The sequence below is a fragment of the Lontra canadensis genome, unplaced genomic scaffold, assembly GCF_010015895.1.
Source record: "Lontra canadensis isolate GAN:19392208 unplaced genomic scaffold, GSC_riverotter_1.0 scaffold8, whole genome shotgun sequence".
NCBI lineage: Eukaryota > Metazoa > Chordata > Mammalia > Carnivora > Mustelidae > Lontra > Lontra canadensis.
In genome coordinates, this window is record NW_022631002.1 from 18,872,911 (window position 1) to 18,943,091 (window position 70,181).

Here is a 70,181-nt window from a genome sequence, read left to right on the forward strand (position 1 = left end):
TTCTCCAGGACAAAACATACATTAAGACATAAAACAAGTCTGAAATAAGTTTATAAGGCTTGATATCATAAAAATTATGTTCTCTCACCGTAAGGGAATGAAAGTAGAAATCAGTAACAGCAGGGAATTTGAAAAATTCACAAATATGTGAAAATTAAATAATGCGTTCTAAATCACCAGTGGATAAAAAAGGAAATCACAAAGGAAGCTAGAACAAAATTGGAATTAAGACAAATTGACCCCTGAGAGCTTTACAGACACCACCCTTGGAGGCCGTAGTCCCCAGGAAACCCTGCTGGTAGGGTCAAAAAGCAGGAGCCTTGTTGACGTGAACAGCACTTACCTCTTCAACTCCAGACCTGAGTCTGACAAGGAGGTTTCCTCTTCTCATTTTGATCATGAGGTTTTCTAGGCAGGACTCCAGTGTTGGGGCCACACACCCCAGTTCGTGCCAGCTGCTCACCCCTGTCAACCTGCTAAGTAGAGGTTGATTTCCTCCTTCGCTGCTCCTGAATCTCACCCGCCCTGGCTCATTTGCCAAATGCAAATGGTGTGTCGACTCCATCTTCCAGAGGCCCTGCCTGTTGTGCAGGGTGGAAATGGGACTGGGAAGCACACTCAGCAGTCACCGAGCTCTGGGAAGAAAGGGGGCAGGACTAGGTGTCCAGTGTTTTTCTCAGCTGCAGTGCAGACTGTCTCTGAAATCCTAACTGCAAATATCTCCCCATGTCCAGGGTTCCTTTGATGATGATGATGGTGGTGGTGGTGGTTTGTATGTGTTTCACATGAGCTTTCTCAGCTCTAGAAATGAAAGAATTTCAAGATTTTTCTTTATTTAGGTATTAAAAAAATACAGTACATCCCATGCACCAGTGTGGCCTACATATAATCATTATTACTACAGTAAGTACTACAATAAGAAAAAGAAGGTTACAGGAATTTGTTCATCCAACTAAAAAACCTGAATTAAAGTTGTTAACCTACATAGCAACCCGCTTATTATGCAAAAACCCTTATTCTATATGTTTGTGAGAGCTAGAAATGTGTAAGTATTATTAGTAAACAAAAAAGTACAAAAGCTAGATATTGGTTTAAAAAAAAAAAAAAAGTCAGTGTTATCTCTAATCTCCTGAATCGTGAGGGCCCTTGTCCAGAGGGGAACCTCAGTTCATGACCAAGGGTGAGCTGGAATTTCCCTCCTGCCCTGCCCCCTCCCGTTGAGTGATGCCATTTCCCCAGGACATGTTTGCAATCAAATGGTCCATATTTGGCTGAAAGTGGGAGATGCACAGATGACCACAGGATGTGGCAGGGCAGGGTGCCTTCTGCAGGGTGTGCCTGAGGGATGGGACCATGCAGGGGTTTCCTGAGATGTGACAACAATGAGGTGTGTAAAATCAAATGGCACAGTTTTGTAGTGCAGTCATGTTTGGGTTTGGACTTCAGCCAGAACTGCTGAGGGTCAGGTCTTGAGGGCCTTCAAGTCAAGAGATAAGAAGTAGATGGAAAAAGAGAAAGAGCATGAATGAGTGACTAGGCAAGGCATATACAGGGAGAGGTCTTCTGTTCTGGGAACGTCTGCTCCACTTCCCAGGAAAAACTGGAGGGGTTGTCGATGAGTCTCAAAATGGGGTCACAGCTATTCCAGGCTCTTTTTAAAGGGTGTGGGTGTGGAGGTGTCCCTCACCATATGATCTGTCACACTTGGTCTTCACTGTCCCTCCAGGATGGATTCACAGTTGCTTCAGAATTCAACAAGCCATTTTCCTGACCTTGGTTGAATTTTCAGTGCTTAGTACAGCAGTTAGGGACGTGGCAGGCCAGTGAGGTCCCTTTAGGGACCCACCTTCCATAGCTGTCAAGGGGCCCTCTCCTCCTTCTTGACAGACCTGGGAAGAGGCTGGGAGTGGAGGGGAACTTGGGAGAGTGGAGGAAGTTGAAGCAGCGTAGGCTGATGGATGGTTTGTCTCCCATAGGACTGGGCTGCAGAGAGTTTTGCCCCACAGGCCATGCTGTGCAGCCCTTTGCGTCCAGGCAGAGAGGCACCAGGACCTCCCCGACCTCACCACCCTCACCAGGGGTTTCAGGATTTCAAGGAAAGATCTCCCCCTGGCAGCTGAACATAAGCTGCTTTGAGGAGCCACAGAAAGGCTTTGAGTTGGACCCGTGGTTCCAGGCAACAGGGTTATGGGTGTCCGAGTCCAGACAGAACCCCAGCCTGGATCTTCCAGCATTTAGGGCATAGCTGTCCCTGAAATATGTTCCTGGACCTTTCAGGGACCTGGAGTTTGCTACCCAAGGTGGTGAAGTCTCTGGGACCCACGAGGAAGGGCTGCTGGACTGGGGTGTCAGTGCTACAATTTGCGGGCTCAGTGGCTGGTGTCCGGCTGGCCCGAACTGCAGTGGATTGTGTCCCCAGACCTAGAGGCCCATGGCCCCCTTAGTACATCAGCTCCTCCTGGGGGTCTGAGCGGTACAGCTCGGCCAGCATCTTGAACCTGGGCCCCCAGTCGTTGAGGAAGTCATAATCGATGTCCGAGTCGGATGAATCGGTGCCCAGGGAGCTGAGGGACTCGGCGATGGACTCGGAGCCCTCGTAGCCGTAGATGTGCAGCGTGTCGTAGGGCGGGCCGCCGCCGTCATGGTCCGCCTCGTCCTTCTTGACCTCGATCATGGCGGCCATCTCCCCGGGCCCGCCGTGCACCCCGGGCGCGTGGCGCGGCGGCTTCTGCACCTGCACGTACACGGACGGCCGCGCGTCCAGCGCGGGGCGCGGGGGCTTGGCGCCGCCGTGCCGCACGGAGTTGAGCACCGACACGTCGTAGCTGGTGGTGTCCATCTCGCCGCCGCCCTCCTCGTCGTAGGTGACCAGCTGCTCGTGGATCTCGGGCACGCTCTTGCCGTGTGCGCGGGCCTGCTTCCGGAGCCGCCGCCGCAGGAAGATGAGGAGGGTGATCACTGCAGCCAGTCAGAGCCAGTCAGACCCGGGCCTGGCCAGGTGCGCCCCGGCTCTGCGGCTCCCCGGCGCCCTCCCCTCCCCTCCTCCCAGGAGATTGCCGAGCGCCCCAGCCTAGCAGCTGCACCCGGGCCAACGCAGAGGCTGGTTCAGTCCAGACACCTAGTGGGTACGCGCGTGCCCCCTCCTCCACCCTCCGTGGGTCAAGGCCAGCCGCCCTCCCCCCACCTCCGTGGGACAGACCCAGGATGACTTCCGTGCTTCGTTTACATTTGGTAAGGTAGTTGAGAGGTTACGTGTAATAGTGGTGGTGAGGTCATTGTCATTATTATCACTAATTATTATTAAAAAGGGGGTCTGAGTCTGGACTCTCCACCAGGGAAACGCCAGGATGGTGGCACACCCAGGGGGTCTCTAAGGGGGGAGACACTGGCAGGAAAAAGCTTGGAGCAGATAATGCAGGTGCCCCCATAGTATCCCTCAGGACCGGTCATTTCCGTCCCCAGGGCGATCTTTAACCTTCCTTTAAGGGCAGGTCCCTGCTCCATTTCAGGGCTGGTGAAGTGCAGGAGAATTTATTGCCCTGGGAGAAGCCCCCAAACTTCAGCTGAGGGGAGCTCATGTTTGGATAAACATCTGCTGTGAGTGCCCCACTGCTTCCCTGTCCCAGGTGGCAGAAGGCTCCCCTGGCCCACATTGACAACTTTGACACCTGTCCCTTCATCAGCTGCTTCCCTTCCCTGTTTCACTCCCCACTCTTCCTTCTAGAACTTCCTGGGAGCACTTCTAACATAAATCGCTGGTACCCCAATCCTTGTCCCAGGGTCTGCTCCCTGGGTAACTCAAAACAAGGCAAGGACTAAAATGCTCCTAAAATTTTTGAGGCCCAAACAAACAAACAAACAAAAAAGAAATCAAGGCTGTAGGGATTCGGAAAAGGAAAGCAAGCCACTGGAGGTGAGCTAAGCTAGAATTTTTAAAACTTTCCTTTTTCTTGTTCCCCCAAAAGATATATATATACCTATTTTTTTTCAGAATGGGGTTCATGTCAATAAATGCCTAGAATGGTGTCTGGAATGTAGTTAAGTGCTCAAAATCTATAAATTGAATGAAGGAATGTCATACATGTGAAGTATTTTAAAGTGGGGGAAGGGCCTTGAACTCTCCCTTGCCCCACATCTACCCCCACCCTTAGGCATCCCAGGCGGGGAGAGCTTCTATCCCTGTGTTCTACTATGGAACCCTGAGACCCAGGGTGGGATATGGGCTGGAGGCAGTGTTGCCTCTTGGATCCCTGGTCTCTTCCTCCTCCTGTGAACCCCAACTCCCCTTCCCCCCACTGTGTCCCTTCCCCATCCTCTTGGGCACTGACCTGTGATGGTGAGGATGCAGAGGAAGATGGCTACCAGCGCCTGGATGCTGACGCCTGCCTGGCCTGCCATCTCCTCACAGTAGGTGAACTCGCCATGCTCATTGCACTTGCAAATGGTCACGACCAGCGTGTTGGTGCCTGTAAGGCTTGGCCTCCCGTTGTCTGAGATGAGCACAGGCAGGTGGTGGACCTTGGCACGCTCCCGGTCAAACTGTCCATACTTGACTGTGATGTTGGCCGTGTTATCTGGAAACACCAGGGCTGCAGAGTCAGGCTCAACTCTCCAGAGTGTCTGTTTGCTCATTCACACTCACGTGTGGCCTGCCTCCTCCAGGGAGGCCTCCATGACCATACCAGTCCGGATGCAGTCTGGGGGGCTTCTCTGCTCTTTGCATCCCCTGCCTCATGTTTCAACCATTTGAGTGTGGGTCTATTTCTCCAGAGAGGGGACATTTGGGGCAGCTGTTTCGACCTAGTCCCTAAGAATGATTTGGCCAAAACGTAAAATCCTCACTTTCTGTTTCTGTGAGCAACCCATACGTCTGGCTCCCACCTCCTCTTCCTTAACCCCATTGTAATAACAGGTGGTTGTCTTTTGGCTCAATTAATGAATTCTTTCAAGCTTTGATGGTGGGGGAAAAGAAAGTGTTTAAATGTTTTTTTAGCACTGGGCTAACTTCGATGACAGTTTCTGCTATTCCTAAAAGTCCACCAGAAAGTGAAAACAAAGCACATGTTCCCTGAGGCGTCGAGGGAGTGAGGAAATGTGTAACTGAGGATTTCCTGGGCAGGTTGGAACTGGGAATGTGCTTTGGCCCAAATTTTGGCTCTCTCTCCCAGCTTCAATGAGTGGTTCCACATACAGAAGAATCCCCTGTAGAACTATTTAAACGTGTTGATTTTTGGAACCCTACTCCCCCTTCCCCTCCAGATCCCTTTCCTCTCCTCACCCGCCCCACCCCCATTTCAGATTCACTGGCTCTGGGCAGAGGCCAGATAGTGTCTGCGTTTGCAGGCTCCTGGGGAGTTACAGTGCCTGTGGTCAGAGGGTTGAGGGATCCCTGCTCTAGGATTCTTCTAGCCCTGCAGGATCAGCTCATTCAGGAAGCTGGCCAAAAGCACAGGAGACCATCATTTACATTTCAAATGAAAGCTAATTACATTTTGTTATTAAGCAACCATGTCTGTTATAATAAACAATAATAGCTACATGGCCATTGATATTTTATGAGAGAAATGAGAGTTTTCTCACTATACTCATTTACTTTCTTAATAGAACATTCAGGTTGTAAGTGAATGTGGCACCCACAGGCTTGCCTCCTGGTTGTACAAGGGGTGCCTCTGAGGGGGCTTGTAAGCATTCTATCCCAGTGCAGACCCCCTCTGAGGTGGGATTGAGGTGAACATGGGGCATGGGGTGACGGGTATTTTGCCACATAGTTTACTGCTAAAGACAGCTGAGCATTTGAATGGTCTGTCATTGACTGCCGGCACATCATGGCCACCTTTCCAGTTCCACAGAAGGCTCCTTAAGGATGGGTCTGTGGCTGACCCCCTTGGTCCGCCTCACACTCTCAGGGCCCTTCCTCACAGGTGACAATGGCTTTTCAACACCGGGATCCTCATCCACCACGGTTTGGCCCATCAGAGATAGGCAGCTAACTCTACCTCGTGCTGGGGGGAAGGATGGCTCTTTTGAGACCCAGGAGGGATTTTTCTCTGTTTTTCTCAGGAAGCAGCTGAAGCCATGGTAGCCTGTCTGCTTTTGGGAGCTCGGCCACCTCGGCATCATCGCTCTTGTAAGCACATCCTCGTCAGAAGCTCTCATCAGCCACTACTGACATCACCGACGCTGGGCTTCGAGGAGTGGACGCCTCAGGGAACATATGCTGTCCTGGGGCCACCTGGTGGTAAGTAGTCATTGTGGCTGAATCAAGACAAAGCTCACTGTATTCTTGGCATTTGGGATTTCACATTTCCAATTTAGACTCTTTGGTAGTGACCTCAGAGCTCATAGAAGAATTTGCAGTTGCGCTGAGCATAGAGATCCAGTGAGGGAAGGAATCTATTGTGTCGTTAGTGAATCGAGCAAGTGTCTGCACTCTGTATCTGTTCTATGTTCCTTGCTGACCTGAAGGTCTTCTGGGGAGTTTGGACTTGGCAATTTGGCCTGGGTAGCTCTGACTGTAGCACAGACCAGTAAGGAGTTGTGCAAAATATCCCGTAACTGCCCCCTCCCCACTGCCGATTTTTGGCTTGGTCTTTGGCACTGGTGCTTCCAGACCCGAATCACCCCGCCTCTGCCCCAGCCAGTAGCCGGGCTGACTACCTTGATGCATACCGTGATTATCTGTGAGGGTGAAGTTGCTGTCCTCGGTGCTCAGGGAGAATTTGAACTTCACGTCTCGTGGTGTAATGTCCTTATCTATTGCCGAGATTTGCACGACCAGCTGGAGTATGGAAAATGGGGGTTAGTCAGTGGTGGTGTTAGGGTGGCCAGGAGTTTAGTGGTGGTGACTGTGGGTTTAGACATGATCATGGCTGCATCTCACCTGTAACATTAACCTAAATGGTCTCCACAAAGCCACTCTTTGGACCACCCTCCTCTTCAGTCTATTTTCCACACATCCCCTGTGAGCCTCAGTTTCTCTGTCTGTAAAGTGGGGATGTGGGGATAACGACACCTTTCCTCAAGGCTGTTGTGTCTTTTACATTAATGCCGGCTGGCTGTGGGTGGAAGAAGGTGCTGCCCCCAGCCTGTCCTCATGGGGTATGCCTGCCCTCCCACCTGAGCCAGACTCACCTTGCCTTGGGGAGCATTCTCACACACTCTGGGCTCATAGGGCTGGGCGAACTCTGGAGGGTTGTCGTTCTCATCCAAAATCTCAACGTGGACTTGCACAATGGATTCTTTGCCTGTGGCGTACCCTACAGGGAGGAAAGAGCTCATGAAGCCAACTGCAAAGACAGAAGGTATGTGGATGGGGAATCCTGGAGGGGTGCCCTTTTTGCACGAAGAGGGGCCTCTGGAAGAGAGTCTGGGGAATGACATTCTGGGTGAAAAGGGTGAAAGAGGAAGGGGGTGGACATCAAGATTCATGCAGACGGATGTTTACTAAACAGTTACTTGTAAGAATCAAAAAGGTAAACAATGCAAGCCAATTAAAGGAGGTTTTAATTAATTTGACAAATTATCAAATTGATCCAATAGTTTAAGTAATGATCAATAAAATTCATTAATCACAAAATAATTAAAAGGTAAACAACCTAAGTGAGATGGGGTTAACAAATTAAACCACTTTAAAAGAATGGAATGTGTGGCCATTTACAATGCCAGTGGAAATCACATTTTAAAAATGTAATAAAGAAAAGATATTTTAGCACCATGAGAAAATGGTTCTGGAATAGGGTTAAGTAAAAATGCAGGGTATGATTTTTATATAAATATTATGATCTCAGTTATATAAAAATATGTATAGGAAAAAAGACCAGAAATAGTACACTATTGTTAACAGTAATTATCTGTGGTGGTGGGATTATGAGGGGATGATTTTCTTCTCTTTTTCCATATTTTCTCTTATATTTTAAAATGAACAACAAACTATTACTTTTAAAGTTTAAAAATTGTGTGAATGAGATTAGATGAGCAAGAAAGGGGCAAAGACTGATTTGGAAACCACAAGGGAGTGCATCGCCGTCAGGGCTTGGCTGCCATGCGAGGGGGTTGATAAGTCTCAGAGACGCAGCAGGAGGCAGGGCCCCTCTAGGGGAGCACCAGTAGGGCCTTGGTCAAGTCATCCACCCCCCCCTGGGCCCTAGTGGCCTCCTGGGTAAGGCAGGAATATTGATCCGTCTCCTGGATGGCAGCTGCGATTTTTCTCATGTCAAGTTTTGTAAGGATGCAAAAGCCCAATACTTGCCTTTCCCTCTGGCAAAAGTTATACTAAGCTGGAGAACCTAATGATCTCGAAGCTGGAAGCTGCTTCAGATTTTGAATTCAACCCACTGACCGGCATATAAATCATCACCTCCCCTCCCAGCAAATAGTCTTTTCCAAACATCCATGATAATAAGAACCACGTAGTACTTGAGTGATGCACACTCCTTGTCCCCATTTCTGGAACACTGGGCCAGAACCTCCAGGGAAGGCTCTATGTTTAAAAGGTGCCTTACGGGATTCTTATCACAGAAATGTCTAGCAGGCTGTTTTATGATGGTGCTTCTTAAACTGGAATGTGCATGAGATTCCGATTCGGTCTGGGAGTGGCCCAAGATTCTACCCTCCCCACAAAGTCTCAGGTGATGTGAATGCTGCTGGCCCATGCCCAGCGTGGGGATGGAGGCTCTATATTATTGCAGCCAAGTGGGGCTTCAGCAGGTGCTTATAATACCTCTAGAGATTGAGATTGACACATTGTGCCTATTTTGAAGGAATGAGGAAAAGTGAGAAGAATGAGAAGAAGAAAAGCCCAGGTCTCTTGGCATATGGGGCCACTCACCACTAGAATCCAGTTCCTTGGCCTCCACTGTCAGGTTATACCAGGAGTAGATTTCTCTGTCCAGTTCTTTCTCATTGTAAATGTTCCCTTGCTTGGTTATTCGGAAGAACTGGCCCTTGTCACTGGTCTTGCGGATGGAATATCTGCCAGGGGAGAGAAATTCATGGTTTTCCATTATTCTTTGCTGAGTGCAAACTTCTCAGCGTGACTGATGAGGCCCTTCTGCATCTATCCTTTGCAGCCCCTCCATCCTCCTCTCACCACTCATTGTGTTCTGCCTCCCAGAGGGATTCAGAGTGGGGGATAATCCCTTCAATTTTAGCAGGGCTACCCTGGCTGAACTGAAGGTGGGGCCTTGAGACTCTGCCAGAGTACTTTGAAAGCTGAGGCAGGAGGCTCTGTAATCCAGTGCGCCAGATCTGGGGTTGTTTTTCGTGATTGATGAAAAATAGCAGTAGGCAATATATGCAACTAATGAATCATTGAACACTATATCAAAAACTAATAATGTATTATATGTTGGCTAATTGAACATAGTAAAAAAGAAAGAAAGAAAGAAAGAAAGAAAGAAAGAAAGAAAGAAAGAAAAGATAGCTGGAAGAAATAAAAAAGGAGCTGGAAGAGATAGGAAATAATAGAAAATAAATTTATGAAGTAAAAATTTGAAAAGTTCTTCCAAAACTCAAGAAAAAGGTGTAAAGAAATGAGACATGAATATGTAAGAGATATAGAATATGTAATAAATATCATACATATTTGCTGCTAATGAGGAAAATTCCAGAACCAATAGAACAGAAGAAATAACAAAAGATACACTAAAAGAAAACTTTCCTGATCTTAAGAAAGGCTCAACTGTACAGATTAAGAGAGATCATTAATATCAGGCGTAATTTTCAAGAGAGATCAACGTTTACATATATCCTGATGACACTTTTGAATTTCAAGGCTGTGTGAGGGAACGAACAGAGTCCAGACAGAAAAATATGTTATTGTGAAGAAAATTAGATTCACCCCAGATGTCCCCACAAAATTAAATGTTAGAAACATTGATAGTATTTTTGAAGTGAAGTGCCTCTGCTCTGAGGGTTATAGGAGCACATGTGGTGTTATGAACATAAGAAGGCAAAGGAACTAAGGTATTTGTAAACATACCAGAACTCAGGAAGTATGTCACCGATAGAGATGGGTCCTGATAGTTTTTTATGAAAACTTAACTTCATCCAACTAAGAAATGTAAAGAGATATAAAGAAAAAGCCTTCTTTGGGAGGCATGAAAGTGAAATGAGTTATTTCCTTATCATACATAGGAAAGCAATTGTGTGTGTGTGTGTGTGTTATTTTAAAGTAGAAAATGTCCAAGAAAACATTTTTAATTTTACAGGTAGAAGTAAGTCTCATTGGTAGAAGTAAAAATCAATGTATTCCATTCAAACTTCCAGGAGAAAAAAAAAATGGAAAAAAAAATAGACTCTATGGCAAATATGGGGGAAAAGAAAAAAACCCATTAAGTTTGAGAAATGAGAAATGTATAACAAGATAAAAAAAAGCAAGATCAAATGTATCATTTATGATGATAAATGTGAATAGGTTAAACCCAAAGCATCTCAGTTTAGATTAAAAAGCAAAACCGACTGCCTTCTATTTTTGAGAGAGAACTTAATGCCAGGTGAAAAGCAGAAGTTAAGAAAGTTGAAAGTAAAGATTGGAAAACTTCTTTTTTAATTTTTTTAAAGATTTATTTATTTATTTATTTGACAGACAGAGATCACAAGTAGGCAGAGAGGCAGGCAGAGAGAGAGGAGGAAGCAGGCTCCCCGCTGAGCAGAGAGCCAGACGAGGGGCTTGATCCCAGGACCCTGGAATCATGACCTGAGCTGAAGGCAGAGGCTTCAACCCACTGAACCACCCAGGCACCCCAAGATTGGAAAACTTCTATCATGCAAAGACAAATAATATGAAAACAGGACCGGCAAACTTAACATCAGGCAGTATTGAGCTGAAGGCAAAATGTTTAGCAGAACAAATATAATAATTTCATAGGGATAAAAGTTACAAGTCATAATGAAGGTAAAATAGTTGTCAACCCTTGTGAATAGAAAAATTAAAATATATAATGCAAAATCTTAGGGATTCTAGAAAAAATGAATGCAAACACAGTTGTATTATATCCCAGCACAGGTTAAAGCAAAAACAAAAAATACCCTACCACTGATAAAGGAAAATAAAAACATCAGTTTCTTAAATAAATCCTTGGATCAGTAAAGAAATAAAAATTATTGTTACAATCTATTTACAATAGAATGGCCATGAGAACTGTAATAGTCCCAGAGCTCCTGTGATGTGGCCCAACTCTCCATTTTTGGGGACATGTTTTTTGACTTTAATAAGAAAACCTGATACTGTAGAAATATCAGTTCTCCCTGAACTGGTATAACATAATTCTCATTAGAATTCTAATGTTAAAAAAAGAAAACAGAAGAATTTTATAGTTCGTACGAAAGGGTGAATGTTTGAGAATGCGTAAAAGCTATAGAAAGTAAAAAAACAGCGGGGGAGGGACTTGGCTTGTACCTACGAAGTTCTAGTATAAAGCCCCTGCGATGAAACAGAATGGCTTTGCCACACAACAGTGGACAGAACAGAGGATTCAGAAATAGATTCAGTATAGTATGTAACAAAGGTGGGAAAAGGAGGACTTATTTAATAAATGGTGCTAGCACAATTCCTCTGCAATAAAATGAGATTGGGTTAAAATCAACCGTTAGATGGCTCTAATGTACGAGGTAGACCTATAGTTTGCGTCCCAGAGGGCAGAGGCAAAGAGTCTACTGGAGATAGAACAGGTGGTGATGAAATGGGCATGGTGTGATCCAAAAAACTGTGAAAGCATTTAAACCCCCCAAACAGACAGACGGACAGACATCAAATCCACCATAAATGTACATCCGTGTTTGTGTGGTCATGAAGAAAAGGTAGGACAGGACCGCCTCAAATTGTGAACGTGAGTTGCCTGGGAGTGGGGGTTACTGATGTTTTCTTTGTAATTCTTTGTGTTGTTTCACTGTAAATGAAGACCTTTTTCTTTTCCAGTTTTGGGAAGGCCAACTTAGTAAAACATGCTTAGTGAAGGGCTTTCTCGTGTGTCCTCAGTTGCTTTCCCTCTTGGCCATCAGCTCTCCCTAGATGGACCCGTGGGAGCCATTGCCGGTGGAGCAGCCATGGGGAGCTCTCATGGCCAGGGCCACGCGGGCTGGGGTTGCCGGGGCAGTACAGGATCCCACCCGACCTCTAGTCCTGCCTCTGCCACGTCCCATGTATGTGCCAGGAGAAGCCCTTTGCCGCATTTGGGTCATGGTGTCAGTGCAGCCGGTGTGGAGGACCTCACGCAGGGGTTGTCATGGTCATCGTTACCCTTACGCCCTCTATGCCCTTACCCAATGCTCCGCCGAGCTGCGTCAGGGTCTGTGGCCAGCACGGAGCCGATCAGAGGTTTCTTCTGGTTCTCCCGCAGCTGGAAGTGGTAGAAGGGCTGCTTGAAGGTGGGGGGCTCATCCACATCTGTGACATTGATGATGACGCGGGCGGTTTTTCGGATGGAGATGCTGCTCAGGTAGTGGAGGTTGATGGTGGGGTCTGTCGCCTCGATGGTGAAGACGTACTGCTGAATGTCCTCATAGTTCAGGGTCTACAGAAGGGATAAATATGGTGAGTACCTGCTCTGAGCCATGCCCGTGAGATGTGGTTATCACAGCAACCCTGCACGTTTGCCCTAGGATGACACCCATTTTACAGATGGGGGCTTGTGGCCTGGACAAGAGTTATTTCTAGGGTCATCAAGAGAAAGGGGCTGGCTGACTGTCTTCGGCCGCCCCCCAACCTAACTCTGTGACTGGCCCTGTTCTGAGTATTGAGGACACAGAGTGGGTGAGCCACAGTCCTCTCTAGAGATCACAGCTGGTAGTTCAGTCCACAGCTTCTTAAGCATGGGCCTTTTCCTTATGTCTTTGCTCAAGATGCTTCTCCTGCCTTTGCCCGCTTAGCACACTCCTACTCACCTCCCAAGAAGCCAGATCTGAAGGTAATCACATCTTCTCAGATCCCATCCTGCCCCCCGACACAGGCAGCTGCTCCCTGCTTGGGTAGCTGGAGCACTTATTCATGGCTGCCCTGTTTGTCTTTGTGCGTCTCCCCACTTGCTGCGAGCTTCGGTGATGGGGAGGCTGTGTGACTCCCCTGGGGGCCTCCAGTTCCCAGTGCAGGGCTGGACCAGGGACAGCCTCAGGAGAGTGCTGCTGGGGGAATGGCCTTGCTCAGGCTCTCAGGGGTTCTGGAATGTCCCATTTGAGTTGGGTTGTCCCTGGCCCAGGTAGCCCAGTACTCGGCATGGTTATTCTAGAGGCATTTTGTGTCCCTTGCCTCCTGTTCCAGATTCAGTTGCTCTGACTGCTCTGTCTGTCCACAGTAGCCACTGCCAGTGACCACCCACATCCCCCTGCACTCTCTGCTGCAAGTGACTGTAACACTACTAGGGCTGGGCGGGAGTTGGGGCAGGCCAGAAAGTACAAGAGTGGACACGCCCTGGAGCCCTCAGCTCACCCTGCAGCTCCCCCCGCCCCCAGCTCCTGCAGCTCTGAGGCTTCTTCCACACTGTTCCGCAGATGTCCCCGGTGGGACTGTGTCCCCCTTGCCCGCAGTGACAACCTGATGGTTAAGGAGCCTTTGTTCTTCCTTTTATGTGGCACTGCCCCTGGGCCTTCCTGGCATCACTTCTCAAGTAAATTATTTACATCCCAAATCCTTGCCTTAAGGTCTGCTTCCGCGTAACCCGGCCTAAGGGCTTCTGTCTTGGCTCCCCTTTCCCAGCTCTAGGGTCATGAGCTCTAAGAGCACATGGCCAGTTCTGAGCTGACCCAGAATGTACATCTTTGATGGCCTCCGACCTTGGAGCAGCCCCTGGGTGAGTCCTGGGAATGCAGGGAACCCCAAACCCCACATCTGATGTCACAGCTGCATGCCCACAAACCTTCATGGGTTTGATGATGCCCTCGTTGTGGTTGGGGTCCGTCTCAATGGTGAAGGTGTCCCTGTATTCACCCTGTACGATGCTGTACTTGGTCATCCGGTTCTGGGGCTCGTCTGGGTCCTCAACGAACAGAGAGCCCAAGGAGCTGCCTACGCGGATGTCTTCAGGCACGGCAAATGTGTACTTGGCTGATGCGAATAGGGCGCCCCCAAGGGCATTGAGTTAATGAGATAGACAAGGTAAATGTCCCTTATACTATCCTAATACATTTTATACAGGAATTGTACGCAATAAAATAATAACAATAGTAATAGCACCTTTGGAATTTGGGGTCCCAGGGCAAAGAGGTTCTGTTCTATCTGTCCATTGATTTAATGAATAGTAATTGAGCACCTCCTGTATGCTAGGTACTCTACTAGGGGCATGTCATTTTTTTTTTAATTTTTAAAAAAGATTTTATTTATTTATTTGACAGAGATCACAAGTAGGCAGAGAGGCAGGCAGAGAGAGAGTGGGAAACAGGCTCCCTGCTGAGCGGAGAGCCGGACGCAGGGCTGGATCCCAGGACCTGGAGATCATGACCTGAGCCAAAGGCAGAGGCTCTAACCCACTGAGCCACCCAGGTGCCCTGGGGCCTGTCATTTGACAAGAGACAAGTCATACTGTTGGCAAGCGCCTCTCGTGTCCATTGAGGCCACTTCAGGCTATCCTTGGGATGGCTAAGCCTCTGAATTACACCTCAGCATGGGAGGGTACAAGTGATGAACCGTCTGACTTTCCTCCCCAGCCCTAACCAGGGCGTTGGAAAAGCTCTGGTCAGCACTTTTTTCGGGGGAGAGAATCAGTCTGTGGGTGGGCTCAGGGCCCAGCCTCAGCTCTGGATATGGAACGTTGCCGTACCCCTGTTCACCAGCTCCCAGGGATTCTCTAGCTAGGGCCTGGACTTTTCCAAGCCCATAGAAACTGGGTGAAACAGTTTCACTCTCATAGCGGGGTTCAGGGCACGGTGGGGTGGGGCACAGCAGGGAGCGTGATTTCCCTGTGGCCTGTGAGGGCACTGTGGCAGATGGCATTTGGATAGCCTTGGCAATGTGCACAGGGCTACAGAGCAGAGCCTCTCCCAGCACCAAAGTGACTTTACTGGGCTTGAGCACCCCCTGGGGTCAAGGGAGAGGTAGCTGGACTCTGGGCTTCTCCACAAGACACCGTGGTCACTGAGTCTGGATTCTCCCAGCCCTCATCCTCCCGAGGGCCCTGGGGGAAGAGCTCACCCTGGGTGAAGATGGGGAAATTGTCATTGATGTCCTGCAGAGTGACCAGTACCGTAGCTGTGCCTGACTCCCCACGGAGGCCCTGGGCGTCTCGCGCTTCAACCACGATCTCATACTTGGCCTGCATCTCTCGGTCCAGGGTTTTGGTTGTCGTGAAAATGAGTCCTGCAAAAAGTGTCCCAGCAGGAGCCATGTTACTTGGAAGGTTTTTAGAAAATACTGGTGCGTGGGCCCTCTCCGGAGAGCACCCCTGACTTAAAATCTCCCAGGTGATTCCACGGTGCAGCCAGGGCTGCGAACCACTGGCTGACCCCCCACCCAAACCCTTCACACCCGGCACTGCTGGACCAAAGCTGCCCAAGGAGTCTGAGCTGTGTGGAGCATGGTGTTGAGAAAGTGTGAGCGCACGGCTAGGCTTCGAGGGCGAGGAGTGCTGTGATGGATTAGTGGGGCCTGCCGTGATCATCGGTTGTGGCGGTCTCTGTGCTGCGTTGTACTTGCCGTCCTTCCGAAAGATAGTGTGCCCCGGCCTGACCACCTGGACTTCTGTCTTGCCCCCTAAACTCGGTCCTCATGGTTTTTAAAGTTACCACGAGTGGATACTTACTATGGGCCTCGTGTTCTCTATACTTTATTTCATTCAAACTTCACAGCTGCCATGCAAAATGGATATACATTTTCCCGTCTTCAGGATGAGGGAACTAAGGCTTGCGGAGGTTAGTTGACTTTCCTGAGGTTTCCTTAGAGGGTGTGAGCAGCAGTAGCAGGACTGGGTTGGGAAACTGGATTGGTCCTTCCCTACACACAGAGCTGCTAACCAGCACTCTCTCTGCTGCTCGTGTCACAGCTTGGGTCCTGGGTTTGTTTCCTGGACTGGAGTCCGTGTTTGGGCAGCGGTCTGCTTCCTTCTGCCCTCACCAGCCACCTTGTCTAAACAGGTATAAGCAACTGTTTCTGTAGGATAGTGTGCTTGGGCGGTAGGTGACACTTCTGTGACTAGATCCCTCAGCGGCTGCACCCGGAGTATCCACCCCTACCCCGCCCCAAGCCAGTGCCCACCCCGGAGGGTTAGTAACACAGACCAGAACCATCGATAGCAAAATGTTCTTCTCCCTTCAGGATTTGGTACATGACAGAGGCATGGTCTGCCACAGTGGGGTCATCTGCATCAACGGCTGTCACACGGATGACAGAGGTCCCTGAGGAAAGAGCATCCAGGGGTTATTGCCTTGGGACTGATAGCCCTGTTCCCAGATGAGGACAGTTAGGGGGCTTAGGCTGTTCCCTGAACCCACCTCCCCCAGAGTCCTGGCTGGGAGAAAAGGCTGCTTTGTGTTCTTAGGAGCCTGCGTGGGCGCTGAGTGCTGATAGTGCTGGAGGTCCAGCCTTGCCGTCTTCGAAGGAGGCAGAGAGCAGGTGGTTTTTAGTCGTGGGAGAAATGAGGGAGGGGACGGACAGGTGGGTTCATGGGGAGAAGTAGAGGAGAGTGGCGGTGGAGAACAAAGGGTTGGGAGGGTGTCCCTCAGGGGTGAGTGCCATATCTCTGTTTCTCTTGAACTCCAAGATCCCCATACTTTAAAAGAAGATCTGTTAAGATCTCCCAGGTTCTTGGCTGGGAACCTTGGACCAAGCAGTGGGGAAGGGAGCCCTTTTCTGGTACCTACTAGAGGCTGAGGATGGAATTGAGGAAGTAGTTACTTGGAGAGGCCTGGGGTACAGGCTGGTGCTGCACTTGGGGGTGAGGGCTGCAGTCCTCTCCCCTCCACTCCTGCGTGGCTCCTAGAGATGACTTCTCACTGTGGTGGCCAAGTTGGTATTCTTCTTGGGTGAAGGCTATGCTTTCAGAGTGCCAGTCCTGAGCCAGAGCAGTGGGTGGGCTTTGCTCCAAAGAGTAGTGAAACGTGTGTCTCTGATGGTCAAGGCTCAGTCATGATCAGGGTCAGGACTCAGTCCATGACTAGGGGCCAGGCCAGTGTTTCTTTCAAGCCACATAAAATAGCAGCTTCACTGAACTCACTAAATCCTGACCCCAGGCAGTGAAGTTGCGGATGGGAGAAGTGCCTTTAGGACGTGGATGAGTGGGAAAGGAGGGGACGGTACAAACAGGGCACATACCCACAGCTGACATCTCCGGCACAGACGCGTTGAACAGCCGGTGCGTGAATACAGGCCAGTTGTCATTCACGTCGTGAACTTTGATGGTGAAGCTGGAAGGAGACTCGAGGTTCTTGTTGGTATTCTTGTCTACCACCAGGGCAGTAAGGTGGTACTCAGGGATCTTCTCCCTGTCCAGCCTCTCGAAGGCATACACATCCCCTGTGTCCTCCCTGACGCGGAAGACCTTGCCCACAGACTCTCCTTTGAGCACATACTTGGCGTTCTTGCGGTTCACACTCGATTTGATCTAGGAAAAAAGAGGTGCCATGAGCGGAGGATGGGCGGGGTGGCTACGTGCATGAGTCGATGCACGTAGGTATGTCGGTGTTTACATGCACACCTGCATGGTTGTTCCTGTGTGTGTACACGTGTGTGGTGCTGGCCAGGGAGCCTAAGTGTGGCACTTGCAGCTTTCACAAGTGTCTCCAACTGGTCTTTAGTGCGTGTTCTCAGCCAGGTCCCTGCGAACACTACACCCGCGGGGCTTGCCCAGCCTGCTGCCCTCGTATGCCCAGAATAGCACTTGGAATGTCGTAGGTGCTTACAAAAAGATTTTTGAGGGAAAGAGTGTACTTTCTGCCAATGGAAGGCAAGGGATATGCTGCCCCTTACTAGTCACTTAAGCTTTCTGAGTTGTGGTAACCTCATTGTAAAGTGGAGATAATATTGCTTCTATATGTTGAGCTCCTCTATTGAGCAGAATGGTGCTTTCAAAAGTGAATTCCAGGAAACACTGATGTCTTTTGCTGTTCCACACGAAAATTCCATTCCAGTGAGCTGGGAGATGGCTGGCACCGACTAGCCAACTTACATCTTTAGGAAGGTTTGTGAGCTGGTGTTAAACACAGCCGTTCTTAAAAGTTCAGTTATATAAACTTATCAATTAAATGAATCCTATTAAAAGCAAAGATAGCCTACTCAAAATTCATTGCTTTCTCATGATTGTACTACATTTTACTATGGTCTTGAGGTTATGTCTGTGTTGAATGATGGAAATACCACACGGTGCGGTGTTAATACGTATCTTTTCACAACTCTGTCTTTGGTGCCATTAAGTTAGGACCTTGAAACAGACATAGTGAAAGTATTTACACATGGAAATGAGCAAATGCTGTGAATCAGGACTTTTTCTCCTGGAGAACCAGTTGTCAGACATTTATCAGCAAACTACCGATTCCAGTCAATTTAGTTTTGGAATGGTACATAAAGTGTTTTCTTCTTGGAGATTTACAATGCATAGCCCTATAGAAGAAAACTAATGAGCTTTAACTCAGGATTTCCCATTGTAATAAGAATATTTTTCCTTTGTAACACATAGTATTAGTGCCCTAGGGACTAAAATTTATTTTTTCAAATAATTTTTTAAAGATTTTATTTGTTTATTTGAGAGTGAGAGAGAGAGAGAGAGCACAAGATAGGGGAGGGTCAGAGGGGGAAGCAGACTTCCCACTGAACATGGAGCCCAGCATAGGGTTTGATTTCAGGACCCTGAGAGCATGACCTGAGCTAAAGGCAGATGCTTAACTGACTGGAGCCCCCCAGACGCCCCAAGAACAAGATTTAGAAAAAGATTTGGAAGCTAATGTACGTAAAGCCATTTGCACAGGCTCTCAATAAATACATGTTATTATTTATGGTATATCCATATGTTAAAAGATATTAGGATAGAAGTGCTAAATATTTCATTTATAGAATCTTAGAAACAGAGACTTTAAGGAACATAAGAGTATCATATTTCATGCATGTAAAGTGGTACTCTCATAGATGGTTAGAATATTTAAGAAAATGCAGTTCAATTCAATTAAAAATGTATAAATCAGTTGCCTAAAAGTTGCTAGGCAGGATGCTGGAAGCACAGGGGTAATCCAGACCCCGTTCCCGCTCCCAGGGCTGAGACTCCAAGACAGGGCCATATGGGTCCAGGGAGCAAGAGCCTTGAGTAAAGGTGTCTGATGAGGAGAACCAAGAAAGAGTGGGTGTCAAGACAGAAGAGGGAGTGTCAAGAAAGGTGTGGTCAAATCCTGTGAGGCTAGAAGGCATCCCTAGGCTTGAGCAGCAATGCAACCCCGGAGCCCTGGTTGAGAGCAGCATCGGGGCAGGGGGTGGGGTGGAAAGCCAGAGGACAGCTTGGAGAAGAGTCTGCAATGTGAGGAAGTGGAGACAGGGCATGAGGGCCTCCGCCTTGGGTGGAGAAGGGCCGGGAGGGCCTTGGTGTACTGGGGCCCGGCAGGTTCATAAGGGGGTCCCAAGACCCAGGGGCCAGGATGTATGTTGAACAGTGGGTCAGGAGACAAGAAGCAAACGCCCCAGCTCTGCAGCCTGTGGCTCGGGGGAACAGCGGGGATTCAAGGAGAAGGGACAGTCTGGGACTCTGTGCGAGTTGCTTAGGGTTAGTTGGTAGTTCCAGACTTGGTTCTGGGCGGGGGTTGGTGCATTAGGACCCACATGGGCAGGGGTAGTGATGGGGAGTGACTGAGCTTTGACCTATTTTATTGGAATTCTGCATAAGATGCCATTGGAGTATAAGCTCCTTCCCTCCAACACTTTATTTTTTAGAACAGTTTTAGATTTATAAGAAAATTGAGAAGATAAGACAGAGAGTTCTCATGCATCCTGCTCCCAGTTTCCACGATTATCAACGTTTAATGTTGATGTTATGTTAGTATGGTGCCTTTGTTCTCATTAGTGGGCCAGTCCCGATACATTTGTAGTGACTGGGGTCTATCATTCATACGGATGCCCTCAGTTTTTGCTTCATGTCCTTTCTCTGCTCTAGGAACCTATCCAGGATACCCCATTACATCTAGTCATCATGTTTCTTTGGGTTCTTTTTGGCTATGACAGTTTCTCAGACTTTCAGTGTTTTTGATGACCTTGACAGTTTTGACGTGTACTGGTCAGGTATTTTGTAGGATGCTTCTCTACTGGAATTTATCTGATATTTTCCTCATAGTCTGAGAGTATGGGTTTCTGGGAGCGTGCGCGCTCTCTCTCTCTTTTTTAATTATCAGTATATTTGGATATAACGTCTTAATGCTGAAAGCCATGCTGACCCATATTTATGGATTCAGAAAGCTGCTCAGGGCTCACTCCCATTGTCCAACCAGTCTGTAAACAAAGGCTCCGGATTGTGGCCTTGATAAACAGGGATTTCCTTCCCTCAGATTACGTCTTTGGGAGCCAGGAGGCGATCCTTGGAAACTTGTCCTTGCCTCTCTCAGGCACCCTGTTCCAGGGTGGGGACTGCTTGTGGCTTCTCTGTCCCCTGGCCCCATGCCAAGTGCCAAGTGAACGCTCTTGGCGGATGATGGCAGGCCTGACGCTCTTCCTGCTGCTCAAAGACCCTTGGGAGAGGAGAGCCCTCTGAAGGTTTCCATGTCAGGGCTATGCATGAGCCAGGTGGCTTCCGCTTTCTGCGGGCTCTCCCTTCCTCGCCCCGCAGATTTTCCTCGGGGCTGGCCGTCCTCATCAGTGGCTGATTCATGGCACAGTTATCCCATTGGGAAAGATGTAGGTGGGTTGATGACATTTTCCTCTGTGACACAGAGTTCACGTTTGTGTTGGAAGTCAGGAACCCTGCGCTTTCCTGGGGTTGGTTCTTCTCGGGCTCTGTCCGAGTCTTATCATGTGACCCTGGTCAAGCATCTTTCTCTCTGAGAGGCCATCCCGAGGCATTGACATTTCCCAGCCATTCTAGGAAGCCCAAGGAGCCTGTGGGCACAGTCAGCTGGCTGGTCTGGGCAGGCTGTGCGTGGAGCTTCCCTGGCCGGCCCCACCCCCAGCTGCTGGGGCACCACCTTCCCTTCCCTGTCACCACCACCATCTTTCCCTTCAGTGTCGTGACCCCTTCCACCAGCTCTGTCTGCTCTACCACCATTACCTTCACAGCCACCGGCTGCACCCTGCCAGCCAGGACAGTGTGTCACCAGCTGTCCCGCTGCCACCATCATTGCGGGCCACCTGCTCCTGATGCCGCACCTGCTCTGGGGCCTGAGCCTTACCTTGCCCACATAATGGGGCAGTGAGGTGTTTTTCTCTTCATCTATGTGCATCTGGTTCCAAATCCAGTCTCTCTTCTGGCGCTGGTGGGTACGCAGCACGCGCGGGGGGTCCGGTCGGACAGGGCTGGGGTCTGTTGCCGCCACCACCAGTGGGTCCAGGCAGGTGCCCACCGAGGCGAGCAGCAGCACGAGCACCTGCATCTTCTGAGAGGCGCCGATCTGGGGAAAGAGGGGGGACACCGCCAAGGCGTGGCGGTCATACTCCGGCATGTGAGCAGCTGCCTGTTGCTGAGGGAACTTCCTTTATGTTCACTCTGCTGTCCTTTCCTCTCTGCTCATACCGGCACAACCAGACGCTGTTCCTGCCCCGCCCCCACTTGCTCCCGGTCTGGGGGAGGGAGACAGACGCAGAAACCCCTTCTCCTGAAGTTCACGTGTGCTGGTCTGGAGGCGAGTACAGGTGACCGAGGGACCCCCTGAAGGGCTGGACGGAAGGTTTTTCTGGAGGAGAGGGTGATGTGGTTGCTGATGGGAGCTCCCAAAGCCCTGTGCTGTGACACCCCATAACCCTCCTTTTACACACAAGATGTTAAGTTCCCACCGGAGCGAGTGGTGGGGCTGGGGATGGAGCCTTGGTGTCTGACCTCAACAGCTATCACTTATCAAGTACTTATTACAAGCCTGACACTGTGCAGCAGTGCTTTACGTGTGTCATCTCATTTAATTTTCCTGGTTACTCTCGAAGTGGATTAATTATAACCCTCACATGACCAACAAGCCGAGGAGCAGAGGGTTTTACTTAACATTCCTGAGATCCCAGACTGTGAGCAGCAGAGCGAGACTTGAACTAAGTCTGCCTGGCCCCAAAGGTTGTGTTTTCTCCCACTGCCCTCTCTTGTCCTCACAGCTGCTGTGGGGTGGGACTTCAAGATGCCTCTGTGCAAACATGCCCTCCCACCCCTGCCAGCAGGAGAGCCCCTGTGGCACTTTTGCTTTGATGCTGTATTCAGAAAGTCCTTAGGAAACCCCAGTGTCTTAACCTGGAGGGTCAGGCCCTCACCAGGCCCAGAGCTCACAGTTGGTGATCAGTTTAGTAACTATTACAAGAACAGGAGTGGGGGAGGGTGGGGGATTGAGAGGCTTGGCTCACAGGACTGGCTTCATAGTTTGTGCGGCCCAGTGTAAAATGGAAGTGTGGGGCCCTTTGTTCAAAAAGTATTAAGAATTTCAAGATAGATACAGAAGAACATGAAAACAGGCCTTGAGCACAGGGCCCAGTGTGCTTGCAGACCCTAAATGGCAGCTCTGGGGGCAGGAAATCAGCCTGGACCAGAATCTTGGGTCACCCAGAAATCACAGCCTGGTTTCATCCTGAATTCCAGGAAGGGAGGTTTCTCCCCACTCCCCTGTGGTAGGTGAAGGCTGTGACTCTGGTTATCATTATGCTCTCTCAACCCTGACCCCATTAGTCTTATGCTGGGTCCCCACGTCACTCATCTGTGGCTCCTGGGTAAGTTCAGGGTCAGAGGACATATGGGTGGGAGTGGGAACCAGGGTTCCTGCTTGGAGAGAGACAAGGACCACAGGATCCTGGATAGGGGGCTGCCACCTGGGTTGTCCCCCATCTTGGCCTGAGGGAGAGCCTGGATTTTGCACATTGCAGGAGTTCTGTAAACTCTAGTAACATTTCCTCTAAGACGCTGGCGCCAGGCTGTCCTCAGTGAGAGCCCAGGATGTCTGTGCTGGGCTAGCCTGGCCTCTGGGTCTGCTGATCTAAGCATCTGAGGCCCCCACCCTGTGGTCCCTGCTGCTGGCCCAGGAGGAAGCGGGCTCCCAGTCTTGGGTGGGACAGAACACTGGAGCTTGTCAGTGAATGCACGTGCCATGTGCCTGGGGAGAGGTTCTGGGTCTCAGTTTCCTCAGTTATGAGGTGGTGGAACTGAAGGAGGCTTGGTGTCTTTTGAGGGTAGGACATGGAGAGGGTAGCCCCTCTAGGTGGGAGGAAGGCAGTGATTAAAGATTTGGGGATGTTGGGAGTGCTGGCCAGGAAGCTGGTCCTGACTCAGGGGACGTGGCTGGCATGCCTCTGCCCCAACATTGCCAGACTCAGGCCTGGCGGGTCATTTCCTTTTCTGCCTACAAAGGAACTTCAAGTCTTGGTTCTTTCTTCCTCCCAAGTGATAAGTGACTCAAATATGAAAAAGTAAAACAAACAGAAGTGAAACTGAGAAACGGAGAGAGAATCCTCAGGCCTTTAGACAAGGTGGAGTGTGAACCCATGCACTGAGCCAAATGGGTACTGAGTACCTACTATACGTGGGTTCCAAAATGGGCACTGGGGTACAGCAGTAAGCAAGGCACATGGGATTGACTTCAGGGAGTGCACGCTGTAGTGGGAACACCAGGAAAATAAGCAAGTTAAGAAAATGCCAGCTACTGTTACACTGGGGGGTGCAACTCAGAAAGAGGGTGGCTGGCTGAGGTCAGGGGAGGCCTTTCAGAGAGATGACACTTAAACCAGCACCTTGGTGTTAGTCTCAGGAGTACCAGAGGAAAGAAAGTCTTTCTAAGCAGATGGACCAACATGTGCAAAGGCCCTGAGGTAGAAAAATGGGTGGGGTGCTTAAAGAACCAAAAGAAGCCCTGGGTCAGATAGAAATGAGCAACAAGGGGTGAGACATAGGAAGAGGTGATGAGGTCAGTGTGGTAGGCTGAGGGAAAGCCCCCCAAAGATGTCCATGTCTGAATTCCTTGGAATCTGTGAATATGTTACTTTCTATGGCAAAAGGACTTTGAGCAGATATGATGAAGTGAAGGATCTTGAGAGAGGATGGATTATGTGCACCATGTTATGCATAATATAATTCCAGTGTCCTTAAAAGATGAAGGCAAGAAGGTCAGAACCAGGTAAAAGGAGATGTGACAGTGGAGACAGAAATTGGCGTGATATGTGGCCACTGGCCAAGGAATGTGAGCGGCCTCTTGAAGCCAGAAAAGGCTAGGAAACAGATTCTCCCCTAGATCTCCAGAGGAACGCAGCCCCGATTTTTAGCCCACTGAAACCCGTGTCAGACCTGGCCCCTCCAGAACTGTAAGAGGAAAAGGAAATAAATTGTGTTGTTTTAAGTCACCATGTTTGGGGTAGTTTGTTGGCTCAGCCATTGGAAATGGGTACCATCAGTTTGCGTGGGGGCAGCCTGGGGAGAGAGCTCTTCCTTAAGAGGGTGGGAGAGTGACGTGGTATGATTTGCAGAGGTCGTAGCTGTGGTGAGGAGACAGGCTGGGAGAGGGGAGACCCAGAGGTGGCAGTCACTGTCACCCAGATTGGGGTTAGGAGGGGAGGGCCCTGGAGTATGCTTCTGAGGTGGAGTGACTGGGACCTGCTGGAGCACGGGATAGAGTGGGGAGAGATGAAAAGGGTCCCTGGGCTGGTCCCCCATCCTGGCCTCTCCCAGCGCACCCCCATTGCAGCACAAGCTTGGGCCTGGTCCCAGTGTTGACTGGTCCTGCTGCAGTCTCAAATCACAGCTCCCTCTCCTTCCTGGAGAACATTGAGCCCTATCTGTGTCTTCCCTCCTCCCCAAGACCGGCCACAAGTCAGTCACACATGGATCTTTCCTCTTCAGGCTCAGGCGGCGCAGGGTGGTGGTCACGGGCTCAGTGTGCTTCCTGTACCTCAGCCACACTGCCTTGTCACTGCATGACTGTGCACAAGACACTCTACCGCCCAGAGCCTTGCTTTCACCATCTGTACAATGGGATCACTAGCATCTACCTGTCAGGGTGGTTTTCAGGCCTGAATTCCGAAGTAGATGCAAAAAACACTAGCTAACAACCCAAACGAGGACGAATGCTCTGTGACGCGGGTCTGCTTCACCGAGTTGTCGAGTTACCATTTTTATTCCTTAACACCCAGTCATCCCAGCTCATAGGGCGGTGAGAGATGGAGCCAGGATGTGAATGGAGGCTGCCTTTCATCCCAAATACTGCTCTCTGCACCGCGCCGCCTCCCCCTCTCTGGGGACACTCACGTGTAATGATGATAAACAGCTGTCCATGCTCAGCTTTCGGAGACGCTGTCTCATTTGGTTTTCATATTATTCCCAGGACGTAGGAATTACTGCCCCCATTTCCCAGAGGGAGAAACTGAGGCACAGAGACAAACAACTCAGAAGTGGTAGGTCTAGAACCCTTACCCAGCTCTTTTTCTGAATCCTGGGCTCCTTCCTCACCCAAACTCAGAGGGGCCTGAGGGATTTTTCTATCTGAAAAGCCACATTTATTTGGGTCTTTCACCTTTTGTGTTAGAAATTTGGCCTCCAAGATGCGGGCCAAGAGGCAGGGTTTTGTTGAGGATTGTTTCTCCCCCTACTGCTTTTGGAGAGGAAGTCAGCCGTGCCCACAGCTGGAAGCAGAACTGCCCTTGGCTGCACCTCTGGAGGTGTGGCCGGAGCTGCAGCCGGGGTCAGGCTTCCTTTGGCTCTTCACTTTGCTATAAGCTGTTTATCTTCACCAAGTTTTCGGAGCGATCAGAATGCTGCCAGGTGGATTTGGGGTACGACTGATGAGCACAGGGTCTGAGGAGTTTGGAATTGAATTCTCTGCTCAGAAAGTCCCAGCTGAGGAGCCCCGGGAACTTGCCTGACAACAGCCTTCAGGGGCAAGGGGACCTGCTTGGCAGCTCCACGCAGAGGCCAGATGCCTGGCCTGGTCCCTGTCATGCAGGATTTGTGATGGGGCCCCACCCCTGGAGCCCTGCTGGAGGCTTTTGGGGGCAGCTCCAAATGCATTCCTGGAGGAGGGTGGGCCCTCTGTGCCCTCGGTCAATCTGGGAAGGTCTGGGGGGCCCAGAATGAGAAGACAGGGTGTGTGGTCCAGAGTGAGCGGTCATGGAACCCAGGAGAAGGGGCCAAGGAGCCTCAGAGAATCTGGGGGACAGCAGGGCTCACCTATGCCCAGATGGGAGGTTGGGGCCGTGGAAAGCTCCGGGCTCCATGTTTTTGTCCACAGCGGGTGGGGCCCTTGATCCAGAGGCCTGGGCTGAACCTGAGGACTGAGGGGTGCTCCGAAGGTCGAGCCAAGTGTGGGGACCCGTGCCTCATCTGCTCCTCTCACTTGTCTCCTGTGTGGGTCTGGGGGTGCTTGGTGGGCTTCTGGCAGCAGTCCAGCCTGCAGGACGTTAACACCCCAGGCTTGGTCACTGACTCCCGGCCTCTGCACTTGGCGTTCTCTCTCTTCTGCATGGATTTTAGTCACATGTTCCCACTTGTTGGAAGCCTTCTCTGGAGCTCTGGGCTTACATAGGCACTCAACAAACATTTATTGAGCACCTGCTGTGGGCCCCGCACCAAACTACATGTGGGGAGCCAACGCAGTCTGTACCCCCTGGGGAGGGATACTAACCGTTTGATAAAAAATACCCAGTTTTAAACTGTGTGGTGTGCTGATGGAGGAGAGTAAGAAGCTGGAGGTGGGGGCCAGCAGGCCCTAGATTGTTCCTAGGGTCTCAGTCCAGGTGGGAGTCTTACTTTTCTCTGATCTACTGTGGGACATCAGGCAAACATCCCTTTGGTCCCTTCCTATTTGTGGCCTCCATCTGTCACCGAGTTTTGGTCTTGAAGGCTCTGTGAAGTCTACTCAGCTCTGTGAGTTTAAAAAAGACTTGGGGGACACAGAGGGAGACAAAGGGAGGGGAAAGGAAGAGCTGGAGCTGCTCCTTTTGTAGCTACATAGACCCTAGGAAGCCTGGACCCCGCTGGGAGCCTGGCAGGTGATTCTGGGCTAGCCCTGCCCGCAGTACCAGTAGCCCCCTGCTCCTTGACCTGACCAGAGCAATGTTCAAGCCTGAGGTTTTAGGGGCTGAGTCTAGGCCTGAAGGGATTATCAGGCAGGGTGGAGGGCCCTTTGGGGTGGGGCAGAGGAAGCTTGCGGGTTAGGGATACACACATGACAGGGATACCACATGGACACGCAACACCATCAACGGAGCCTTCATAAGTACACACCCCGTCCCCACTCACCCACCCTCCCTGAAGAGTGGCCCCTCTGCTCTCATGCAGTACACCCCCTCCAGCCGGGACAAGATCAGGCAGCTGAACCCAGCCCCCGGCAAAGCATCAGAGGGCGGACAGGACGATCAGTCCCAGCCCAACCTCCCACAGGCTCTGGACTCTAGCCCAGAGGCCCTGGGTCAGGGATTTGGGGCTAGGCTTTGGGAGGAACATGTGGGGGCTGTGCCTATGGGAAGGGCAAGTGCTGGAGCCCCTGCTCCCTGTGTGGCCCTGGATGGCTCTCCTCACTGCTTTCCACCCCACCACCTTGAACCTCAGTCTGGGACAGATTGGAGCCAGTGATCCCCGGATTCCCATATTGTCCACCGGATGCCCAGCATTTACAGCTGGGCCTTGGCAGCTGGTAGATACTGGGAGGATGAAGGTGAGGCCCTAGGAGCCTCGGGATGGGGTGTGTTGGGGGACAGGATTAGGCAGCTGTGAACTGACCCCTTCGGGCTTTCTCCTTGTTTGTGGCTTAATTCAGGCTAGGGACCTGCTCCTGTGGGTCCCAGACCTAATCTCCTTCCTGTAGGGTTTTGCTGACAGCTTCTCTCTCTCAACTCCCCTTCATGCTGACTGTGCTACCCCGCTGCTGACCACTCCTCCCTGGCTCCCCCACCCCATACCTTGCAGGATGAAGCCTAGTTCCTGAGCCTGGTTTCAGGGCCCAGCATAGCATAGCCCCTGCCCATCCTGCTGGCTCTCCTCTCCCCTGTCTCCCTGCCCCTTCCAGCCATGGGGAGAGCTAGACATTTCTGGAACACACGTGGCTCTTCCTCTCTCCAGCAGACCCTTTGCACAGGCTGTTCCCTCTGTATGAAATGCGCTTTGCTGTGTCCCCTGGGTGAATGCTCTACTTCTTTCCAAGCCCCAGGCTGCCTCTTTGATGAGGTCTCTTTGACTCCTGCCCCTAGCACAGCCTCTGCCTCCTGGTCTGAGTGTCTCCGACCCGGTGGGTTCTGGACTGGTCTCCACTTTGACCCAGCATCATGCTGCATGAACTCAAGGCCCTGGACTTTGAGGTGTCAGTGTCCCCACTGCTCCCTGTCAGCCTGCCTCGGTCTCCAGTTCTGGTCTTGTCACTGCTTCCCTCCTCACAGGATTTAAAACATAAATTCTCATACTTAAAGGCAAGACCTTGGGTGGTCAGAGCAGGTGCAACCCTTGGTATAGCTGAAAAGAATCTCCTCCCCAAATAGCATCGCTACTGGCCCATCATATTAGACATACCACCAGTAGGATTTTGATTCTTTGAGGGCAAGTTTCTTTGTGTCGTCTGATGAACACACTCCCGTCCCTGTGCAAGAAACCTTTTATGTAGACCTGGCCAGACAGAGCTCACAGGTTGTCATCCCTTTCCATACCCATGACAGACATCACTGATTACAGTATTACTGTATGTATTCCCACTGAACTTGAACTCAGTCCCTGAATCTTCAGTATAATCTTATAAGTAGATACTAGCAATTCACCAGACTTAGTTTGTGATTTCAAACAATTTTGTGCTGGGTTTCTGGGCTCTAGGATTATCCAGTCTACCCCCGTCTTCTAATGGGGGCAGCTCCAAGTTTCAAGGAGACAACACCCCTCACCCCCCAGCAGGGAGATTTTTCCAGTCGTCTTTGGGCTTCCTGACTTTGACTGAGGCTCTGAGATAATCATTGGGAGCAACGGAATGAGCCCCACATGCTTGCCTATTTGTACTGGCCGAGCTGCCCAAGAGCTGTGTAGCCTTAGGCCCATTCCTTGCCTCTCTGAGCCCCAGATCCCTCATCTGTAAAGGAGGCAACAGTAGCTGCCTCCTTGGTCAAGAGGATTAAATGAGATCATTGGTGTGAAACCTGGTATACAGTAGGTGCTCAGTAGGTATGCAGTTGTCTTGACTCTTTCCTACCCACCCACTCCAGCCTGATGGCAGTGGGCCTGGCTGGCCAACTCACACCTGACTTCACTTCCTGGTTCTTCCCTGGGCCCACCTCCTATACCCCTGTGTTCCTCTTCAGAAGGAAATCTCATTCACTGCCTGCCTGGCCCTGGGTCCATGTTTCCCCTCCTCCCAATATCTGTGCCTGCCAGGATCTGACGGTTACTGTGACCCAAGACAGATAATCTGGAAGTCCCTGAATGAGTTCAGGGACCATTTGGTCCATCCCCTGCCCTAGAGAGAATAGAAGACTGAAGGTCAGAGAGCAGACCTAAGACCTCTCAGTATTCCTCCTCTAGGAAGCCTTCTGGGATTTTTCCACCCAATATCTGTTTGGACTTGGGTTAGGATGGACTTTTTAGAATCTCTAGCCAGAACCCAAGCTCCCCAGGGCAGGACCTGGCTCCTAGAACATTCCTTCCAGCATCATTTGGCTCCTCACTTATTCTCATGGCCTCTTGTGTGGCTTAAACTGTCAGGTTCAACCCTCCCTGACTTTTCCCCTCTCCGAGCTTCACTATGGAGTGTGGTGGAGCTATAGGGTCAGAAAGAGGTGGCCTCACTCCTAGTTTGCTTCCGTCTCATGCTCGCTGTGTAACCTGGGACTGCCTACTTGGTCTCTTTCGGCATTCGCGGTCCCCTCTGTCAAACGGGAATTCTTTTAGTAGCTTCAGGAATGGTGGGGAGGGGGCTGGTGAGGAGAGGTGCTGGAAGTAACTGGGATGGATCCCCATAGGCAAGAAGCCCAAGATTTTTCTAGAGTGATTGGCCACCGTGTTCACCTTATGTCCCCGAGACAGCAGCAAAGCTGTGAGTCAGCCAACTTTGGAAGAAAATACATGTGGCCCCTCTGGTTTCCTGCCCCCACGTCCGGCCCTTGTTTCCCAGCACAATTGGTCAGGTTGAAACTGCAGGGTGGGCAACTTAACCCCTGCCAGGCCAGCGGATGCCTCCTCTACTGCCTTACAATGGTAAGCAGCAATCGGCAGGGCTGCCTGGGCCCCTTGGGGATCACCTGCTGCCCCCCAGACTGGGGCCCAAAGATGGCAGGTCTCTGCTACTCCCCACATCTGAAGGGGAGCCAGAGTCCCTGGTCCTGGCATTCATGGCCATCACTGTCGCCAGCCCTCCTGGCACTTCCTGCTCTAAAAAACCCTGTGGCCACGGCGGCCTTCCTAAACCCGCTGAGTTGCCCAGGCTTCCTGCCTCCCCCAGAGTGCCCTTCTTCTCTTGTGGGGTCCTGTCTGTCCCCTTCACACAGCAGCATCGTCCACGGGCTGGGGAACAAGCTCGGCCAGAGAGCTTGCCAGGAGAAGAGCTGAGCCCACAGCCTCTTATGTGCACCCCAGCCCCACCCCCCACCTGCTGGGGACTGACTGACCTCAGGGATCAAAAACTCGATGACATTCACAGCTCTGGGGTAACGGCTACATTCAGCTGTGATTTCCTGATGACCCCCTTCCGTGAGCCATTCCTGGGTGTGGACACGTCCTCCTATAATTGACTCATGAAAAGGCTGCTTTCCTCTGGTTTATAGATGAGAAACCTGAGACATGGAGGAAATCCTTTGTGCTAGAAAGAGTCTGGGCTTTGGAGTGCCGGTCCTGGTTCAGATACCCTCTCCTGATCTTACTTTGCCCAGTCCGAGTGGCCTCCCCTAGGAGCAGAGAAAGGATGCATCTAAACTCATGAGTTCGTTGGCAGTAGTAGAATCATGAGCTCCGTCTTTAGAACTTTTTATCCTTACCACCTCCAGTTCCCGTGATGGCTGGCGCAATGAGTCCCTGTCTCCATTGTTCAGACGAGAACATGGAGGTTTAGAGGTGCTGAGTAATTTTCCCAAAGCAACATGGGAAGGAGGGTTAAGTCTGGGGATCTCAGCTTAAACTGCCTGCCTTTAAGTCTTTTGGGGGGGTCTTCCCTGAAATACGAGGGCTGTGAGATCCCAACCTTGGGGCATATGGCTGTAGCTCTCACGGCTCTAACCTGGCCCCCGTGGTGTCCAAGGCAGGGAGGGGAGGGATCCATAGGCAGGGCCTCAGGTGCTCAGGGCCGGTCCTCAGCAGACCTATTCTAAAAATGAGGGCAGTGGCTGACAGAGCCCTGGGCTCAGGGCTCCCCTTCTGGGGCTCCTCTGCCAAGGCCAGCACAGAACTTGGGCAGGAGGGATGATGTCAGGCCTTGGTAAGCCCTCTCCCGTTGGCGGGGGGGCTCACAAGGGGAGGCTAGGCCTGGTGCCAATCCTCTGCCTCTGATGGCAACTCAGACGGACTCCCGCCCTCTCCGATCATGGCGCCGTGGAAGCCGGTGGGCCTTCAAGTCATATGGAGTTGGAGAGTCTCCCTGTGGGAGAGCACGTCCTTCTCCCCAGTTCTGAGAAGGCCCATTTGCGCCTGTGCCGCCAACCCGAGGCGCACTCTCCTGGCCCTGCTCTGAGCCTGGAGGAGACCTGGTCTGCCCCCAAGGAATGGCTCTTCCCTGGGACCCCGACAACAACCACACTATACACGGGGAAGCCGAGCACCTCTCAGTTTGGTTTAGGATGAAGTGGGGTGCGGGCTTTCGTCACTCACTGTGCTCGTGGGCTGAAAGGTGTCCCTGTTCCGTCCCACCGTCCTTCTGGGGCCGAGCTGCCGTGGAGTGTGTGAAGCTCTGCGGATAGCCTCTGGAGGAGAGCCACACCCGGCCGACTAGGGAGGCCTGGCTGCCGCCCCTTCAGGTTTTCCAGCTGGCCCTGGCCCGCTTCCCCCTGGGATGGTTTCCTGTTATTGTTCCTTTGTGAGGGCCGGGCTGGCTGCAGATAGGCAGGCTCTGTGGTGGGCGGCTGCCTCGGCCCGGCCAGGCTCTCCCCACAGAGGCCTAGGCCTGGATCTGGCCCGGGATGCTCACCTCAGACCCTGGCCCCAGGCCTCAGCTCTGGGGCCCTAGGCCCAGCACCCGCCAAGGTCCTTAGTTCATCCTCCTCGTAACCCTCAGGGCAGGTGTCATCACCCCATTCTATAGCTCAGGGCACTGAGACTCTGAGTTTAAGGGGCTTATCTACCCAGCTGGGGTGTCCAGAGCCAAAAATCCGGCCTGGGTCAGCTCAGGCTTGGACCCAGATCTTCCCAGGTGGCTCCCTGACGTGCTGAGAGGGGTCGACTTGTGGGCGATGGGGAGGCTTCAGGGGCCTTGGGGGTGGGCTGGGTGGGAGATGGGAAGCAGACAGCAGCCCTTGGCTCTGGAGGGCCAGATTGCCTTTTCCCTGGTGGGGGCGGGCATGGGTTCTAGATCTAAGGTAGCAGCTGGGATTTGTTGGGGGGCATTTGGGTGTGGGAATATCTAGTGCAGTCAGGTGCCCTAGCTCTGCTTTTGACGTGACCGTGGAGCCAGTCGTGTCCTCCGATGTTCCGTTTCCGCATCTGGAGATGGCGATAATCAGAGCCTCAGCCTCGCGTGGCTGTTGAGACAGCCATAGGAGCCAAGTGAGTCCGAAGGTGGGATCAGTCCTTCAGAACCAAGCGCTGGGGGCGGGAGGGGCTCAGCTTCTGTGAACCCTCAGAGACACAGGAGGATCTTTCGTAACCTGCGGGTACCCGGGCCCCACTCCCGCTCAGCTGATTGGGATTCTCCCAGGGTGAGCAGTGGGAGTCCATCCTCTTAGTGGTTGTCTCTGTTTCCCATGGGTGAGTGGTCGGGAAGTCCCACATGTGATCCTTTATTGGACGGGGCAAACAGAGACCTGAGAGGGGGAGCGTCTTGCTCAGAAGTGCGCTGGGACAGTCTGCGGGCGTGAGTAGGGAGGTGGGGAACAGGGTGAAAAAATATTTTCTGGGAAGGGGAGGTAAATGTTTCTCTGTTTTGGGCACAGTGGGCTTGACATGGCTTTTAGACACCCAGGTGGTGATGCCAGGCTGGCAGTTGGAGAGGGGTGGTTACGGGTGACCTAGGGATGAGGTTCACAAGCCCTGAGCTTATTTGTGGCTTATTTACCTGAGACCCTGGGAGTGGATGGACCTACCAGGAGGGAGATCCTGGCCTCCCAGATTTGTAGATCTTCTAGGAGAGCCCATCCAGGTAGGGGGAACGCTAGGAGAGAGCAGGGCTGTGGACAGTCAGCGAGGACGAGGAGAGGGTCTCGTTGGGTCAGCCTGGGTGAGGGGAGGGCAGATTTGGAAGCTGGAAGTCATGGGCCATTGTGGGCAGAGCAGGTAAAATGGAACAGAGTATACAAGGCAGATTAGAGGGGTCAGCAAAGGGGGATGAAGGGGGATATGTGTGTGATCACAGCTCCTTCCTAAGACTTAGAGTGAACTGGAGCAAGAAATGGGAGGTTGTGTGCGTGTGTGTGTGTGTGTGTGTGTGTTCAAAGCTGTGTTTGTGCTGAGGGAACGTCCAGCAGATGGGGAGGACAAATGATGCTGGAGAGGGCAGAGCGACCTGTGGAAGGAGGACGGTCCTGAGGTGGGCTTCTGCACAGGATCTAGCACATTCCATCACTTTTGGCAGAATGAAAAAACAAAGGCGCAGCGTTTTCTTGTTTTCTTCTCCAACAGGCTTAACTCTGCCTTCCCCTGCTGGAGGATGGGGGTGGCCCCAGAGGAGCCAGGATAGATCAGCACTCCATGTCTGGTCCCTCGGCCCGATTCTCCTGGCCCCACATCCCTTCAGCCTGTGCCATCTGCCGGCTGTGTGGTCTACGTGCCCATGGGGCCGGGCGGGGCCTGGCATCACTTCCTTCTGGGTCTTGCATTTGGCGCTGGTGGCAGATGGGGACAGGGTCTGTCTTGGCACCATCTGCCGGTTCCCTTTGTGGTCCCAGTCCACGGGGAAGTCAACCCTGCCCGGAAGGCTGCTGTTCCTGTCATCTGTATATAAGGGGATGGCCATCCAGGCACGTGCCCCTGGGGCCGGGGTGTGTCACTGTGCAGAGGTAGTCCAGGCCACAGTAGGAGGACTAGTGCTACTTGGGGTCCCTGGGGAGCTCATGCCCAATGTCTGCCACCACCCAGCGTCTGCTCCAACCACTCTGTAGGCAGGGGAGGTCCTGGGAGGGCACAAGGCCAGGAAGTGCCATTGGGAGCAAAGGAGGCAGCCGGTGGTCCGGCAGGAAACGGGATGGTCTGTGAGACCTGATTAGCAGTGGAAGAGGAAGCGACAGTGGGGGTGATGGGGCAGACTGGGGAGTGTAGCAGGGAGGCCTTGGGACACCTACCTAGCGTCTGCCAGGACCAAAAGATGATTGGCGGCTTGGCCCTGTGATGCTCTGCTTGGAGAGCTACAGACCTGGTTTAGATCCTACCTTGGCTTCTCACTGGCTGTGTGACCTGGAGCAGCTGACATGCTTCTCTGAGCCTTTCCTTACCTGTGGAAAAGGTTACCTGTCCACACTTTGCAGAGTCGTCCAAAGAACAGTGAAGAAGACACAATTACATGAGCACAACAGCGGATCACCAGGGGAGGGTTGCTGAGAATACAGATTCCTGGGCCTCAGCCTAGGTGGGTGGAGTCAGATGGCTGGCAGAGGCACCCAAAGGCCTGGAACACAACCACAGCCCTCCCGATGCTCAGGTCTGGGGAGCACAGCCTGTGTGTGCGGGCAATAGGTGGGCTGTCTCTCAGGAGCTCCTGTTTCAGTCCTCAGCGCCCCTGGGGACAGGGCTGTCATCATCCCCACCGTGGGCTGGGGGAACAGAGGCTGGGGATTGCGTGCTTTCCCACATCAGAGCTTGTCAGGGATACAGTGGCTCCCCTAAGCCAGGCCTGCTTCTAGATGCTGCATCCTTGCCCCCAACGCTCTCCTGCACTGCTGGGCCTGGCACTCAGTAGGGGCTCCTCAATAGGAGCGCTGTGCCTTCCTCCCCTCGGTGCTGGAGGCCCAAGCCCTGCACAGAGATGCAGGCAGCCTCTCACCTCCGGGCCTTTGCTTATGCTCTCCCCCATCTGGGGTTGCCGTCTTTCTGCCCCTTGGCCTGCTTACAGAGCCTCTATCATCGCCTTGTCTACCCAGACCTCTGGCCTCTCTGCCGCCCCGCTTTCTCCCTGGGCTCCTGCAGCATCCTCCAAGACCCCCTTCACGGCCCGCCGCCTTGCTTATCTGGCCTCCCTGTACCCACGATCAGGATCGTGTCCCCTTTGTGTGTCTGTCTGTGGTGAGTTCCTGTCCCAGGTCCAGTGCTGCACACAAGTGGACTTGAGACCGTGGCTTGCAGTCCCGGAAGCAGGGACCGCACGGGTGTGCAGGGCTCTTCAGCCCCGCACCAAGTGACCTGGGTGGTGTGCGGAGCCCTCGCAGGGTGCCGTGAGCACGCACATGGGGTCCCGTGGGCGGGGGACACAGTGGGGATTTGCGGCGAGGACGCTCCTGGGTTGTACTGCATGGATTCTGTCAGTAGCCTGCTCTGGTTGCTGAAGTTTTTCTCATTTCCTTCCTCTCTTCTCCAGATAATCGCTCCAGACACCCACAGCAGCTAAGGAGCCTGGGTACCCGTGGGTCAGACTTTCCCTGGGTGGGGACAAAGGGGACAGTCAAGCGTGTTGGCCTCCCAGGCTGCCACTGGGCTCCTGGCTGCAGGGGAGACAGGGCAGTGTGGCCCGTGAGCGATGAGCACAGAGGCTCGCGGGCCAGCCCACTTGGTGGCACAAAGGAAGAACCCTCTCACCAAGCAGGGGTTTGGGGAAGGCTCCCTGGCTGTGGCGGGGGGTGAAGGTGGACACAGCCTTCAGGGGAAATAGAATGGGGGTCAGTATGGGGTAGGCTCCCGGAGCCCATGGCGGGAGAGGAGCAGGAAGCAGGAGCAGGGGAGGGGTCTTTCCCTCAGCCTGTGCCACAGGGAACAGGGAGAACTCTTTGGGCAGGGACAGGGCTGGGTTCGACACTGGGTGCCCAGGGTGGGTACAGAGCAGGGCTCACTGAGTGAAAGAATGCATGAGTAAGTGACTAAATGGGTCGCCAGCCACTGGCATGTGGAGGCAGACCCATGGTGGGGGGCCAGGTGTCTCCCTGGGTTCTGTGGTGTATTCCTGCGCATAGTGGGTCCTGTTCCCAAAGGCTTCAGGAAGGCATCAAATCGGTCAATCCGTCCATCTCTCAGCCCTGCTGGGTGCCCAGTTATGTGCCAGGCTCAGGGTGGGCACCCAGGGAAATAAGAGACCACCCATGGGTAAGCTCTGAGTCTGGGGTGGACTTTGGCAGTCACCAGCGCTGCCGTGAACTCAGAACCAGCTGTGTGCCGCCTCTGCCCCAGGCCCTGTACTTTCTCGTCAGTATGCACGGTGACCGTGTGAGGACAGTCTGCCCAGCTCACCGCATTTGATAAGCTCCTGGCGTGGTACTGCCCAGCTCAAACCGGGGCTCCTGGGTGTGCTGAGCCTTCCCGAACACTAGATCAGATCTTAGGCTGAGCTGCTTCAGCTTCTGCTCCTAGGATGCTCTTTGCCTCCTACTTCTGCCAGCCCAAACCGTCCTAGCCCTTCAGTGCCCAGCTCAGACGCACCCCCCCTCCATTCAGCCTTCCCAGGTTCCCATTCTGGGAAGCATCATGCCCCCCGGGAAGCTTCCACTCCACCTACACCCCCCCTTGTTTGGTTTCAAAGCCTAGTGGGTCCTTCCCCTATTTTTTTGTGTAGTGATTCCTCACTACAGCCCTGGAAGGGTCAGTACTATTCATATTTCCTTTTTTTTTCTTGTGAAGGAGCCAAGGCTCAGAGAGGCTGAATAGCTTGCCCAAGGTCACACAGCTTCCAAGTAGCAGAGCCAGCATTCTTGTCCTTGTCTTCTGTTCCTAGTTTAGTACTCACTTTATATCATCCTACTCCTGACAACCTGTCATTGTGTAATAATTTCGTGCTCATTTATTATTCAGATACACTGTTAATGATGCTCAGGCTTTGCCTAGCTTTGTGCTGGGCCTGGGGGTTGCAGAAGTGACCCAGGCTGGGTCGATACTCTTGATGTGCCAGATCAGTGGTGGTGGCATTGGGTGGGGCCAGGTTGGTGAGAGAGATATGTGTCCTGTGCTGGGGGTGCTTGGAGGTGGCCTTGGGGAGCTGCCAGAGGATAGGGTCCCCAAGATGTTGAAAGGATGGGCAGGAGTTTCCCAAGCACAGAGCAGGAGAAAGGACCCGCCAGGCAGAGGGAACTGCAAAGTCAAAGGCACGGAGGTCTACTTGGGAAAAAAAGCCAGCCCATAGGGGGCAGCACCGAGCTTCTGCCAGGAAGCATTGCAGCAGGGTGGGGTGAGGCGGGTGGTGGAGAGCTGCTCAGGTAGAGCACACCTGTGGAGCCTCATGCTGGGCAGGGACCCCAGGAGCCCTGAGTTTTAGGGAAATTGCCCGGCCCAGGCTCACGGCCTTTGGTCAGGCCAGGGAGAGGCTGCAGACTAGGGAACCTCAAGCCACTGCTGCCGTGCAGGTGCAGTCCCTGGAGCTGAACTCAGGCCTCCCCTTGGCCAGGAAAGGCCTGGCTGAACAGGAATTGAATTCCCGACAGGGAGAACAATACCTTATCTGCCGAGCACTTTCGCAGATGTGTCTCACTTTTCTCCCACAACATCCGGGCCAGTTTGGTAGGAAACAGTGCTCCCGTGCTGTGGGGCTGAGGGGACCGCGGAGTGGCCGGGAAGGGCTCTGAAGGGGGCCTGTGCTTATGTCCTGGGCATGCCTGCCACTTACCGTCCACTGATCCTGGACAAGCCTGGTGCCTCAGTTTTCCCGTCTGTAAAATGAGAACGAGTGTATGCCTTCCTCATGGGGTTGTTGGAAGGAGTGATTGAAAAGCTTCAAGTAAAGTGCATGGAGCAGTCACTGGCATACAGTAAGTGCTCAGTAAACAGTCATGAGAATGATGTCCGCCGAGGTGGATGGTGGGGCGCACGTGAGTGTGTGAGGAGGGCACCTCTATACATGTGAGGGTGTGGCTACCTGTGTATGTGCCAGCACGCGTAGAGCATAGAAGCTGCCCACGGGGACTGACTGTGCGTGTTTATGGGTGTGTTATGGACTGAGGGGTCCAGCTGGGCCAAGAGAGGGCCAGCCTCGGGGCAGCCCCTTCCTCCTCCATCACCTGGAATTGTCTGCCCCTGTTACTCCACTGACCAAGCCTTCCATACCCTTGTCTCCTGCAGAGGCCCAGAGAAGTTCGAGCCTCACTCCAGGGTGGCCCAGCGAGCTGGGGGAGGATGAGACTAAAACTTCTGCTTCCCTGTCTGGAGGGCAGGCCTGAGTCTGGCAGAGAACTCGCCCCTTGAAAGCCAGGACTTCCTGTCTCCAGGCCCCACATTCCTAGTGTCCTCCGTCAAAGTGTCTCGGAGAACAATGGGTGGGAGCCTTTGCCATCTGCAGGGCAGGAAGGTGGGTCAGGGGCGGGTCAGTCCTGGCTCTTGATGGGGGCAAACAGACAGGGCTCCGGCCCCAGCCCTAGGCATGGCCGTGTGACAGCAGGGCCAGAACCTGGCAAGCCTGGGTCGTCTGCTTCCTGCCTGGGCCGGGCCATCCCTTCTTCAGACCATCTCCAGACCCCTCAGCACACTCTGTCCCCTGTTCCCCTGCCTGCCCCTGTGGCCTGAGTCAGGTCTTGCTGGACACAGTCCAGCTCGGAGAAAGAAGTCTGAGCTGGTCCTGGGGAATGAAGCTGCCATGGAGAACTCAAAGCAGGTTGGATGGGACCAGTTACTCAGGCTGTCAGAGATGTTGGGGATCCCCCACTTCACCCACCTGTCATGCCACTGAGAGCCAGGAGGGAAACGAGAGACTCTGACCAGTCAAAAGAAGTCCTCCCCCGTCCTGTGCTGCAGCTCATGCTCGCAGGAGGTCTCCGAGCCTGTTACCACTCAGTTTGTGCACAGGTCTAACAAGCCTGGGGACAGGAAAGGGCCAGGGTGGCGCTGGGGCACTCCTGAGCTGCGCCTGTCTGCAGGGGGAGAGGGAGAACCTGGGGATCTTTGTCTGCGTGGACAGCTCTTCAGAGTCTCGGGCTGCTTTTGCATCTCTGTGGGTCTGGGAATCTGGCAGCCATCCGGGGTTCCTCGGCCTTGGGCTGAGGGACCATCCTGAGAACAGCTCAGGACTTCTGGGCTTGTTTGTGCTTCTGGGAAAGTTTCCTTCCACCTCCGAGTCCTGGCTGGGGCCACTTGCAGGAAACATATGGTGGTCCTTGGCTGGGGGGAGGGAGGCCTGGGGTCAGGGCAGTGGGGTTTGTGGTGTGGGGGTGGGCAGAGTCTGGAGTCCTGGGACTAAGAAGACTGGATGGGGGTTGGTTTGCCCCTCCTCCTGTCCCATAGGCCAGCCCTGCAGGGCCTTCTTAGCCGGGACCCCTACTATGGCCCTCCCTCGCCCTGTCTCATCCCCTTCTGCCTCTGCTCCCAGCAGCCTGCTGTTTGGTACCAGATCCTGCATGGCAGCTGCCGTCTTTGTACTCCGTGAAACCAAGTCCAAGCTCCGCAGCCTGGCATTCGGCACCCCGATGCCTCCTGCAGCCCTAGTCCCCAGCCCTCTGCTCCAAGCATAAGGGAGAATTGAGTTCCCTACAGGCACAGTGCTCTGCTGGGCCACAGGGCCTTTTCATGGGTCATCTCCACTGCCTGGATTCCACCTCCCCAAGGATCTCTAGCCCCTCCAGCTCTCTGAAATTGAATCAAAAAGTCATTTTGTCCATGACAAACAGTATCAGTAAAGAATATAGTTATTTCTATTTTTAAAATAAGAGCTTTATCAAGATCTAATTCAGTATCATAAACCTCACTAAAGCATGCAGTTCAGTGTTTTTTCCCCTTCATTTTTGTATATTCACAAGGCTGTATTTCAGTCACCACTGTCTAATTCTAAAACGTTCGCATCACTTCAGAAGGAGCCCGGTATGCATCAGCAGGGACTGCCTGTTCCCCTTCCCCTCAGCCCTTGGCAGCCACTGCTCTGCTTTTATGTCTCTGCGGACTCACCCGTTCTGCACGTTTCATACAGATGGGATCGTCCGCCGTATGACCTTTCGTGGCTGGCTGCTTTCACCCAGCACAGCGTTGTCAGGGTTCATCTGTGTCGTAATACGTATTAGGACTTCATTTCTTTTTATGGCTGAATATTGTTCTCGTGTATAGATATACCACATGTATAGATATACCACATGTGCTTATCCATTCAGCAGTTGGTGGACATCTGGGTCGTTTCCAGTTTTTTGGCTGTTGTGAATGAGACTGCTGTGAACACTTGTGTATAGGTTTTTGGGTGAAGATGTTTTGAATTCTCTTGGAGTATATAGTTCAGAGTGAAATTGCTGGATCATATGGTAACTGGAAATTCAACCTTGGAGGTGTTGTTGAATTGTTTCCCCAAGCAGCTGGGCCATTTTACCTTTGCATCAGCAACGTGGAGGAGCTCCGCTTTCTCCACATCCTCACCAACACCTGTTAATAGTGGTCTTTTCGGTGACAGCTGTCCTGGTGGGTGTGAGGGGGTACCTCAGAGTGGTTTTAATTTGCATTTCCCAAAGCCTAATCCTGTTAAGCATCTTTTCATGCTTATTGCTATTTGTGTATCTTCTTTGGGAAAATGTCTGTTCAGATCACTTGCCCATTTTTCATTGGGTTACTTGTCTTTTTGCTGCTGTGTTGGAAGTTTTACTTATGTGTCCCAGATCCAAGTTCTTCAGCAAACATATGGTTTGTGAATGTTTCCTCCCATTCTCTGGGTTCTCATTGCTTTCTTGATTTTGTCCTTTGAAATACAAAAGCTTTTAGTTTTAACGACATCCAGTTTATGTCCATTTTTTCTTTTGTCTGTTGGACCTTTGGCATCAAAGCTAAGAAATGATTCCCTCATCCAAGGTCAGGAAGATTAGCTACCACTTCTTGAGATCTATCCTGTGTCAGGTCCCAAACATAGATCATCTCACATCACACCCTGGCAAGAAAGTTTTCATTCCCATTTTACAGATGTGAAATTGAGGCTCAGAGTTTAATCCCTGTATATATAGTTAGTAGATGGCAGCATGTGTGGCATCAGAGCTGGGCTCAGGAAGGTGCCAGCGTGACCCACATGTAGCCTGGAAATCCAGCAGTGGGTTAAGGAAAAGAGTAACGAGTACTCATTGGAGGGCTTCCTCTGGCCAGGGGTAGTGCTTAGAGCTTGGTGTGTGTTAGCTCACTTCCCCCCTCCACGGCAGTGGCTCTCAGCCCTGACCAGCGGCGTCGGCCAATTCTTGCACCTCTTCTAGATCTGCTAAATCAGAGAACTACTGCCCTAAAGTGCTCCCCCTCCCCTCATTCCCCAACTGCAGTTACCCAAGGAGCTTTTTTTTGCTTGTTTTCTGTTTTCTAAGTACTACCTGGGGGAAAGGCACACCTAGATGTCATTTAAATGGTCTCAGTAGGGGTTGGACTTCGCAGTTTTGAAAAGCTCCCCAGCAGGTCCTAACGTGCACCCAGGGCTTTAATCACTGCCTGGGGAGTAGGTCTCCCCACAAACTCATTGTGTTGGTGCAGACGCTCTGGGAAGTTTAAGGACATGTCCAAGGTTATATAGTCACGTAGAAGGAGGAGGAGCTGGAATTCAAAGTCCCAGCTTTACATTTCCCCTCCTTCCTCCCATTCATTCCTTTTGTGCTGCTGCCTTAGAACTTGTGTGCTGGTTCTCAGAGCTGCGCGCTTTGGAAAATTTTAACTGATGCAGGATGTCGCCATCTAGTGGCCATTAGTGAGAACTAATGAGCATCTTCAGGATTTCCAATGACTTCATTCTCAGGGGACGCATAAGGGAAGAGGAAAGGCCACTGTTTACAGTTACTTAAAACAGATGTTTTTGGGAGACTTGGACTGCCAATTTGTCCAAAAGGTGTCTTTTGAGAAATGGGGGAGTGGAATGATGGCAGGTCTCGTGCTTAAGCACGGTTGTTGAGAGTCCCTTTGCAAACTCTGAGAGAGGCTTGGGAAGAAGACAGTCTTCTTGGTCAGACTTTGGGCAAGTTCCATAACTTTTTCTGAGGCCCATCTGCGCACTTCTTCATAAAATCTAGTTTTAGCAAGTTTTAAGCCCTCCTAAGTCAGCTTAACCAGAGGCTCCCCCGCCCCAACCCACCCGCCATCCCCAGATAATGTCTCATTTCCTGGGCCTGCCTCCAGCAGGAATCCTGGTAGGTCAGTTTAGGCAGACTCCCCCTTACCCCTCATGTTTCTCTTAGTCAGTTTCCATCCACTGCCCCACTCACCTTGCTCCTTGGCTAAGTTTCCTCTTGCCCATGGTGTATTTGGGGTTGAAACTTCTCTCCCACCTTGAGCTCCAGTGCAGTGGTCCCTGTAGCTATGATCCTGAATAGAGTCCGTCTTACCATCTTTAGCAAGCATCAGAAATGTATCTGTAACCCTGGGAGGGCTGGGTCCCAGGCAGGACTGGAAGGGGAAGCAGAGAGGAATCTGAAATGGTGGACATTCACTGGGGTAAGAGAGCGGAGCCCACCCAGCCTTGGGGCTGTCAGACCTCTGTTTGGGCACTGGTTCATTCAATAGATGGCCACTGTGGGTTAGGTCTGAGGGGGGTGCTGGTCTCAGACATCAGGGGGAGAAGCATGGAATATTTGGGGTGCTCCATTTCTTGTGGTGCAAGCAGTTCTGTTCTTGGCCCTGGGAGGGGCTCTGGCAGAGGCAGGTGGGGTGGGGGTGGTGCCCCCAGATGGGGGACCTGAAGTGGCTATGGTGGGGGGCAGCCTCTAGAAGCTGGTGGCCAGGGTCTGAAGAGGAGCCCATAGAAATGAGTTAAAATTGATGGCTGCTGGTAGGGGCATTGAGAGAAATAAAGCATCTGGGAAGGGTGGGAGTGAGTGGCTATACAAGGCTTCCATAGGATGGCCACACAACAGAGGACTGGCCATCTGAACCACTTTAAGTGTGTAGTTCAGTGACACCAAGTACATTCACACTGCTGGACAACCATCACCACCTTCCATTTCCAGAACACTTTCCATCTTGCAAAATGGAAAATCCATAGCAATTAAACAATAACTTGCCTTTTTCCCTCCCCACAGCCCCTGGCAACCGCCATTCTGCTCTCTCTAGGTACCTGGCTACTCTAGGCACCTTCTAGGAATGGAATCATACAGTGTTTGTGTGATCATGACGCCCTCAGGTTTCATTCATATTGTAGCATGAGTCAGAATTTCTCACCTTTCGAAGTCTGAATAATGCGCCATTGTATGTATACACCATGATTTGCTTGTCCATCTGTCTGTCTGTGGACACTTGTGTTGCTTCTTCCTTTTGGCTGTTGTGAATAATGTTGCTGTACCGCTGTAAACATAGCGGTACACATATCCGCTCGAGTCTCTACTCTCAGTTCTTTCAGGTATATACTTAGAAGTGGAGTTGCTGGATCACATGGTAATTATATTTTTACTTTTTTTTTTAAAGATAAAATTTTTTTAAAGATTTTATTTATTTATTTGAGAGAGAATGAGTGAGAGAGAGCATGAGAGAGGAGAAGGTCAGAGGGAGAAGCAGACTCCCCAAGGAGCTGGGAGCCCGATGCAGGACTCGATCCTGGAAGTCCGGGATCATGACCTGAGCCGAAGGCAGTCACTCAACCAACTGAGCCACCCAGGCGCCCATATTTTTACTTTTTTAAGGAACCATCATACTATTTTCCATTTTCCATCTCTGCCGACAGAGCACGTGGCTTCTCATTTCTCCTATGTCTTCACCGACATTTGTTATTGTCTGTGTTTTTTTTTTTTAATTTAAATATAAAATTTTTAGTAGTGAGGATCCTGCTGAGTGCAAAATGGGATTTTGTTGTGGTTTTGATTTACATATTTGTAATGATTAGAGATGCTGAGTATCTTTTCTTGCAGCTTGAAATTCTTATATAAAATTGAATCTCGGTGGACAGGGATACCTGGGTGGCTCAGTCAGCTAAGTCTGCCTTCGGTTCTGGTCATGATACCATAGTCCTGGGATTGAGCCCCATCCCTGCTCCATGGGGAATCTGCCTTCTCCCTCTCCCTCTGCCCCTCCCCCCTGCTTGTGCACAAGCACGTACTCTCTCTTTCTGTCTCTCAAGTAAATAAATAAAATCTTTAAAGGAGAATCTTGGTGGACAAAACAGACCTAAGGGTTCACGCTGCTGTAAGGGAAACCATCTAGCCTGGAAGCTTACCAATAGATGTTGTGTCTTTGCTTTGCATGCAAGTGGTGTTTTAACATCTGTTGTGTGTCAGCCTCATCTGATCACAGGCTCTCTTATTCCCAAACACATATTTGTATCTCAGGGAAAGTAAAGATTCTATGGGACACAGTTTCGGAAACACTGACCCAGAGGCAGCTCTTCAGTGGTAAGCCAGAGGGTTCCATCCCAGGCCCATCTAGATCAGCATTTTTCATCAGTGACTTAAAGGAAGACCTTGATTTTTTGCTAATCCGCACCATGAGCTGTTCCAGCTCTGGTGGACTGGGGAATGCATTGGGTGACAGGGTCAGGCTGTCTTGACGAGACAGAGAAATGATTCAGAATAACCATACGTAACATTATAAGGATGAGTTGAAGGCCTTGCACTGACGCTTAAACAACAAATCAGGAAGCGACGCCCAAAGATAGGGCGACATGTATGAGAGAAGCTGAGGACGCTTGGTCAATGGTTGGGATAATAATAATAATAATAATAATAATATAAACAATAGTGTTTGCTAACATGGAGATAGATACTATCAGTGACCATTTAACAGGTGGAGAAATTGAGGCTCATGGGGGTGAAGTAACTTGCTTAGGGTCACATAGCTAGCGACAGAGGTTTAATCAGTGACAGGACCTCCCCTGAGGCCTGCTGGCTCCACGCTGGCCAGACCCCGAGGGGAGTTCTGTGTCCCTTCCTTTCACGCCACCATTGATCCATGGGGAACAGCCACAGGGAGGTTTGGCCTAAAGCAGATCAGGAGGCCCTGTTGACAGTGAGCTCCCTGTGCCTGGGATGTGCAAACAGAGGCCAGAAGACCCTGGTGGGGCCGTTGGCGGTGAGGATCCCAGCATGAGATGGAGGCTAGGGTAAATACAATTTATGGTCTCTCCTTCCTCTGCAATTCTGTAATTCTGCCATGGCAAGTTATTATTTGATAGCCGAGCGTGTGATATGGGAGAACTCTATTTTTTATGCACCGCGTGTGTTATTTATAATACTTCGGGGTTTCTCCTGTGACAGACATGTACACTGTATTTATTCCCAGGTTTTAGGATGTGTGACAAATTTTACATGACCATTTAGGCTTTACATTTCAGCTGATTATTGAGACATTTGTGGTTATTGTACGCTTGTATTTATGATACAGGGTTCGTCATATTTATGAGGTACGGGGTGCCCAGTCATTGATCAGAAACCCAAGCTGAGTATCTTACATCATTCCTGTGGGGAAACCTGTCCTGCTTTATGACAGTTCATTTTATCATGTGGTTTCAGAAACTCAGAGAATTTACTTGGGAGAAAGTTCTCTCACTCGCCAGGTTCAGAAAAGTCCCAGATCTTTAGGTGTAATGCCAGGTGGCGTGGGTGGGTTTCTCAGCATTTCTGTGTCTCAGCTTCTTCATTCAGGGCGAGGGGGAGGCAGGCCCTTCCCCCTCTCCCGGCCTGCTGAGGTGGTGCTCCTGGCAGTGCCTAACCCAGTGGGGCTTCCCCCCTCCACACACCGGGTGTTGATGGCACCACCCTGGGAGCCACCAGCCTTGAAGGCTTGCCTGGGGGTGCTCCAGCTTTTGGGAGTTCTTCCCAGGAATCTTCTTGCCAAGCAGCTTCTTTTCAGCAAATTTAGGATTTTGCTCGGGGCCTCCAAACTAAACTGGTTTCACCTTAAATAAAAGAAATCAATCTTTGCAGCTGAGCTGTTGCTACGACATTGATTTGGCATAAATTTTAAGACAGCTTGGCTAATAAATAAGGGGAAGGCAATAAACATCAGAGAAAATGATCTGTGAGGGGTTCGGGGCAGGCAGCCAGGGAGGGGGGACATTCCTGTCTCTCTCCCCTGCCTCCCTTCTGCTCCTAGCCCGGGCCCCTTGCCGGTGGGAGGGCGGCAGCAGCCACAAGACCGGGCTGTGCTGCCTCATGTATGTGGTGGATTGGGAGAAGTGGGGAGGCTGAGGGGCCTCCTTGAGACTCTTGGGTGCTCAGACCAGCCGGGCAGAGCAAGGAGAGCACCTGTCTCTCTTGTCCTGTGTGCCTGCCCCTGTAAGGACGAGTCTCAGCCCCCGAGCTGTGAGCATGGGCCAGTGAACTAATTGGTTTTCCACCTGGGAACTGGGGTTACTTCTGGCAGGCATCGTGTGAGACCCAGGGATAGTGCCACCCATACTCAGCGTACCAGTACCGGTCAGCTATGGCGATCACACTGCGGGGGGTTCAAACGTGCTGTATGCCAGGTACCCAACACACAGTAGGTGCTCTGTGAACACGTGTTACTACTCTGGGGGGCACACTAATGAGCCGCAAGTCCTGAGCCTGTCCTCTTCTTCACCACACTTGTGTCCTACTTCTAGCCCCACTGCAGCGCCAGGAGGATCCATTGTCCCCTTCTCTGGTGTCCCTTGAATTCACCAATTCCCAGTCTAGAGTGCAGGGTCCTTGACTTTGCTGATCAGCCCGTTACCCGCTGCTGGCCAGTCTGGGTTTGCTGGGTCCTCGTCCCCAGGCGGCAGGGGTGGGGCATGGTCTCCACCCAGTTCGACCGCCTGACTTGTCTGCCCTGAAGAGGGTGCTCTCACCTGCGTAACTGTGTTTTTCATAGTGTGTTAGCAACTAAATTACTGGCTAACAGGAACCTCGAATAAATAACTCTTGCCCACATCTGCTTACTGGTAGGTGATGAGGAAGAAACAAAATGTGTTTTTGAAAAGTAATACATTTCCCCCAACATGATTTCTGTCTCTGGTCATAAATGTCAGAGATAAATGAATCTGTTTTATTAAGAATCAGCACATTGGTACAGGGAGGCATCTGCTGGGCCTTGAATCATGGAACCCCGGCACCCCCTGCCCCCCACACTGTCAGTGCCTGCAAGCATCGCCTTCCTGCTTGAGTACTGGGAACCTTGAAGAGCTGGGTCAGCCTTCGGTCCATTCTGAAGCCAGGCCCTTCCAGAAGCTGTTGGTGCAGATGGCTTTTGTGCCCCAGCATGACCTTCCCCCAGATTCTGACCCCAGCTGTGCCCCTCATTCTAGAACTCCGAGGCAGGCAAGGCTGAGCTCCCATCCCACCTCCATGCTGTGTGACTGCTAGGGAATTGCTTGCATGCTCTGAGCCTCCGTTTTATCAACTATAAGGTGGGAACACATGCTCAACGCTGATTTTCCCATTAGGCTCAGCAGGGACAGTGCAGGCCCTAAGATACTAAAGTAGGGGCTTGTGGTAGGCAGAATAATGGCCTTCCAAAGATGCTCATTCTTCATCCCTGGAAACTGAATATGTTATACTACGAGGCAAAGGGAAACTAAGGTTGCAGAGGAATTAGGGTTGCTGGTGAGCTGAACTTGAAGTAGAGAGCTTAGTCTGGATTATCCTGGGGCTGTGTGTGTCCAGTGTCATCCCATGGGTCCTTAGATGGGCAGGAGAGTACGTGGGCTTTGAAGGTACAGGTGGGGCCATAGCAGGAAATGTGGGTGCCTCTGGAGGCTGGGAAAGGCAAGGGACGGTATTCTCCCCTGCAGCCCCTGGAAAGGATTGCAGCCCTGCCACACCTTGATTTAAGCCCATGGAGACCCATTTTGGACTCCTGACCCCCAGAACCATAAAATACTACATTTGTGTTGTTTGAAGCTACTAAATTTATGGTAGCTGGTTATAGCAACAATAGAAGATGACTACCAGGGCCAAAAAAATTTCTGATTTCTTTTCAAATCAGAAGAAAAGTAAATGTAATCCAGACCGGATTATATTCATCTTTAGTACCAATGCAGTTGTAAGATAAAATTTTTAACTGCTTTTTTTCTGGAGGAAGGTGCCCACAAAGGCAGAAGTACTGAGGGCCCGTGAGAATCAGAAGGCATCTCTGACACTTGTTGCCTCTCAGCCTGCAACAGACTTAGATCAGGGGGTGTTGGTTGGCAGGACACCTCTTAGAGCTTGCAGGTCCCTCAGGGGGAGTCAGAACTCGTGGGAGTGGTTTTTCCGGTTAGGGGCAGTTTCCTTTTGTAGCATGCAGGATCCCCTTTGGGGGGCTGCACTGTCCTCAAGCTTTGTACCCCACTGCTGGGACCCTTCATCTCCTGTCTGGCACCTCACTGACCTAAGAGGCCTGAGGGGGACCAATCCTGGCTTGCTGTACAGCTAACTGGGGGCCCTTCCTCCTGGTCCCGCAGTGCCTAGATCCATTTCTGGGTCTCCAGCAGTTGACCGAGCACCTGCTCTGTGCTTGCCCTTGAGGTTAGGGGTCTGAAAGTTTGCTAGCACACGCCCCAGAATAGTAACATCTTTGAGTCCTTGAAACAACCAGATAAGAAAGGTACAGCCATCCTAATCCAGTATCCCACCCAGAGCCTGGTGACTCTGTCCTGCCCAGCAGAGTTGCCATGATCCCTCCGATGTGGGAGTCACTGTGGAACTTGTGAAAACACAGTGCCCCAGCCCCACTGAGCACCAGTCTCCTGGGAGGGCCTGGGAGGATGCTGCATGGTTAGTAAGGGCCCATGATTCTTTCCTCAGTCCAAGAGGCCCTGCCACACTGGTCAGTTTGCAGGGTAAGGGGGTAGACCGAAGGAGACAGACATGTGGACTTAGGCACATTCTCTATGCCAGGTGCCAGGCTAGGCATGGCCACACTGTGTCCTCACAGCCATTTGTCAAGGGGGTAACGCCCCCATTTTAGAGGTGGGAAAAGCTGAGAGGCCCCAGGAGGCAGCAGCAGAACTGAAGCCATGGAGGTTGAGGCAGGGGCAGGTAGAGTCCAGGGTCGTGGAGCTGAGAGCCGTACCGGAAAGTGGGGCCACACCACAGGCGGCATGCCTTGAGGAGGAGGTGGAGGCAGAGAGGCTGGGTTTCTCTTCCTGACCCTGATGCACGAAGCTCCGTGTGACGGAGCCCATCCTCTCCCTCCTCAAGACCAAACGCATGCCCTGCAGTTCAGCCCCGGCCAGGCTGTGTGTGCACGTGCAGCACAAGCAACTGAGGGTCCCCTCTGCGCTGGGGTGGGGTCCCTCCTCCCTTGGAATGGTTCCTACAGGATCCCTTTTGTGAGTTCCACTGGGGCTCAGGGTCGCGGGACCCACAGGGATGCAGGCATGACAGGACTAAATTGGTGGGAAGAGCGCCCCCTGCCAGGGTCCGGAGGTGTAACACCAGCCTTCATGGGTAGGGAGGGCCCCCCACCCACACGGAACTGGGCTCTGACAGACTCAGCTGCTGGCCTGCATGTCCCCTCTCCCGTCAAACAGTTGTCGGAGTATAACATGTATACTGAAGGCCACACAGCTGAAATGCACAGCTCAGTGAGAAAAGAAAGAACCGAGTACTATTCCATCACATTCCACGTGGAATACACCATCTGTTCTTCGGTGGGTGGACATTCTGGGTTCTTTCCTGTTTGGGACTCGGATAGGAAGTCAGAACATTTGACATTTGTTTGCCCAGGGCAGTTTTGCAAATGTTCGTGAGCTTTGGGAACTTCCTGTTTCACACCCAGCCTGATCATCTGCCCCTCTTCTCCCCCCGCAGCACCCAGGGAGGCCTAGAGGGATGCTGGGATCTGCTTTGTGGCCAGGGCGCTGGACAGGCCGTGTGTTTGCTTCCCTGTGTCCTGTCATTGCCGTTTCCCACCCAGACCGGCACCTTTGGGTCCCCTGTTAGCACCTGGGTGTTCCTGCCCCATCACTGTCCCCGCACCCTGCGTTTCTGACTTGCAGTCCGTCTTTATGGCCCTCTTTGTGCTTCCGAACAGCGTCTGTGGAGGCTTGTGTCTGGAGCTTGGAGATTTACCCAAGAAAAAACTGGAAGGCCACTGCTTCGGAGAAACAGCTCTGCGTTAAATTGGGGCACACTTTCTTATCTGTGTTTCTGAAGTGCTTCAGGTGTGGACCCTGCAATCTATATAAAGAAGCTCCCGGGAACTTGAGTGTTCTCAACCGTGTGTGTGTGTGTGTGTGTGCGCGTGCGTGCATGCCAATGTGTACATCTGTATTCATCAGCATGTATGTGTGACTGCGCAGGTGGGCGCCAGCCCGCATGTGTGCTCCTGTGTGTGAACATGTGTTCACGTGGGCTGCCATCAGGGAATGTCTTCCACGCTGTTTTCTTGTCTTAAAAGAATCCCTCCTGCCCCTGCTCTGTCCACTCTGGGATCTTGGCCAATAAAAGCCAGCAGCTAGGGCAAATCTCCTTCTGTTGGTGGAGAAGAGCCCAGGCCACATCCTGGGTATTCTGCCTTTGACCTGGTCGAGGTCATGGGCAGAAGGGCATCTCCACTCCTGCCATGTAGAGGCTGTCAGGACAGAAGCCTGAAGGTGGTCAAGCTGAGCTTAGAAGAGCAGGATGAGGGGCTGTTCCTTATTGTCATGAGGGTAATAAGGAACCTGAGAGATGGTGAAGGCTTATGGGACAGACATGGGTTCAAGTTCAGGCTTCAGCATTCATTAGCTGTGCTGATTTTGGGAAAATGACTGTACCTCTCTGAGCCTCAGTTTCTCATCTGCCAGATGGGGATAATGAGACCCGCATGAGGAAGCAGAGAGTGGCCCAGGATGAAGCTGGAGAGGAAGGAACCCGTAGGCCCTCGTGGGAGCAGGAGTTCCATCCCAAGTCCAACACTGGGGACTGCTGGAGCAGCACTGCCCCCACAGAACTTGCCGTGATGATGGAAACATTCTGTGTCTGAGCTGTGCAGTAGAGCAACCCTTCTCTGAGTCTTTTCTGAGCACTTGGAGTGTGGTTAGTTTTGTTTCATTTTAATTATTTTAAATTCAGATAGCTCCCTGGGACTACTGGTTCCTCTATTGGATCCACCACCAGAGGGCAGCACTAGAGGATTTCCTGCAGGGGAACTCGCACAACCCCATTTCTTACAAACAGTAGTGCCTGGGCTGCTCTTATTCCTTGCCCTGCCCCCCCCCCCCCCCCCCCCCCCCCCCCCCCCCCCCCCCCCCCCCCCGCCATTTTTTATCTTCTCTTTTGGCCAATGAATGCCAGGCCTGGGAGCTACTGACCTTCTTCACAAGGACACTAGAGGGCAGCAGTGGGAACAGAATGCCGGCACTTCCTCAGTGCCCAGGGCAGGGGGGCTCCCTGAATCCCCTGACAAAGCCCTGCTTTGGCCAACGGCGTCCCTCGGGAGCAGGGCCAGAAGAACCGGCTCTGCTGAGCCTTGTCGTCTTTGCCTGAGCGGAGGGGAAGCGGGGCACACGGCTGCTCTGTAAGCACATCCAAGTTCAGGATGAAAAGCCTTGTTTGTTGGTCTCTGCAGGAGCTGGGTTCTGGGTTGTCCTGCCTGCTTTGTTCTGGAACCAAGTTCAGCAAGAAACAGAGGGAGAAAGAATAACCTGGAATTTGGAGTCAGGAGGCTCAGTCTGAAGCCCTGCTCAGCTGCCTGCTGTGGTGTCTTAGGAGAGTTGCTTGGCAGCTCTGGGCCTCAGTTTCTTTGTCCATGACCCACCATTACAGCGGTGGTGACAAAATGCTGCCCCTCCCGTCCTGGCAAGGAGCCTTGTCTGAGCAGCCTCATCTCCTTTCAGCTCCCTGATGGGGCCAGGACGACAGGAGCCCAGTTTGCAGCTGAGACTGTGGAGTCCCTGGCCGATGCGGCAAGTCACCCAGCTCACAGTGCTAGTGAGTCAGAGTCAGGATTCGAACGCAGGTCTAACTCCAAAGTCTGTGCTCTTTCCCCTTAGCATGCCAGCCTGCGGGGGCCCTTTCCCTGTCAGACGGTGGGGATAGAGACGCTGGCATCAGTGAGGAGGAGTGCACAGCCTGAGTCTCCTCCAGCCACAGAGGAGGCTTGCCGTCGCTGTCCTGGGTCTCGGTGTCCTCATCTGAAAAGTGGGGCTAATGCTACAGTCAGCCTCAAAAGCTTGTTAGGAAGATTGAAACAGGATTTTCAGGGACACCTCAGTGGCTCAGTGGTTAAGTGTCTGACGTGGGCTCAGGTCATGATCTTAGGGTTGTGCCAAGCTGCCTGTCCCACTCCCCCCACCCCCGCCCACACTCAGCATGGAGTCTGTTTGTCCCTTGCCCTCTCCCTCTGTCGCTCCCCTACACGTGCTCTTTCTGTCTCTCTCTCAAATAAATAAAATCTTAAAAAAAAAAAACAAACAACAACCCTCAAATCCCCAGGATTTTCACTGTGTACATGTCTTACAATGTGGGGAATCAGTCAGTGGGGATGTGGCACGGGGGAGAGGGTACTGCAGCCTCTGGAAGGTGTGAAGGCCGAAGGTAGGGGTGGGTCGCAGAGAGGTCAGTGCAGGGGACTCTGGGACCAGGCAGCAGTCTCAGGAGGACAGCAGAGGACCCTTGTTGTAGAATCTGGCTGGGGCAGCCCATGGGCAGTGCTCAGTAAATATTTTGATTTATGTTCTCTGGGCCTTGGAAGGGAGAGTAAGTACAAGTAAGTAATTGTACTTACTCTGGTGCAATTTCTCTGCACCAAAAATTGCAGAGAATGAACATCATTTTTTTCCATTCCTGTTTCATGGGACACCACCCGCTGATCACATATGCTGCTGGTGTGACTTCTCGGATCCCTTCAGCATCTCCCAGACTCTGCGTTCGGGTGTGGGGCATCTTTCCCCTTCTCCTGAGTGCGGCACCATGTGTCTGGCCTCTCCTGTCCCTTCATCATGTTGTCCTCTCTGTCCCCCCATCTTGAGGTGCCCCTTGCTCCTGACTCAAGCCCTAGGTGGAGTTTCCTGTTGTTGCCATGCTGGATGACAGTGGGGGCCTGGATTGTGAATGTGGAGGGGGGGCACGGGGGCAGGGGGAGTTCTCACAGATTGTGTTGTGTGTGTGTGTCTCACAGAGGGGCTGCTCTCCCTTCCCCTTGACTTCTAGGAGAACGTGTTCTGCCTGCTGGTAAGGGAGGCTTGTGGGTGGAGGGCAGGTGGGCAGTGCCAGGCTGTGGGAAGGAGAATGGAGACAAACTCCTTCCACCAGCCTCGACTGTCAATGACCTAATGGAGGATGGGGTGGAGACCTTGTCTGTCTGCCCGTGAAAAAAGGGGTCCCTCCAGGCCTCCTAGGATCCCAGGGCCCTTTCCAGGAGAGGCAGCCACAGCTCTCTGTGCTCTCCTGGGCTGCAGACATCTGGCACTCACAAGATCCTGCCATCTGCATGGCCTAGCTGGGAGCTCAGGGGTATTTGCCTTCACTCCTCCTTTGGGGCACGTGGAGCCCAGTGAGTCAGGGATCCACACAGCTGCACACCTGAGCCAGGACACAGCCAGGGCTCTTGTCTGCTGTCCCTGGACCCACTCCCCTGCCCTGCCATCAGTGCATTTGTGGAATCTAGTGACTTCTGCCAGGGCACCTTGAGTCCTGCCCCCTGTGCTGAAGTAACTTCCCTGGGGAGCAGGGAGAGCCCAGAGAGGTTGTGCTGACTTGCCGTGCGCCACACAGCCTAGAGCATATCTGCTCTGGGCTTGGTGTTGAGATCCAGGGGCAGTGCTCTGCCCCATCCCGTCCTAGCCCCAGGTAGCATCTGTTCCCTCCTGGCTGGGGGACCCCGTCCCTGTGTCTCTGCAGTTTCACACTCCCTGCTGCTGGAGACTCTGGTTGTCCACACTCTCCTCTCTCTTCCCTTTGTACACAGAAGAAGCGAATTGTTTAGGGGACATGGAGGCTGGGTTTTATGCTTTTTATCTCTCTCTCTCTCTGAATCTGAAGAGGGAACACAGCCACAGAAAGGTTTTTGTTTTTGTTTTTCTTTTTTCTAAGAAATGATACTTGTCTTTGCTCTCCTCTTTTTCATGTAGCAGTGTGGGAACTAGGAATGAATTTGTACTCTGAGAAGGTGAGAAAAAGACTCCATTGTCTGCTTGACCTTGAACTAGGGAACAGAATACCAAAGTTAAAATTGAGGGATTATTCAGTTCATTCAAGTATTTATTCAGTGTCACCCATGTACTAGGTGGCATGAGGGATGTAATGGGGAACAAGGTGCAGTCAGAGCCTCTGACGGGGCATCTTCTGTGTAAAAGCCAGACTTGTCTTTTCCTTTCTCTTTCTTTTCTTTCTTCCTTCCTTCCTTCTTTCCTTCCTTCCTTTCTTCCTTCCTTTCTTTCTTTCTTTCAAGATTTTATTTACTTATTTGAGAGAGAGAAAGAAAGAAAGCGAGCACAAGCAGGGAAAGCAGCAGGCAGAGAGAGAAGCAGAATCCCTGCTGAGCAGAGAGCCTGATGAGGAATTCAGTCCCAGGACCCCAGGATCATGACCTAAGCCTAAGGCAGGCGCCTCCCCAACTGAGCCACCCAGGTGCCCCCAGACTTGTCTTTCTCTAGCCACTCTTCGCCCATTTGCCAGAGGGCTTATCCTAAAACACAAATCCAATGACATCATGTGCTTCAGCCCTACAGGGCCTCCCTGTTCACTTAGGTCAGGGGAAATACAAACTCCTCATCGGAGCCTGTCCCGCCCTGTGTGACCCACCCTCTCGTCCCCTCCTCATGCCATCTCCTTACCTACACCCCCCCCCATATCCAGCATGGTCTGCCTCATTCAGCCCGGAGTTGTCCTTGCTGACAAAGTCAGGGTGGTCCCTTCTGTCCAACAAAGGACCATCTGTGCTAAGGAATTCAAGATGTTCTATGCCAGCTCCGTCCAACAGAAATCTAGTGTGTGCCACAGACTCAAAATTTTCTAGTAGCCACATTGAGAAAGGTGAAAAGAAACAGGTGGAATCCATTTTAATAATATTTATTTAACTGAATGGATAAAAAAATATTATCAACATATAATCAATATAAAATTATCAATGAGATAACCTTACCTTTTTGTGTGTTATGTCTTTGAACTTTGGTGTATATTTCATATTTATAGCACATCTCAATTCAGGTGTTAATATTTCATCAGGAAGACTTGATTAGTGTTGAGATTTCATAAAATGTAAATTGAATTAAAATAAACATTCAGTTCCTTCGTTTCACTAGCCACATTGCAAATGTTCAAATGTATGTGACTAGTGGCTGTCATTTCTATCCAGCACTGCCCATTCTTGCACCCACGATGGTGGGCATGTCTGTTCTGTTTCTCAGTGTAGCACTACTGACTTCTGGAATGGATCATTCTCTGTTGGGGCTGGGGGTGGCTGGCTCTTCTGTACAGTGCAAGAAGTACAGCAGCATCCCTGGCCTCTCCCCACTGGATGCTAGTGTGCCGCTCACCACCAAGTTGAGACACTAAAAATGTCTCCAGGCATTAACAGTGTCCCCCAATGGGTAAAATTACCCCCAGTTGAGAACCTCTGGTTGATACCGCCCAACCTAGGACTCTCCATGCTGTCAAATCCAGGATAGTCTATACTTTCCAACCCAGCACTACCCCTGTTTTCACACTCACTGGTCTATGCAAATTAATCCAGAAGTACACTTGTTGTCAAATCCAGGACAGCTACCCTGCCTAGCTCACAACTGTCCGTATTGGTCATTGCAGTTGGTGTATACTGTTCTACATGGATTCCTCATCCTGCTTAATCTACACAAGAAGTCATGGATTGGTGCCCCAAGAATAGATCTGCAGATTGGTTTTATGTAACTTACAAAATGTTTAAGAACATTTGAATTAATTGCCAGCATTTTAAAAGTCAGATTTCACATAAAAATCTGGCTTTCTTGCTTCTCTAGAAAGCTGGGGCCTCAGTGGGATCCTGTTCCCATTTAGCAACTATCGGTTGGAACGGAGCCCTTATTGCCCCTTCTGTGGGGGCTCTTTCCACTTTGTGTTTGTGATGCCTTCTTCACCTCGTTTCATATAGTAAGGCTGTCTTATTATATGAAGAGGCCTCATTATAAGGCCCCTCTGGGGGCCTTTTGAGTCTGACTCCAGGTGGACCCAGGTCTGTACGCTGGTCGGTCCAGGCTGGTCTAGGAGAGAGGTCTCAAAGAGGCCTACACGTTGGAATCAGCCAAGCAGTTTCTGAGATAGATGGGTTCCCAGGCTCATCCCAGCCTCAGACGTTCAGAAGCAGGAACTGAGTGCGGGTGGAGCGTGCATTTTTAAAAAAGTTTTCATTTTAAGAAAGTCTGGTGGTATCCTCATAGACATGTCATCAGTATCAAAAACTTGGTGACATTTGTCTAGGCGGACCACCCCCTGTGTGGATTACCGACAGCAAAGTCAGCTGTCAGCAATCATCCTGGGTGTCTACCTGGGCTCTGTGGTTGCTCATAGGTTCCCGGGATAAGTGTCCAGCAAGGCAGCCCCAGAACATGGAGGTCGCTTTGCTGACCCAGAGGTCTGCGGAGGCCATAGCATGTGCACTGAATTGGGCAGAGGGTCCCTCCTTTGAATGTGGCTTGTTCCTGAATCAGCTCTAAGTACATAGTCTGTCGTTTGGGGGCTTATGGACTAGGAGGCTGAGTTGGATCCCCGCTGTGGAGGACATGAGTGCTCAGCCCAGTTCCCCACTTCAGGGCTCACCCCCCCCATTCCTCAGCTGCTGAGCACCTCATTTCACAGGAGTAGCATTCACTGCGAGTCCCCTCGAGTGGTGGCAACTTCCTCATACAACGTTCTGCTCCTCCTCGATAAGCCTGTGGCCACTGACCTTGAGGCCTGCCTCCTTGCCTCAGTCTGGGGCCTTCGCAGCCCCAGAGCTCTTGTAGCCTTGGCTGGGGCCTCACTGGCTGCTGCACCATGAGTGGGCCTCTCCCTCCGCTCAGCCTGGTCTCCCTCTCTTCCTGATGGGGCTGTCTCCCTGAAACACTTCCCAGTAAACCTCCTGTATGTGAGTATCCATCTGAGAATTTGTTTCCAGGGAACCCACTCTAAGATACCCATCTCCTTGACAGTTCTTTGTTAAGACCTGGCATTTTTTCAGTACCAAGAAAATCATCTTAGAACATCTGGGTCTTTTTATGGCTGGAAATTCCATAGCAAAATGGGCTTTCCAGCTGTGGCTCATGGCTGAGTGTCTGCTGTGTGCTGAGCAAGTCCCTGGATCATTTGGATACTGTCGTGGCCACCTCAGATGTTGATATAAAACAAGGAGAGGCAGTGAGAAGTACATTTCATTTAAATAATCAAGCCAAATCCAAATGCTTGTACACCACAGCTGTTTAGAAAGAAACTGCTCCAGCTCCCTGTTTTTTTCCCCAACTTTGGGTGTTCTGTCTTTTCCAGACCTGTGGTTGTCTTCTGGCTTTCACTTAGAAGTGCAGCCCCCAGGTTGCTGCCTCTTGCTTGAGCAGTGCAACCTGGAAAGTTGTGCCTTTTGGCCAGGGGAGCCTTTCATCTCATTCTCCCATGCTCACGGTGAGAACCTTGTTTCCAAAAACCATGCCTGGCCTGGCCAGTCCCCTGCTCAGAAGCACCTGTGGGTACCCCACCATATTCAGAATAAAACCCAAGTTCTTCGATCTGGGATTCTGGGCCATCCACGATCAGTTTCCTCTGTGATTGCTCAGTCTCCACTCCAGCCTGTTCTCAAGCATGCCAAGTTCCAGCCAGACCAAATCCCCTAAACAGCTCTTGAACATTCTCTGCTTGTTTGTATCTAGGTATTAGTGGATATGCTGCATCCTCTACCTAGAACCACCCCCCCCCCACTTTGTGTGATTGGAGAACTTCTATTCATCTCTCAAAAGCCACTTTGAACATCACCTCCTCCATGAAGCCTACCTTCACTGCTCCAGACAGAGTTAATCTCTTTCCCCCACTGGGCTTCCACTGCATATAAAGCCCTTTCTTAGCATAGCACCAGTTTCATGCCCTTGATATCTGCTTTTGATGCATAATAATGGACACTTGTCCAAGTCAACCAGTGGCAAGAGTCTACATGGCTGTCCTTTTATCTCTTGGCTGGGAGTGGGCCCTCTATCATAGGGGAGAGAGACACTCCTTTCAAAGCTGGGCATTTGTAAGTTTTAAATGAAAAATTCACATTGTCCCAGGAAGCTTTGGCTAATGGCTGTCCTAGATGTCTATTCCACTCTGGTCGGAATTCTACCCCTCTGGTTGTCCTAGATGTTCTTGCTCTCGGACAGTGTCAAGCTACAATAGTAGAAAGCGTACAGAGATCTTATATTAAAATAGAATATGAGAAATTCAGGAAGAAAGTTCCATATCTCCTCCCTTTCTGCTGGTCTCTGGCAGGCAGCGTCAGGGCAGGGAGGTGTAGAGCGGCCCCAAGTGTTCCCTCTCTCCTTTCCCAGGACGTCCCGTGAGAAACTCCCCTGGCCCAGAGGCACGCAGTCCAGTGATGCACCCCTGTCCCTGTCCAAGGTCTTCCCCAAAGCTCGGCCTCTAAGGCAGGTTTGGAACAGATGTTTCTTGACTTCTGAGGCACGGAGGACGCCTTGTGGTCACTCTGTTCTTCTGGCTTTTTATCGGACAGGCACTTAGATCTGCCTTACTGCACGCCAGGAACTTTCTGAACGCTTCACGTACCGTCACATACTGTTTTCGTTGGGGAAGCAGAGTCTGAGTCAAAGACGATAGCTCAGGACGGTGATGGAGGAGGGGAGAGGGTGTTGGGATCAATACCTGGGAAGGGAAGGGACAGAGTAGGATTGGGCAGGGGTCAGGCAGCCCTATGGGGACCTCTGGAGCCGGGATGGTCCTGTGCAGTTGCCTGAGTGGACACACGGACGCCAGGCCTTTACACCCCTGCACTGATCCGTTATTAACGCAGGCTGCCCCTGGAAGGAGGCTTGGCCTTGAGCGGTTCTCTGTAGCTGAGGGAGTCCCCCGAGAGGGCTGACAGCTGAGGGCTGTGTCTTCTGGCAGCACGCCCTGCAGCTGGGGGGTGGGGCTTGCATCTCTGCGCGGGGGCATCCACCACCCATATATGACCTCACTGAATTCTCACCGTGATCTCATGAAATGGGTATTATTCTCGTCCTCATTTTACAAATGGAAATCGAGGCTCTGAGAAGTTACCACCTTGCTCAAGGCCATGTGGCTGGTGCACGGCGGAGCTGGAAGCCCAGCCCAGGCAGGCCAGCCCCAAAGTCTTTGCTCACGAACCAGGCTTTGTTTCCTTAAGTCACCCCAAGACTACCCAAAGGGGCCCTGGGAATGCTTCCTGGGAGCTATATAGAATTAAAAATTATAAACTCCAAATACTTTAAAATCAGACTTGATTAAAATTAAGTGGAGGCCAGAGGCTTCAAGCTTCAGTAGCAGGTGTCCTGAGAGGGCAGAGCACTTTCAAGAACACCAGACCCTGGATTAAGCGTTAGTCTTTATTAAGGTAGAGAAGTGCAGAAAATATTTACGTACAGTTACCATGAGATTCAAGTGAAGTCTGTATTTATCCTGTATCTTTTCATCATGATGTTGATTCTGTCCAAGTGTGCTTCCTAAGGGGACAGAGAGTATTCCTGAAATACTGAAAAGTTTATTTTAATAGCTCCAAGGACTGTGAACTTCACCATTTGAGACTGAATATTTGTGGTAGGGAACTAAATTTGTTAAAGTGTTTGTAGAAAACTGTGTTTATTTACTTATTTACTTAAAGTTGTAATCCAGAGCTGTGAGACAACCTTCTTCTTCTTCTTTTTCTTCTTCTTCTTTTTCTTCTTCTTCTTCTTCTTCTTCTTCTTCTTCTTCTTCTTCTTCTTTTTCTTCTTCTTCTTTTTAGACTTTATTTCATTTGAGAGAGAGCATATGAGCAGTGGGGAGGGACAGAAGGACAGGGAGAGGCAGACTCCCTGCTGAGCAGGGAGCCCCATGCAGGACTCGATCTCAGGACCCTGGGATCATGAGCTGAGCGGAAGGCAACGCTTAACTGACTGAGCCACCCGGGTGCTCTGAGTCAATCCCCTTCTGTTATTTAAGCCAGCCAGTTTGGGGTGTTTTGGTATCATAGCTCTAGAACGCTAATACTTTATTGGGGCACTGTTTGCTCTCATTTTAGTGCTCTGAGTTTTGGCAAGCCATGTCATTCTTTTCATCCTACCTGTGCTGCGACAAAGGAGCAGAAGTCACTTCTTGATTTGAATTCAAGCTGCCACGCTACGGTCTGGAAAACTGTTCAACATCCCAAACTTGCCTCCCCCCGTCTTATGTTGTTCAGAATCGGCACCACCTGTGAGGCTATGCTCATAGCACATGTCCTTGGGCTTGTTCATGGGCATTCCTGCCACCCTCTCCCCGCTCTCCCTCTGCTCCCCACCACCTGCTGGCATGGCACCAGCCCCATGCCTGACTCCTGTAGGGCCTTTAGCCCTCACACATGGAGGCCTGGCCTCAGAAGCAGGTCAGTGTGCCCGTTCAGTAGCCTTTGCCCGTGTGCTTCGGAAGATGGGCTGTTACAGCATCAGCCGCGTTGCAGGGAAGCCAGCACCTGTCAGGCTCGGATTCATTTCCCTTTCTAGGTTCTTGGTCTTTCTTGGGTGTCATTTCATAAATGGAAATTGGCACCATGTTGAGGCTTGAAAATCTGGAAAGTGAGAAAAATTTATTTTCCACTAGAGAGCCAGGGAAATGCTTTAAATATGTGCTGTGGGTGCGATTGTGAAGTCGGTCATGGTGTGAGAGCTCTGTGTGTGTGTGTGTGTGTGAGTGCATGCGTGCATGTAAATCTGTAGATTTGAACCCATAGCTTCCAGTGTATGGTAGTGGGCTGGGCTGTGCAAGCACACAGGCCTGCATCTGTCTGTGGCAGGGTGTGTGTACCTCCTTGTGGGCCTGTGTGTCTGTGTGTGTGTGCAGATAGGTGGGACTGAGTACATGAGTGTGCGTGCATATGTGGGTATGTGGCCCATGCATGATGCTGGGTCTGAGGCAGGCAAGGGAAGGAGCCAGAGCTGGCCTGGTTGGATGGAGACCCAGGAGGAGAGAGGCTGCAGGATGAACCATCAGCGTCATCTTCTACGTGCTGCCAGGTCCGCGCTAAGAGGCAGAAGTGCCAACTTCCTGTGTCTGTCCTGCTTGCCTGGTCTTCAGCACACTGTCTCCACTGAGAGCTTGGAAGCCCAGGCAGTGTCCCTCTGTCAGGAGCCTCGCTGCAAAGGCCCCTCCCCTCTGCACATTCCATGCTGAGAGGGTGGCCCCACCCCCCCGCCCACTCAGGCCAGTCAGGCCACGCCCACCTGTCACGTGAGCCTGTTCTGGATCTGGCCCAAGACCCGCCCTTAGCACTGAGATAATTGTCATTTAATTTAGCAAAGCAATATTCTGGGCACCCCTAACTCTCCCAGCTCTTCCAGCTTAGAGAGAGAATGCAAGCTCAGAGTCATCCTGGTATCCGCTCAGTGGGTCCTCAGTAAAGGTCGTTGGTGCTGGAGGTCAGTGAGCTGACTCTGTGTTCCTTTCTGACTTTCACATCTTCATTTTGGGCCCGTAGCTCTGCTCTTTCCCCTGTTCAGTTTCACCTTTTCAGTAGATGAGCAATTTCAGTCCCTGAGCTCCAAGACCTCTACTAGGGAGGTCAGCCGTCCCCTAACCCAGAGTGGGGAGGTTAAGACAGGTTTTAATCAACTCGTGTCACGTGTTGAGACTTGCCTTGCTGAGATGCATCCATCCTCCAGGGGAGGGATCCGGGTATGTCTCCCCTGCTGTCTGCCAGTCCTCAGTCCTCAACAGGGACCCACAGGGGAGGCCTCAGAAAGTGGCAGCCTAATGAGTGTGGCTCACAGACACTGCCCCTCTGGATTTGGGGACTATGTGGGACTGAGGACCTCTGGCTGTGTTTGCCAGGACAGGCGGTGCAGTAAGAAAGGCACAGACTGAGGAACAGGGCTCAGGGGTACTCTGTGAGGGCAGAGTTGAGGGTCTAAGGGGTTAATGACACTGATGCCAGGACGGGAGATGTTCTGTCCAAGCATGTGCTCAGGTCCCAGGCCGGTGCAGTGCCAGGAGCACCCTTCTGATCCTGCTTCTGGCCATTTGAGATCCAGGGTGCACCCCCCCACCCCCATCCCCCCACCTTCCAGCTCCTCCATCATAGTCTGTCCTGAGCATCCAGCACAGATCTGGGACATGGAGAGGCATGGATATCTGCTCTCCCCTTCTACCTCATTCTCATCTTTCTGTCATTTTTAAGTGCTTTTGGACACTAACCTTTTGTTCATAAATAGTTAATTTTTATCCCCATTCCTCTCTCTTTTCTAGTAGTTTGCTTTCTAGAGGGCAGAACCAGGACCAGGTTGTGGGACTTGGGGCAAGATCATATGACTTGGGTATAAGGTTGCCAGATTAAATACAGGAGGCTCTGTTACGTTTGAATTTCAGATAAATTATAGAACATTTCTAGTTGGTACAATAGACTGAGTGTTTATGTCTCCCCCTACCCCCAATTTTTATATTGAAATCTGAACCTCTAAGGTGTTAGTATTTGGAGGTGGGTCCTTTGGGAGGTGATTTAAGTTGTGAGGGTGGCTCTCTCATGAATGGAAGTAGTACTCTTATAAAAGGGACCTCAGGAGATGACTTTGCCACTTCTGCCATGTGAGGACACAGCGAGAACCATCTGTGAACCGGGAAGTGAGCTCTCACCAGACCCCAGATCTGCTGGGGCCTTGGCCTTGGCCTTTCCAGCTCCCAGAGCTGCAAGAAAGAAACATTTGTAGTTTAAGCCCCCCAGTCTATGGTATTTTGTTAGGGCAGCCCAAATGGGCTATGACGGAAGGAAGTCTGTCCCATGCAATACTGGGACAAACCTATTGTTGTAGGTTGAAGCTTATTGGTGTGGGTCTCCCAAGAAGATAGACTCTAGTCCTAACCTCTGATAACTGTGAAGATGACCTTATTTGGATATAGGATCTTTGCAGAAGTAATGACGTGAAGAGGAGATCTGCTGGAGTAGAGTGGGTCCTCAGTCCGATATGATGGATGTCCTTGTAAGAAGAGGTGAAGAGATGCAGACGGGGGAGATGCTCACCGGAAGACAGGGTGACACACAGTGACAGAGACAGAGACTGGAGTGATGTGTCTATGAGCCAAGGATCGACGGCAACACCAGAAGCTACAAGAAAGTAAAAGAGAAGATTCTCCCCTCGACCCCTCCCTAGGGGTCTCCAACACCTTGCCCCCCAGACCCCGGACTCGCCAGTAATCAGTGGAACCTGGAGGCACGCCCTCGCTCATCCGTGCTGGAATGATTCAGGCCTGCTCTGTGCCTGACCCTGGTCCTGCCAAGGGGGCCTTCTGTCTCCTTCAGAGCAGACAGAGCCCAGGGACAGTCCATATCTCCTGGCAGACCGAGGGCTGTTGTCCCTGTGTGAGGTCTCAGAATGACCACTTGGTGGCTTTCTGGCAGAAGAAATGTCCTCCCAGCCAGTCAGTGCCTTTGCTCATGGGACGGCATCTGGTGGAGCTCTGGGGCTGTGGGTTGACATTTGGGTGAGGGGTGACAAGGTGACTGAGGGGAAGGGTTGGTCACCGTGGAATCTGAGCAGGTTAGGAATAAAATCTTGCCCAGGTGGGGCTAGTTTCTGATGGTTAGTTTAGAAAGGGACTGCGCCTCTATGTGAAAGGGATGGAAGCTGTTCTCTGCTGAAATCTTAAATACAAAATGCCTAAATGAGCACTACCTGGGATAAGGCTTGACTCTGGTGGGAAGAGACCTGAGGTGGGAGAAAGGACAGCTGTCTTCTAGCCTGGGTGTGCTGCTTGCTCCTGGGGTGTCTAGGGGTGTTCTGGGGTGCTGCTTGCTCCTGGGGGACCCCAGAGTGTCCTGGGGGGTGCCTTGTGCCTACGCTGTGTGTGACCTCAGTGAGTCTCCTAGCCCCAGTGATCTTGCTTTGCGGATAAAGCGGTCATGCGAGGCCCTTGTCTCACAGCCAGTGAGGCATCCAAAGAGCTCCACAGAGGTACAGCGCTCAGCCTGAAGCCTGCCACACAGTCGGCGCCTTCTCCGCCTTCCTTCAGCAGAGATGGGTTAGGTCTGGGGATCCGGAGGTGTGTGTGTTTGGGGGACGTTCCTTCCTGCCTTTCAGACTGTCCTGGTCTAAGCAGCCCCGGGAGGAGCCACAGGTCAGGGCTGTGCCAGGAGGAGGCTTGGGGCTGTGCTGGGGTCCTGCAGGGGATGTCAGGGTCCTTAGGGTGGAGATAGGCCTGGGATGGAGGTGGCCCCCTGACACCTTCAGCGATGGAGCTCAGCCCGTAGAATGGGGCTAAGAGGAGCCTTTTGGGTTTGTAAATGGGCATGAAGTGCTCTGATGGTTTCCTTTGAAGCATGGCTTTTCCCTCAAAGCCTTCCTGGGAGGCCTGGAGTGCAAGCATCCTGCTGACCGGGAGTGGGGAGGAGAGGGGCAATCACCTCCCTGCCTTGCGGCTACAGGCTTGCCTTTTTAAGCCTTGGGTAGGCCTCCTTCCATCCCGCTGGGCCTCAGACCCTTCCGTCCCCTCCCCCACAGTAGCCTGCCCCCCTTCCCTGTCTGTGTCCCCCCAGTTCTTCCCTGACAGCTATCCCCAGTCTTGGCTGAGAGGCGTGGGCTGAGGCTGAAAGATCTGTGGGCTCAGCAGGTGACTGTGCCCGGGGAGGGGCCAGTGCTAGCAGGGACAGCTGTGCCATCAGGTCAGCGTCCCTTGGCTGTCCCCTACTCCCAGCAGTTCCGGGCTCTGGCTGTGGAATGATTGGGCTTGGCATGTTCATCTGCTGCCTGTTCGAAGCCCGTTTGCTGCGGGGGCGCAGGCGCCGGCGGGCGGGGCTCGAGCCGCACTGTGGGCCAGCTGCCGGGCTGCTCAGTGTGCGTTGCCCGTCGCGGCTCTCGGGGAAACAGGCGCAGCGGTAATTGTCTTTGGCTCACGGACGTGCCTGGGCTGTTTGCCCACATTCCTCTCTACCCCGCCTGGCTCTGCAGACCCTTCCAGAATCCTGCGAGGCTGGGTGTCGGCTGACCCCTGTCCAACTGGGGATTCAGTCCCCAGAACCCCTCTGGAGAAAAATTCTGCCCCCAGGCAGAAGAGAGAGGAAAATCGTGTGTTTTAGGGGCCATGCCTGATGCTGATGTGCTGGGAAGCCCTGGGGCCCTCATTCATCTTCTGATCAGGGTCTTTATCGGCATACCAGGGACTGTGACCCTACCCTGTCTTCATGCTTCTCACCCTGCTTCTTGACGGGCAGCACCGCGAATGTCCTGCCTGGCCGCCTGCTGTGCCCCCACCCTCCTTGTTCTACCCATGACCTCGCCCTGGGCCACCGTCTCAGGATGCCTCTCATTCCACCTGGGTGTGAACCCTGACCTCTCTGCCTCTATCACTCAGTGCCAGTCAACTGGGCACCAGGCTTAGTGCTGGCTGCTGGGGTTGTAGTCAGAAACAGAATTGTCAGAGTCACTGTGGGCACAAACGCACTGCCAAACAAAATAATTTCGAACAGTTTCAAGTGCTATGGTCCAGTCCTGTGAGAGGGAATGACTGCGGGCTCTGCTAACCTGGGGGGCGGGGTGGCATCACGGCCTCTGGGAGGAAGTGATGCTTTGAGCTGAGAACTGAACTTTTGCAATGACGGTTAGTTTCCTAGCCTGTAAAATGGTGATGAGCCCCTCCTCCACGCTGTCGTATGTAAATGTAAAGGGCTGGCACTTTGCAGGAGCTTGGCTAGCCGCAGGGTCTCTGGCATGTCTCCTCTCAGCATCGACTGTTCTCACTGGTGACTCCATGGCCTCTAACCATGTCTTCAGATTAGGGCTTTCCAAATCTCTATGTGGATCAAAATCACCTGGGGAACTTGTTAAAAATGCAGATTCTTGGGCCCTCCTGAGTGGTTCAGCAGGTCCTGACTCTGGAATCTGCCTGATTCCAGGCACCGTGGGTGACACAGGTGGCTCATGGAAGACACTTTGACAATCATGGCTTAGATACCCCCAAGGGAGATCCCAATGTCTGAGGCTCAACTCTACTAACTGGGCGGAGGGACAGCTTTGGGGGATGACTTGCCCCAGCCCAGCACACTGGGAGAGGCTGCTCTGATGCCCAGACCCGGCTGGTCTCAGCTCTGGGCAGGCTTTGCCTGCTGGACCATGTGTAGAGCTGTTTTGAAATAACCAGCTGCTCAGAATCCCAAAGTGTCCTGAATTTATTAACACGCAGAATGTCTTGCGACAGCTTGATGGAGAATATTAAGTGTCGTTGCTGGCCCTGGAATGATGCTCTGGGGAGAGGCGGATGTCGGTCTGCCAGGCTGAGGGGCAGCAGGGCGCGCCTCATCTGCAGGACAGGAAGATTGGCCCCCCAGAGTAGAGGGGCGGGGGATGTCCCAGCCGTGACTTGGCCACTGGGAGGGGCCCAGGGGCTGAGCCAGGGCACCCTCCGCCCCGCCCCTATCTTCCATTGCCTTCCTGGCCTGAAGCCTCAGACAGGCTTCTCATCAGCATGTATCCCACACACTAATGTAATAACAGCTGCTAATTATTACCCCTGCTCCTGCTCTGCTTGCCAGTGGTGGGGACTGAAGCAGGAGGATTTGGGGGCCAGGAGAACTGCCACCTCCGCACCACGGCCCCCCACCCACAAATATTATTTATTCACGGGGCTGCTTTCTTTTTTTATTAATGCAAAATTCAGTCCTGTCTGAAATTTGTTCTTACTTCCCGCCTGACTCAGCCCAGCCTGCACCACCCAGCCAGGTGTGATCTCTTGCTGCGGCCTGGCCACCAGGGCAGGCAACCCACTTGGTCGTGGTCTGGGGGGACTTCCGGTCATTCCCATGGGGAGGCTGATGCATAAGCAGGCAGGGACACCTGTCTGGCCTGCCTTCTTTGTCACCGGCTGGAGCCCGTTTCCTCTACCTACAGCCACATGCCAGTCACTTGCTGTGAATGGTTTGAGGTCACCCCCTGTACCCTCACCCCCAGACAGGATCTGCTTAGACCATGCCGGGGTGGGCGCAGAGCTCCCTGCTGGCCCTGCCCCCATCCCCGCCACCAGGCCAGTTAACCCAGGGTGTTTATCCTCCCCCACCCCCACTCTACATCCCCTCCTCCCACCGCCACCTCTTCCCAAGACCTCAGTTTCTCTGTCCACGTCATGGAGACACCAACCACCCCCATCTCAAAGGGCCCTGGCCAGAATCAAGCCAGAAGTTTTCAATCCTGTTTGTCCATTTGGAATCACTAGGGGGATTAAAACAAGTACCAACGCCAGGGGCCACCCTGGGTCTCCCGTGGACTAGATTCATCAGAGTTTCTAGGGACTGGGGTCTGGACAGCAGCATTTTAAAGAAGCTGCCGGGCTCTTACAGCATGCAGCTGAGGACGAGAGCCAGTCTTGTATGGGAAGCTTCTGCACGGTGAGGCCCAAAGCAGACCTTCAACAAATGAGAGTCCTTGTTTCATTGTTTGTATTATGTTAAGAGTATTAAATGGCATTACATTTTAAGCTACTTATTTGAAACCTGTGGTTTAAGAAGAGGTTCGTTAATAAAAAAATCCTTAATAGGAGAAAGAAATAGAAATATGCCCGTATAAATGGTAAGTTGGTAAGGAAAAGTTAGCTAATTTCAGTGTCTCCTTCTTCCACCCCTATGTCTAGGAAAGAGGAGGAGGAGATGGAGGGAAGAATGTTCTGGCAGGTGGAAGTGAAGTAGGCTGATGCAACCCATGAGAGGAGATTTCCTGGACTGGGAAGGGCATCATGTTTTTGGTGCATGCTCATAGGATTTGGGGGAAGAGTTTGTGGGGTTTTATGGGGCACCTGAGGAAGCCCCCCCGCCCTGCAACTTACCCATGTTGAGCAACAGGCTGTGAACTCAAGGTAATGGGAATGCGCTGAGAGCTGGAATGCTCTTGCCAACCAGCCTGCACACAAGGGCACTCCCATCTCCACCCCCCAGAAACGAAGATGGAATTTTCCATAACTTTGTGGGGCAGGGCTCAGGATCTCATCTCATCCCTAGAGCAGGGCTTTCAGCATAAGGCACAGAGGACTCTAGTTAGGGACCCCCAGGGGCCGTGGCAGTGGGCCCACCGGACAAAAAAAGCAAACCACTTCTACTGGGAGGCAGGACTGGAGTGTGCTTTCCAAAGCTGTATGGGTGTTTAGGATGACCTAGGGAGATGGACACTGGGGAGGGTATCTGCTAGGGTGAGTGCTGTGAATTGTGTTAAGACTGATGAATCACAGACATGTACCTCTGAAGCAAATAATTCATTAAATGTTAATAAAAACAAAACCCCAAAATACGGATTCTCAGGGCACCTGGGTGGCTCAGCCTATTAAGTGTCTGACTCTTGATTTCAGCTCAGGTCATGATCTTGAAGTCATGAGATGAAGCCTTATGTCAGGTTCCACGCTCAGCCGAAAGTCTGAGTCTCTCTCCTTCTCCCTCTGCTCCCCACCCCCGACGCTGCTCACTCGCTCTTTCTCAAATAAATGAACCTTAAAGATACAGATTTTCAGGGGAGGTCTGGGGACCTGGGAATCTGCATTGTCAACAAGCTGTCCAGGTGATTTCTGAAGGTCACTAAGGTTTGAGAGTCAGGGGGAGAAGGCAGGGGCGAGGCCATCCCCAGGAAATGTGGTGAATCCCAGTCTCCCCCACTCCATCTTCCAACTGCCTCCTCCAGCCTCTGGCCACAGAACCCGCCTTGTTCCCCTGGAAGCACTTTCCATGCCCCTTCCTACTGTCTGAGCCTCCAGTGAGCCCTCCTTGGAATCCCCCTCCCAGGGTGCGGCCCTGGAAATGGGGGGAGTGTGTGTGCTTGTGTGCGGCCTGGAAATGAGCTTTTCTTTTTTGAGTCCGTTTTATTCTTGTGATATGCTGCTGTGCTCTTCTGTTTGCAGATTCTTTTTCTCTGCAAGGAGCAGGGTGTCAGAGACATCACGTAAATGAATGGAGAGGGGAAAAAAAGACTGTTTATAGGAATTAAGAAGGAGGATTTCGAAGCTGGTGTAGGCCACGGGGCTGTGGCTCATGTGGCCCATCCCATTGCCTCGAGGGTGGGGCCACTGCCTGGGTCTAGTCCAGAAGAAGGGGGAGCTCATGGGCTGATGGGGTGCAGGCTGAGAAGCACACCAGTCCTCTGCGCCTCTAGCAGCTTCTCTGACCACCTGTCCTGTCCTCATTTACAACATCTACACGATGCCCATCACCTGCTCCGTCCACACTCCTGGGGCTGGATCTCCCGTGGTGTGGCGTCCATTCTCCCTCCACCGGTCCTCGGTTTCCTGTGTCAGTTATCTGTGGACCTGGTGAATGAATCATTCCCGTACTTGTCTGGAACAGACCCCTCGTCTTTGTACCTGTGCTCCCGCTCTTTCCTCTGCCCCCACGGCGTCCTTCCTCAGGGCCACCTGTGCTCAGCGCACCTGCTTCGGGAGGTCCGGCTGAAACGCTCCCTCGGCCGCCACGCCTCCCTGATGGCCGTCCGCCTTCTGGGCTGGGAGCGTCCCCTTCTCCTCTCCCGCTCCCACTGCAGTTTATCTTGAATCCTGAGCAGCTTTCCAGTCTGCCCCTCTTTCATGTCTGTCCATTGCCACATTGGTTTTCTCACACCGTTCGCCTTCAGGGGGCTGCCGTGGTGCCTGGCCCCTTGCCGGTGGCCGGGGCTCAGCTGGTGCTTAGTTACTCTTCGCTGCGGAGAGCGCGGTGTAGAAGACACGTCCGTCTGAGACCCTGCATTTGCCTGTGGGACGGGCGCTTCATGGCCGCAGGCAATAAAATCAAAAGTTCTCAGTGATGCTGACCCCCAGGCTCTCTAGGAAGTGGACTTGCGCCGAGTTGCCAATGAGACTCAGCCGACCACTGACGTAGACGGTAAACCAGGCTGTGTTTCTGGAACTGGGGCTGAGGGTCCCGACCCAACCTCATCTACTTGTGGGGAGACTGAGGTTCCCCCCCCCATGGGGTAAGGGACCCCTCAGGGGGTATACTGTGCTGTAAGAACAGGGGCTTTGGAGC

The 70,181-nt window shown here is 52.0% G+C and overlaps 1 protein-coding gene across 1 annotated transcript; it reads right to left on the reverse strand.

The window, feature by feature from the left end:
- Positions 1-808: 808 nt before the first annotated feature.
- On the reverse strand, positions 809-31,848 carry CDH5 (cadherin 5). The gene is made up of 12 exons (XM_032854309.1): positions 31,831-31,848; positions 21,280-21,499; positions 17,237-17,525; positions 16,204-16,320; positions 15,122-15,286; positions 13,851-14,038; positions 12,262-12,512; positions 8,828-8,970; positions 7,132-7,256; positions 6,670-6,778; positions 4,329-4,574; positions 809-2,958 (listed from the first exon to the last, which is right to left on the reverse strand). The coding sequence occupies exons 2-12, from the start codon at positions 21,478-21,480 to the stop codon at positions 2,441-2,443; spliced, it is 2,352 nt and encodes a 783-aa protein (XP_032710200.1). The 5' UTR covers positions 21,481-21,499; positions 31,831-31,848; the 3' UTR covers positions 809-2,440.
- Positions 31,849-70,181: the final 38,333 nt, after the last annotated feature.

Coding starts and splice junctions, on each gene's coding strand:
- CDH5 (XM_032854309.1), bottom strand. CDS start 21,480: ATGCAGGTGCTCGTGCTGCTGCTCGCCTCGGTGGGCACCTGCCTGGAC. Junction 17,526..21,279: donor TGCCCCATTATGTGGGCAAG/GTAAGGCTCAGG, acceptor CTTTTTTCCTAG/ATCAAATCGAGTGTGAACCG. Junction 8,971..12,261: donor GCAGCTCGGCGGAGCATTGG/GTAAGGGCATAG, acceptor CTCCCCTGGCAG/ATATTCCATCCGCAAGACCA.